The sequence below is a fragment of the Pogoniulus pusillus genome, chromosome 17 (genome assembly GCF_015220805.1).
Source record: "Pogoniulus pusillus isolate bPogPus1 chromosome 17, bPogPus1.pri, whole genome shotgun sequence".
Taxonomy (NCBI): domain Eukaryota; kingdom Metazoa; phylum Chordata; class Aves; order Piciformes; family Lybiidae; genus Pogoniulus; species Pogoniulus pusillus.
In genome coordinates this window covers 21,639,671-21,709,397 of record NC_087280.1, presented here as the reverse complement: position 1 = coordinate 21,709,397, position 69,727 = coordinate 21,639,671, and the positions used below count along the sequence as shown (strand labels likewise).

General features: G+C 50.8%; 1 protein-coding gene and 1 long non-coding RNA gene across 4 annotated transcripts; one reads left to right on the top strand and one right to left on the bottom strand.

Moving 5' to 3' along the window:
• Positions 1-11,881: 11,881 nt before the first annotated feature.
• Positions 11,882-15,089, bottom strand: LOC135183167 (uncharacterized). Its single transcript, XR_010305435.1, has 2 exons — positions 14,430-15,089; positions 11,882-13,767 (listed from the first exon to the last, which is right to left on the bottom strand). It is a non-coding gene; the product is annotated as an uncharacterized LOC135183167 (long non-coding RNA).
• Positions 15,090-15,283: 194 nt separating this feature from the next.
• Positions 15,284-56,206, top strand: ST8SIA2 (ST8 alpha-N-acetyl-neuraminide alpha-2,8-sialyltransferase 2). Of its 3 annotated transcripts, none has more exons than XM_064158052.1 (6): positions 15,284-15,518; positions 33,838-33,900; positions 36,399-36,527; positions 37,061-37,318; positions 41,288-41,581; positions 55,544-56,206. In XM_064158052.1, exons 1-6 carry the CDS (start codon positions 15,388-15,390, stop codon positions 55,827-55,829), a joined length of 1,161 nt encoding a protein of 386 aa, XP_064014122.1. In that variant the 5' UTR covers positions 15,284-15,387; the 3' UTR covers positions 55,830-56,206. The 3 variants fall into 3 exon arrangements, with proteins under 3 accessions (XP_064014122.1, XP_064014123.1, XP_064014124.1); XM_064158053.1 differs by lacking the exon at positions 15,284-15,518 and adding an exon at positions 15,806-15,985; XM_064158054.1 differs by lacking the exons at positions 15,284-15,518; positions 33,838-33,900 and adding an exon at positions 15,806-15,985.
• Positions 56,207-69,727: the final 13,521 nt, after the last annotated feature.

The window sequence follows — 69,727 nt, the reverse complement described above, 5'->3', positions numbered from 1 at the left end:
TTAAACTTTTTAACACTCCTTTTCAGTAGATAAAGGAACAGTTAAAATCCCAGGGATCAAGTGCAGAGCCGGTGTAAGGGGAGGGAGAGGAGCAGCTTTGCCACCTTCCTCTGGGCCAGTGTTGGCTGAGGAGGGCTTGGCTCAGCATCTTGCCTTTTTGTAAGGTTAAGGGAAGCCAGGGGAGTTCAGGTTCATTTAGTGCATCTCTGAAGAGGCTGAGAACTCAGGTGAGGGGAAAAAAAATGCCTTTGATGGACCTGAAGAAGCAAGGTAAAGGTTATTCTTCTCTTATTCTCAGCACTGCTCAGGCCACACCTTGAGTGCTGTGTCCAGTTCTGGGCCACTCAATTCTGGAGAGATGTTGAGGTGCTGGAAGGTGTCCAGAGAAGGGTAGCAAGGCTGGGAAGGGGGCTGGAGCACAGCCCTGTGAGGAGAGGCTGAGGGAGCTGGGGGTGTACAGCCTGCAGCAGAGGAGGCTCAGGGTAGAGCTCATTGCTTTCTGCAGCTACCTGCAGGGAGGCTGTAGCCAGGTGGGGTTGGGCTCTTCTGCCAGGCACCCAGCAACAGAACAAGGGGACACAGTCTCAAGCTGTGCCAGGGGAGGTCTAGGCTGGATGTTAGGAGAAAGTTGTTGTCAGAGAGAGTGATTGGCATTGGAATGGGCTGCCCAGGGAGCTGGTGGAGTCACTGTGGGTGGAGGTGTTCAAGAAAGGACTGGATGAGGCACTCAGTGCCATGGTCTGGTTGATTGGCCAGAGCTGGGTGCTAGGTTGGGCTGGCTGAGCTTGGAGGGCTCTTCCAATCTGGCTGATTCCATGATTCCCTCTGGCACTAAAATTTCCAGAAATCACTTAAAATAAATAAAACCAACAAAAAGTTAAAATAAAAATCCAAGAGCTACCAAATGCTGAGAGTTTGATCCAAAAGCATTCTGCTCCCCATATGTTTAGCAACATATTAATATCCTTCTTGTTTACTTCTTCCAGCTAGCAGTTCTGGGTGCTAGGTTGGACTGGATGAGCTTGGAGGTCTCTTCTAAGCTGTTTGATTCTCTGATTCCATACAGGTTTGGGTAAGCTGACCCCCAGCTTTTCCCACATCTGCAAATTATATGGTGGAATATTTGCTTGCCACAACCCACCCAGAGTGCCTGCAAAGGCATCCCTTGACCACAGGCTTTGTATCAGCATCTTTGTGCTAGGTAATTTCAGGGGACTCTCTCCAAACAAACTCCAGCTGATCACACACAAGACAGTTCAAGGCTGTGTGATTGACTGTACCTGCCCCCCACCAGCTCTGTGATCAAATCACATTTGCCTAGTTTATGTTTCTCTCCTTTCCCTGCAGGATAGTGTCAAGCAAACAAAAGAGAGAGAAGTAATGGAAAGGGGGGGGGGAAAGCAAAGCCATGTGAGCACAAAGTGCTTCCCAAAGAAGCAAAACAACCATCTGGGGGGGAAAAAAAAACCAAAACTGGGAACAATACTGCCTTTAATCTCTAAGATAAGCAGGTTCACTCATCTTAGATGCTGCTGCTAATATCTGTGGGTTGAAAAATACAGGCAAAAAATCAACCTGTGGCTGAGCCATTAAGTTCACAGTGTCACTGAAATGTTGGCTCGAAGCCCAAAACTGAAGCTTTGATAGGGAGAAGAATTCAAGAGGCTTTTATTAGTGAGAAGTAACTACTGAAGTGAAGGGTAAAGCTGCTGAAGGGATTCATAGAGTCACAGCATGTCAGGGGCTGGAAGGGACCTCCAAAGCTCAACCAGTCCAACCTCCCTGCCAGAGCAGGATCTCCTAGAGTAGATCACACAAGAACACATCTAAGTGGGTTTGAATATCTCCAGAGAGGGAGACTCCACAGCCCCTCCCTGGGCAGCCTGTTCCAGGGCTCTGTCACCCTCACAGGGAAAAAAAAATCCTCCTCATGTTCACACAAAACTTCCTATGGCTCAGCTCCCACCCACTGCTTCTTGCCCTGTCATTGGGCATCACCCAGCAGAGCCTGGCTCAGCCTCCTGCCACTCACCTTTACATCTTGATAACCATTGCTGAGGTCACCTCTCAGTCGCCTCTTCTCCAAACTAATTCACTGAATCAACCAGGTTGGAAGAGAGCTCCAAGCTCATCCAGTCCAGCCTAGCACCCAGTCCTAGCCAGCCAAACAGAGGCACTTAGTGCCATGGTCTGGTTGACTGGCTAGGGCTGGGTGCTAGGTTGGACTGGATGAGCTTGGAGGTCTCTTCCAACCTGGCTGATTCTGTGATTCTAAGAACTCTTCAGCATTTCTCCCCAGGATGTGATAAGATGGCAATGCTTGCATGGTGGCTGTGTTTTTAGTGAGTGTTTTTATGATGTTTTCATGATGTGCTTTTATTATGTGGTTATAAGCTGCTAGAATGGAAACGGCAGCGATAAAGCTTGATTGATTATTGTATTCCCATGTATAAGTGGAGGTTATTTTTACTTCCCCTGGGGATCTATGAATGACAGACAAGTTTGACTGAGATGAAAGTCCAAGCATTAAGTCCACTCCTAGAATAATTAAAGCCAGCTCCTCAAGTCAAGTCTGTTCTTCTGAGCCTTCTTCAAGTCAGAGAATTATAGAATCACAGAATCAACCAGGTTGGAGGAAACCTCCAACATCATCCAGTCCAACCTAGCACCCAGCCCTGGACAATCAACCAGACCATGGCACTAAGTGCCCCAGCCAGGCTTGGCTTCAACACCTCCAGGGATGGAGTCTCCACCACCTCCCTGGGCAGCCCATTCCAATGCCAATCACTCTCTCTGACAACAACTTCCTCCTAACATCCAGCCTAGACCTCCCCTGGCACAGCTTGAGACTGTCCCCCCTTGTTCTATTGCTGGTTGTCTGGCAGAAGAGACCAACCCCACCTGGCTACAATCTCCACCAGACCCTCAGCTTTGCTTGGCTGGAGAGGAAACTGGGAGACTCAGTGTCCTGTGTCCCCACAGATCTCAAGGACCTGAAGGCCACAGAGGTTTCTCCTTTTTCAAATCCTCAAAGTTGAAATCCCTAGATTCAGAAACATAATGGGGTGGTCCAGGCTGGTGTTTAAGATCTTATTTCTTATTTGTGATGAGGTCCATTTCAGACAACAGAGTTAAGAGTTCTAAAATGAGACTCTGCCCTTAATTAGGGCTTAACGTTTTGTGATGGGAGAGGTCTGTACTGTGTCCAGTTCTGGGCCCCTCCATTCAAGAGAGATGTTGAGATGCTGGAAGGTGTCCAGAAAAGGGTGACAAAGCTGGGGAGGGGCCTGGAGCACAGCCCTGTGAGGAAAGGCTGAGGGAGCTGGGGGTGTGCAGCCTGCAGCAGAGGAGGCTCAGGGCAGAGCTCATTGCTGTCTGCAGCTGCCTGAAGGGAGGCTGTAGCCAGGTGGGGTTGGGCTCTGCTGCCAGGCAACCAGCAACAGAACAAGGGGACACAGCCTGAAGCTGTGCCAGGGCAGGTCTAGGCTGGATGTTAGGAGGAAGTTGTCAGAGAGAGTGATTGGCATTGGAATGGGCTGCCCAGGGAGGTGGTGGAGTCACCATCCCTGGAGGTGTTGAAGCCAAGCCTGGATGAGGCACTTGGTGCCATGGTCTGGTTGGTTGGCCAGGGCTGGGTGCTAGGTTGGACTGGATGATGTTGGAGGTCTGTTCCAACCTGCTTGATTCTATGATGCTGTGATGAATGCTGCTGAATACCCCATGTTGTCCCTTGCTGTCACCTCAGCATGGGCAGCCTCTTGCCACACTGCTGCAGACTCCACTGCTGACTGCACTCTCCTGCCCCAAAGTGAAGCACTTGAGTAACTTCTCTTTGTGATGGCCAAAGGCTTTTCAGCAGGCACTGCAGGGACTCAGCACCTCGCAGAACCAAGCCTTCAGGTGAGTTCAGAGCTAATCTTTGTGCAGTTCCCTTTTGCAATGCTGTGCTTTACAAACCTTTCACCTGCCAATGCAAATAGTCAATGGGCTGATGAAGGTCACAACTGGTTTCAATGACACAGGTCCTGCCTTTCTTTATGCTGTTTTGGAGGCCTGTTCTCTGCAGCCCTCCTTTCATTATTCACCCACCTTGGAGACAGCAGCTCACTGTAAAACATCTTCCCCAGGCATCTCAGTGCAAACAGAGCCTTCTGCCTTACAGACTTGAGATGGTTATCAGTATCCAAAATTCCCTGCAGAGGCCCTGGAATGAGCTGGCCAGACCAGGAGGAAAGCATGGTCAGGGGGAGGGAAAAGCTTGGCTATCAAGGAAGCAAACCCCCAGATCTTGCCATGATTTATTTATAGAAAGAAGCAAGGGAAATCTTTCTTATTCCTCCAGGTGAAACTCTCTCATTCCTTGACTCTAACCATTCAATCCCCTCACACAGAGCAGAAGGATTTCCCTGCTGTCTGCAGGTTTTGTGCTTTGTGTTGCTGCTTGCTGAATGTCTCTGGGCATACCACCTGCTACAGCATGCAGCCTCGTGGTCTTTGCATGGCTTCTTCCCCTCCAGGAATGGCAGAAATAAATCACCAGGTCAGGAAGGCTGCTACATGCATGTGGTCCCTCTCCCCCACGCTGGCTCTTTTTCTCCATCCTTACTCCTTCCAGGTCTGAACAACTCACTCAAACCTCCCAGGAGCGTTATGTGTAGTCTCCCACTTCTGCTGCTGTCTGGGCTGTGCTAGGTGCAATCCAGCAGCATATCAATCATTCATATTCCTCACCACAGAGGACACTCATGATCAAAGATCAGAGCAAAAATCAAATTCTGGCACAAGCTGCACTGAAGTTTTCCTTCCTGAGGCATATGCTCCCTGGACTGACAAAAGCAGGTTTGCAAAGGGGTGGGTTTTCATGAGTGTGGTGCTGCACAACCAGAGACCCTCCACCCCATCACACATCTGCAGCTCCCCTTATTTCTGGTTGGGAGCAAACAACCTTTCAGCTGCTGCTGGTTTTGCCTTCAGAATCAGTCAGGGTTGGCAGGGACCACAAGGATCAGTCAGTTCCAACGCCCTTGCCAGGGACAAGAACACCTTATACTACACCAGCCTGGCCAGAGCCTCATCCAGCCTGCCCTTAAACACCTCCAGGGATGAAGCTTCCACCACTTCCCTCAGAAACCCATTCCAGGCTCTCACCACCCTCATGCTGAAGAACTTCTTCCTAACATCCAGTCTGAATCTCCCCATTTCCAGCTTTGTTCCATTCCCTCCAATCCCATCACTACCTGGCAGCCTAAAAAGTCCCTCCCCAGCTTTCTTGTAGCCCACTCCAGATACTGAAAGGCCACAATAAGGTCACCTGGAAGCCTCCTCTCCAGGCTGAACAGCCCCAGCTCCCTCATAGCAGAGGTCCTCCAGCCCTGTGCTCATCCTTGTGGCCCTTCTCTGGACATGTTCATATATTCAACATGTTCAAGTACTCAACAACTTGAATTTAGGATGCAGACAGGACATATGATACTGAAAAGACCAAGCCCTGTCTGCTCCTACTGTGATTGGGATATCTGCAGGAGCCTCAAATCTTTCTGGATCAATGGTTGGGGTTTGGGGTTTTTTCCATGGTGGTAACCACCAACAGGCAAAGATCTTTGGTGAGTTCTAGGCAAAGAAGTTCTATTCTTGCTCCAGCAGAAGGAGCTAACCCAAGGTCCACAATCTCCCTGCAGCTTCTGTCTAGAGCTCTTTGGGGGAAATCCCAGTGCCCCACTCTCTTGAAATCCCCTTTATTCTGAAGCTCAGGCAATTCACTCAGCAGCTCAGCCCACGGATGAGGATTAGAAAGGAGAAGATGAGAAATCTGAGTATAAAAGAGGAGGAGAAGCTTTTATTATAGATGGGAAGCCAAAGGATAGATGCTGCAGACAGAAACCAAGTGCCTTTCTAGAGCTGCAAAGAGCATTCAAGGCCTTTTGCACAGCACTTTTTCAGCTGTTAGCAAGAGGTGGAGAGGGGGAACAAATAATGACATTCTTTACACTGCACCTTAAGGTTTTGTCAGTTTTGCTAAATGAAACATAGAGTTGAGTCTCCTGGTTTCCTTACAGAGAACTTCTGTGTGCCCAAGGATTTTGATTCTTCTTCTGGTTGCTTCAGTTGCTGCTGCAAGCTGCAGGTTTTGCAAGGATTTAAGATCAGAATTTGCCCCAAGGGCCATATGAAGGTGAGGAAGGAGCAAGGCAGCTGCTTTGTAGGGTTTTCTTAGGTGTGCTCATCACTAGAGTGATAGATCATAGAATCAAAGAAGCAGTCAGGGTTGGAAGGGACCACAAGGAGCAGCCACTTCCAACTCCCTGCCATGCCCAGGGACACCCTACCCTAGAGCAGGCTGCACACAGCCTCAGCCAGCCTGGCCTCAAACACCTCCAGCCATGGGGCCTCAACCACCTCCCTGGGCAACCTATTCCAGCCTCTCACCACTCCCATGATGAACAACTTCCTCCTCACATCCATTCTGAATCTCCCCACCTCCAGCTTTGCTCCATTCCCCCAAGTCCTGGCACTCCCTGAGGGCCTAAAAAGTCCCTCCCCAGCTCTTTTGTAGCCCCCTTCAGATGCTGGAAGGCCACAAGAAGGTCACCTGGGAGCCTCCTCTTCTCCAGCCTGCACAGCCCCAACTCTTTCAGTCTGTGCTCACAGCAGAGCTGCTGCAGCCCTCTGAGCATCCTCCTGGCCCTTCTCTGGACACACTCCAGCATCTCCACATCCTTCTTGTAATGTGGGCTCCAGAACTGGATACAGTACTCCAGGTGGGGTCTCACCAGAACAGAATAGAGGAGGAGAATCATCTCCCTGGCTCTGCTGGCCACACTTCTCCTGCTGCAGCCCAGGCTCTGCTTGGCTTTCTGGGCTGCAAGTGCACACTGCTGGCTCCTGCTGAGCTTCTCCTCCAGCAGCATCCCCAGGTCCCTCTCCTCAGTCCACTCACTGCCCAGCCTGGATTTGTGCTTGACACTGCCTCGCCCCAGATGCAGGACCTTGCACTTGGTTTTCCAGGTGGTTAGCAGCACTGTCTTGGATGGCCACAATGAAGAGTTATAAAAGGTTCCTCTTTTTTGTCTATTCTCATGTCCTCTTCTCTTTTTTCCTCTGACCCCTCACAGGCAGGACCAATGAGATCACAGAATGCATCTAGTTGGAAAAGACCTTGAAGCTCATCCAGTTCAACCCTCAGCCCAGCACTGAATGACCAACAGTAGACCATGGCTCCAAGCACCAGGTCCACACACCACTTGAACCCCCCCAGAGGGTCTGGGATAACCTGGAACCCCTCAAACCACAAGAGATGGTGAGTCCAGCACTGCCCTGGGCAGCCCATTCCAATGTTTGAGAACCCTTTCAGTGAAGAAATATTTCATAGCATCCAGTCTGAACCTCCTCTGGCACAGTTTGTAACCACTCCTCTGGTCCTGTCATCTGTCATCAAGGAGAAGAGGCTGTCCCCCTCCTCACTCCAACCTCCCTTCAGGTACTTGCAGATAACCTTGCAAGAACTTCTCTCCCATACTTAGAGGTGCCCATTCCAGGCTTATTTCTTCATAGAATCACAGAAGGGTTTGGGTTGGAAGAGACTTCCAAAGGCCATCTAGTCCAACCTCCTCAGGGGCATTCTCAAGGTTGCCTCACCTTAAACATCTCCAGGGATGGGGCTTCAACTCCCTCCCTGTTCCAGTGCTCTCCTACCCTCGTGGTAAACAACTTGTTCCCAACATCCAGTTTAAATCTGCTCTTCTCTAGTTTGAAACCATTGCTCCTTTTTCTGTCACTGCAGATCTCTGTGAACAAGCTCTCCCCATCCTTCTTGCCACCCCCTTTATACTGGAAGGCTGCTATCAGGTCTCCCCAGAGCCTCCTTCACCCCACATGTAGGACTGTTTATCCAAACTACATAGATTTACCTCCTTGACACAGCTGTGGAGGAAAAGTAGGTTTCTGTCAAGTATGGGACAAAAATGACTCAAACTTGCCTAGCTGAAACAGGCCAAAAGTAGAGTCAGCTATGACCTGTGCTTTAAAAGCCATGAAATGCAGAAAGAGGTAATGTGATGAAGGTGTGCAGCTGAAATAGACCTAAAAGAAACACCATCTCTCAGTAGCTTTGAACTGAGATAAGAGAGTAAATTTGAAACCTGATGAGGTCTCACTTTGCTATCTGAAACCTATATCTGTTTATCAGCCACTTCAAATCCACCATTATAAGTGAGAAATACTCATCAGCTTGGAATTACCTTAGGGGGATGTGCTGCTAACTTCAAATCATTGCTGGCAGCATGCAAGGAGCATGCTTGCTTCACATGCACCAAGCACATGTGTGTGTCCCAAGTCACTGAACCTTCCTGGGCTAATTATTTCTCTATGGGGTGGGGAAAGCAAAGGTGAGCTACATGGGTTAGGGGAGAGGCAGAGGACTGGGCAGCTCTCCTGTGCCATTATTCTTTCAAGCCTATCAGCAAGGAGCTGCTTTGTTCCTCTGATGACAGATGCTGCAAGAACAGGTTTGCAGGTGAGTCTGGGGCAGCTTGGGTCAGACTGGATTGCTCAGGGATTGACCCTTGGGCACTCACTCATCCCAGCTGCAGAGCTTTGCAACAAGTTGATGGAACCATAGCATCAGTCAGGGTTGGAAGGGACCACAAGGATCATCTAGATCCAACCCCCTTGCCATGGGCAGGGACACCTCACACTACATCAAGCTGTCTAGAGCCTCGTCCAGCCTGGCCCAGGTAGCATCCTAGGCTGCATCAGGAGCAGTGTGGGCAGTAGGACAAGGGAGGTTCTTCTGCCCCTGTGCTCAGTGCTGCTCAGGCCACACCTTGAGTGCTGTGTTCAGTTCTGGGTCACTCAATTCAAGAGAGATGTTGAGGTGCTGGAAGGTGTTGAGAGAAGGGCAGCAAGGCTGGGGAGGGGCCTGGAGCACAGCCCTCTGAGGAAAGGCTGAGGGAGCTGGGGGTGTGCAGCCTGCAGAAGAGGAAGCTCAAGCTCAGGGCAGAGCTCATTGTTGTCTACAACTACCTGAAGGGAGGCTGTAGCCAGGTGGGGTTGGGCTCTTCTGCCAGGCACCCAGCAACAGAACAAGGGGACACAGTCTCAAGTTATGCCAGGGCAGGTCTAGGCTGGATGTTAGGAGGAAGTTGTTGTCAGAGAGAGTGATTGGCATTGGAATGGGCTGCCCAGGGAGGTGGTGGAGTGGCTGTGCCTGGAGGTGTTGAAGCAAAGCCTGGATGAGGCACTTGATCTGGTTGACTGGCCAGGGCTGGGTGCTAGGTTGGACTGGATGATCTTGGAGGTCTTTTCCAACCTGGTTGACTCTATTCTATTTTCTTTGCTTACGTTCTGTTCTAATTCTGTATCTCCAGGCATGAGGCTTCCACCAGCTCCCTGGGCAACCCCTTCCAGGCTCTCACCACCCTCATGCTGAAGAATTTCTTCCTAACATCCAGTCTGAATCTCCCCATTTCCAGCTGTGTTCCATTCCTCCCAGCCCTATCACTACCTGACAGCCTAAAAAGTCCCTCCCCAGGTTTCTTGTAGATCCTTTTAATATACTGCAAGGCCACAATAAGGTCACTTGGGAGTCTTCTCCTGTCCAGACTGACCAGCCCCAATTCCCTCAGTCTCTCCTCATACGAATGCTCATAGAAACTGAAGCATCTTTCAGCCCTTTTCTCTCTTGCTTTCTGCCTTGGGCACTGTGGTGGCCTTTATCTTAGCAAGGATGAGCAAAAACATGCCCAGATTTGAGACACCCCCCACGAAGGAGTCCCCCCCTGTGAAATATATACAGGCACACACAGCAGTGCCACCCAGTGGCTCGCCCACCACATAGGGAGAGGGGCTGCAAACCTGCTTTAGGGTGGGCTTTCTCCCCCAAAATGCCAGGAACACTGTGTAAAAACTGCATGCAAACACTCAGCTCTGCTTTGCCAACCTGGAGGTGCCCAGCTTGGCTAAGCACACATGGCCAGGCTGCCACTCTGTGCCAGCTGGGGCAGCCAGAAGGCGAAGCATCAATATCTCAGCGGCAGGGCCAGATGAGAGGCAGTTTGCAATTGTCACCCATGTTCCACCTTTTCCCTTTCCTCTACCTCTTCCCCTTCTCTGTGGCTGCTTGTTTAATCGTGAGGGGGAGGACAGCAGACCTTATCTCTTGCGACTAGTGGTGGCAAAACTGAAAAATTGTTTTCATTACAGGGTGGAAAGCTTTTCACATGCAAATTATCAGGATCATTGTGAGGGTGGCGGGTTTATTAATCCCCAGCAGCTTACCTGACCAAAAAAAAGAAAGAAAGATTGGCCCTGTTTCATATCAAACATTTTGGCTCTGACAATGGCGAGTCGTATTTGATGAAATGTTGCATGGATCACACCTTTTATTGCAGTCTACTGCGGGAGAGAATGAAACATAAAGGACTGATGGATGGGGTTGGGCCAGAGGGATTTTTTTGGGGTGGGGTATGAGGTTGAGCTTGCTTTGTTTATTTTGCTTTGCTCTTTTTTTTTTTCTCTGCTCGGGTTTTTTTTTGTTTTCCTCTTTAGGATGCTTCTGTTAACTGCCAGCCAAGTGGTGCCAGTTTACATCAGCAGTTTAACTTTTCTCTTCTTCAACATCAAAGAAACCGATCTGGTTTTATAGGTGTGAGTATTTTTGTCTCTCTATTGTGTGCATTTCCCCTTCAGACACTGGGAAAATAAGGTCAGGTTCCCTACTGGGTTCATCTTTTCCTATGGATTGTATTAAAAAAGAAAAGCAACCCTAACAGAGCTGGAAATTAATACAGTTTCATTCTCTTCCCACTGTCTTGTTGCTGCTACACCACCATGAGTATAAAGAATATTCTATGAAATGTCTATTCTAGGAGTATAAAGAAGATAATAGAACAAGGGGACACAGTCTCAAGTTGTGCCAGGAGAGGTCTAGGCTGGATGTTAGGAGGAAGCTGTTGGCAGAGAGAGTGATTGGCATTGGAATGGGCTGCCCAGGGAGGTGGTGGAGTCGCTGTGCCTGGAGGTGTTGAAGCCAAGCCTGGCTGAGGCACTTAGTGCCATGGTCTGGTCGATTGTCTAGGGCTGGGTGCTAGGTTGTACTGGATGATCTTGGAGGTCTCTTCCAACCTGGTTGATTCTATTCTTTGATTGGCATTGGAATGGGCTGCCCATGGAGGTGGTGGAGTCACCATCCCTGGAGGTGTTCAAGCAAAGCCTGGATGGGGCACTTAGTGTCATGGTCTGGTTGGTTGGCTAAGGATGGGTGCTAGGTCAGACTGGATGAGCTTGGAGGTCTCTACTAACTTGGTTGACTCTATGATTCTATAATGGACTTGGAGTCCTCCTCCTGATTGAATAAAAATTCCCTAAAAAGAGAAAATCAGGAAGAGTTTGGCTCTTTCTTCACAAAAGTAAAGGCTCTCCCTTCCAGCCTAGCAGAGGAGGAGCAGGGATGTTCCTTTGCTCAGTTCAATAGAAGGTGAACCACAGGAAGCTATGAACTCCTCTGATGTGGCCAATGAGCATTAGGACTCATTTAAACACCTCTGTTAGGGCTGCATCAATAAAAAGAACCATATTCATATCACCCTGCCCATGACAAACTACTTGTCCAGCATTTGGGAGCCCTTTAGTGAGGCCCTCAGTAATTCTAGGAGGAAGGTGAATGCTCTTTAGCCACTTTGGGATGCAGCTGGAAACCATTTACCCAAGGGTAAACAGAGCCAGCTGAGGAGACTGATAGCTCTGGAAGCTGCATGGCTATCACCAGTGTTCCTCCATCCATGAAGAAAGGTGCTGGAGCTGTACTCTTCAATCCCTCACTCTGCACAGAGACCAGGCACAACATTCAGGAGAAGATGGAGGGCATCAAAGCTCCTGAGTCAGCATCCCTCCTTCCTGCTGATGAACTTACTGGGGAGGAAAAGACACAGCATGCCCCTTTGGGGGTTGTTTGACTTTCACAGGAGGGACCAAGGGTTTCACTAGAGAAAGCACCTAGGGCCAGAGGGGTTTTTTTTGCCAATAATGAGGCAATGAAACATTGCAGCCCTGATTAATCCAGGCTCCCGTTTGTCACACCCGTTCATCACATCAGGGAACTGTTTAGCTGCATAAAATGGGCTGTAAACTTTGTTCATTTGGGCTGACAGATATGATAAAGGTTATATGTGTTCTGCAGCATTACAGAGTTGATGGAGAAAGGTCCCCTGAGACCTCTCTCTGCACCAGGTCTTCTCATGGGTGATGATCTCTGCCCCTCCTTTGCTTGTTCAGAAGCTTTGCTGCTCAGGACCTTTCTCAGTGATGCTTCTCACACGGCTTAGAAGCATTTTAAATATGCATTATTTTTGCACTCTGTGTATCTGTGCCTTTCATACTGGCATCTTACATTCATTGCCTCTCTGCCAGTTGTTTGTAAATGTCCCCAGGTGTTTAACTCTCATTTCCCTGAATCCTCTGAGCTATTGTTGGTGAATGTGGCTATTACACACTCCTGATATTTCTCAAAGGTCAAAGGCAAATGGAAAAATGCCACTCTTTTTCTCTTCTCCCTTCAAAGTAGCAACATGCAATATTGTTCTGGTGCAGTTACTTTTTGCCATTATGCTAAGACTTTGTAGTTTGGGTTTGTTTTTTTTAAGTACACCTTATTATATTTACTGCAAATGTTCTGGATACAGAATTATTTCCTCAAATTATTAGGGACTAGAAGATATAATAGCCTTTTATTCTGTCTCAGGCATATTACTCTACCACAACAGTCTATTTGTGACAGTTTGCTCTCATCTTCCTGCAACTCGTCTTACAAATGAGACAGAAAATTGAGGCTCTGGATGCTCACGGACCCACTCCTGCAACATTTATGCACCTGCTTAAGCTGAATCATGTGAGGATTCAGAGAGAACGGAATGTGCAGAACGGCTCTTGACACTTGAGGAACTACAGCAATTGTTCCAAGGCAGTTTGCAGATCTTCAGGATAATGAGCAACGCATTAAACTGGGGTGCGTTGTCTCCTTCTCACCCAAACCCAGCCAGGATGCTGCAAAGGATGGACTTGGAGTGAAGGCAGAGTAAATGTCCTCTCTCACAATCACTCCCTACTCTACTCATTCGTTTCTATCACTAGGGTAAAACTCCAGCTCATGCACAATTTATTCCTCAGCAATGCAACAAGATCTCTGGGTTTTCATTGCAGAGTCACACTCGGTGATGTTGCACCACCTCGTTAATTGATTACCAAATATTTCAGCAAGCTGCACTGCTCCTGCTTCTTCTATAGAGCCTGCTGCCTCCTCACTCAAACCCGACTGTACTTCAAGGTCCTGGTCCCCTGTTTGAAGCCTGATCAGCTGAGGCATGACCTTTCTCTCAGACCCTACATCTTTCAGAGGAATAAAGCAACAGATGACACCAAGTACAGGATTCAGAGAGCTCTTTGTGCAAAGTCCTAGCGCTGAAGCTCTCCAGTGAAGGGCATCAAGCTCAACTCTCAGCTCACCCTGCAAGGAGGCATTTTTTCATTCCAGGTAACAGCAGCATTTCCACCGACTTATGCAGGAGCAGAGTCAAATCCCAGCATGTCTCTTAAGACAAGCTGCTCCTCAGCAGAAGCAGCATCCCAGCAGATAGGCTGTCCCTGCCCCTGGGAGGGTCCTCATGCAGGCAAACCAGCTCCCACTGTGCACTGAACGATTCCCCCACTTACTGCTCAACCTCCACCGAGGCATCCGAGGCTTCCGTTCTTGCTCATCGCCACTGTGATTGGCAACTGGAATAAAAAGATCAGACAAAAGAAGCTTAAACACCACCTGGGATGGAGCTGGAAAAGATGCTGGAGCAGATATCTCCATCTGTATTCTCGAGGATTGGTAAAATGGGAAGCCAGCTGCAGAGCGGAGCTCCCGAATCACAGGGTGCTGGTGCTCTGCCCTGCTGCATCTCAGGAAAACTCCACTGTCAATCCCTGCACCAGCAAGGTCACCTCAAAGCCTCTTTCCTCATCCTCAGGCAGGTCACACTGCTGCCGAACTCCCAAAATAGGGAGAGCAGAAGGAGTTAGGGAGGAGAAAACAGAAGGGAAACGAGAGTTTTCTCAGATTTATGCAAAAGGTAAATTATGGGGCTACTTACACCACCTAAAATCACTTTTTCCCCAGGGGTCTGACTATGTTCTATTAGAAAAGCTTTATACCAGACTGTAAATTTGCCACATATACTACAGTGTAATTGTGCCAGGCTCACCTGTGCTGTAATTTTTACCTATAAATGTTACAGTGATTTCTTTGCCTCCTCTTGTTAGAAAAGTTTCAGACCCCCCCCAGGAGAGCACATTGGGCTTAACGTATTTCTTTTCCACCATTTAATCCAGATAAAGAGAAAGGTCTTCTGCTGAGAACGTCTTCTCAACCACTTAAGCAGGGGCATGCTCACCCCAGCGCAGAGCACCTCGGTGTCCTGGGTTAGCGCCCACACAACGCCGGCAACATCGCACCCCGAGCAAGGTACCTTTTATTGATGCAAAAAAAGCTGTGCACAGAAAGGGAAATGGCAGCTTTCCAAGTGGCCCCAGTTAATAGCTCTGTTTTGCTTAATGGTGCCTCCCATTCAGACTAAAGACGCTGTTTTAAATATGTAAGCAATTAGTATCTCTCTCTCTCAACACATCTGTGCTTCCTCTGCCTGCTGCATTATAAATCCACTGCGTCCCTCTCCAGCTCGGCACTGCATATATCACCAGAGATTCTGATATTCAGCAACTTTCTGGTCCCAAAGAATTACACTCGGGTTTGGAGATGCTGTGCCAGGCTGGCCTCACCTAACCCCGGGCACAGTCAGCCTCTCCCCTCCAGGAGCTGAATTAACAGATAACAGGGATATAAAGAAAGGACCTCTTGGTCTTTCTCGGCTGTTCTTTGGTTCAGCCAGCCCCCCTCTCTCTTCTTTTTGCCAACTTTCATACACTTCATCCCCATTTCTGGGTAGAACCTGCAGCCTTTTCTTTCCAGAACACATTCCAGTGCTGGAGGCTGGTAGCAGAGCTGTCACTCTCAGGAGGCTGCTGGCAGGCGATGGTGGCAGAGACGCACCCAAGCGCCTGCACCCCCTGTGCAGTTTCTGCTTTCTCTCAATTCCGCCCGTTCAGGCTCCAGCGAGATGTGAAGAGCAGAGGCAGGAGCACGGCGATGATGAGGGTCAGTATTTTTAGTAACGGAAAGACTCGGCGTTCCTGAGGTAGGAATTAATAGTAATCGGTGTCATCAGTTACTCATCATCTTTACTAACAAAGTGTTCTCCGTCCCCAAAGATCCGCCTTGTCGCACGCACCTTGCAAGGGAGCGCAAGGTACGGCCGCGGCCACCGCAAGCACTACTTCGCTTTGTCTGGTTTGATGACAGTTGCTGTCCTTTCGGGGAGAAGCCGCCCGCCCGCTCGTACCCCAACCACCGCCCCAGCCAGGACTGACCCCGCCGCGCCCGGGCCGCGCAAAGCAGGGGAGGAGACGTGCCGCGGCCGCGCAGGGTGAGCGACCACCAAAAGCAGAAGGGGCACCTGAGGGGTGGGAGGCTGCGCGGGTGTCCTCCCCCACCCCGGGGACGAGGAGCTCCCGCAGCTCCTGGGACGCGCCGCAAACTTTAGCGGCAGGGGGCGGAGGGGGCAGAGCCCGCCCCGTGTCCCACTCCCACCCCCTCCCATCCCACCCCCTCCCCGCGCCGGGCTGGGCGGGACGGGCGCTCGGCGGGCGCCGAGGGGCGGAGCGGCCCCGCCGGGCGGCGGCGGCGGCGGTGGCGGCAGCGGCGGGGCCGAGCTGGGACGCGGCGCCGCGCTCCGCACCCCGCGGAGCGGTGCGGTGCGGAGCGGCCCAGCCCTGCCCAGCCCAGCCCGGGAGCCATGCCGCTGCCATGCCGGGGCTGGACGCTGGCGTTGCTCACGCTGCTCGTCGGTTTCCTCATCTTCGCCGATATCTCCGAGATCGAGGAGGAGAACGGGTAAATAACCTCTTCCCCGGTACGGAGGGGCGCGGAAGGGCGCGGAGGATAGGGGTGCTGGAGCCGGAGGAGGAGGAGAAGGCGGCGGAGGGCGGGGGGGGGCGGGCGCCCGGACAGTTTCTTTGTCTCCGGCTCTCCCGGTTTCTTGCTGTGCCGAAGTGGGAAGGGAGCTCGCTCCGCTCCCGCGCAGCACCGCGGAGCAGGCGGCAGCTCCGGGCGGGACCGCCCCGTTGCTGGGTAGTGTGGGGTGCGCCGAGGCACTGGAGGGCAGCTGCGCCGGTCCGGGCAAGGGTGCGGGAGAGGTGCTACCTCTCGTGTTAGAGACACTGAGGCACCGCTCCGCCGAGGGATGCTGGAATAGGCACCAGTCCCGTTAGAGATGCTGAGGTACCTGTCTGGGTAGGAATGCTGGAGGAGGTACAAGTCCCGTTAGAGACGCCGAGGTGCCGGTCTGGGTAGGAATGCTGGAGCAGGTACCAGTCCTGATGGAGATGTTGAGGTACCAGTCCAAATAGGGATGCTGAACCAGGCACTAGTCCTATTAAAGGTACTACTCCAGGTAAGGATGCTGGAGTGGGTACCAGTCCTGTTCGAGATGCTGAGATACCAGTCTGGGTAGGGGTGCTGGGGTGGGTACCAATCTGACTGGAGATACTGGAGCATGTACTGGTCTGGAAAGAGGGTTTTGTGTGCAGGCATTGCTCAGGTGTTGATGGACAGATAGTGTTGGTCCCTAAGCAGAATACCAGTGCAAGCAGTCTGTTGGCCAGGGATGGTGGGGCAAGATGCAGCCCAGGGGGCTTGGCACCAATGCTGATGCAGATAGGTGTAACAGAGAAGGTGTCAGCCCAAGGGGGTGATAAATAAGGGAGCAGTCTTCAGGGCACTGGATCAGAAAACTGGTCTGTGGAGTCAAGAGACTGAGCGGGGACCAGTTGGGTGAGGGTGGTGGAGCAAGGAGAAACAGCTCAACTCACTTGTCTGTCCCCATGGCTGCATCAGGGGCTTCACGATCACCCCCACCTCATTGCTTCCAGGGTGGGTGCTTATCTGCAGGTGCCCTGTATGGCAGGAGCTAAAGCAGTCTCTAAGTCTGAGGAGACAAGCGACACCCTACGCACCCCGTAAACCTCATCTCTGAGGGCAGCTTGGAAACTTAGGGGGTGAGAGGAGCAAGCATAGAGAGGGAGGTTTGCATTAACAAGAGAAACTCACTACAGCAGTGTGGGAAAACAAATCCAGTAACTCCAGTAATGTGGGGTGCACTCGTAGTGCCCCAATGACAGAAGGTCTTTCTGTTTGGGACCAGGTGGCGTTATCCATTGTGTTACATCCTAACGAACACCTGGCTGAAATGCTAAATTAAATGCAGTGGTGTTTGTTATTGTTTCTTTGTTACGTTCTGTTGGGTGCTACAGGCGAGAAGTGCTTAAAGGTCAGCAGCCTTGTTCAGAAACATCCAGCACTGGACTGTAGGTTTACCAGGCTGGATGAATTGTTGCTCTGCAATGAGCTGGCATTATCTACATAATAATAAAGGAAATGAAAAGCTTCTAAAGCATCCTCCCCGTCATACAGGCTGCTCTTATCCCCTTGCTTTCCTGCCTTCTTTCTTCTCTCTCCTTGCCTATCTGCTAGATCTGTCCCCTAGAACTTGCTGTGCCCTTATAGAAAATCTATTGTGTTTTGTTACTTACTTCTCCTGTCTTTTCACCCTGGTTCATTAGGGATTCCCATTGTTGTGAGTTTTCTTTTTCTTTTTTTCTCCTCTCTTTTCTCTACATTGTATGGAAATTGGCTGTTTGCTGGCTGCTTATCTCCAAGCCCTGGCATCTGAGTTTGTTGCTGTAGTTCTACCAAGGAAGCACTGCCAAGCAGTGCAGCAGTGGAGACAGCAGCAGGGTCAGAGGAGCTCTGTTAGAAGCAGTGAGCAGCTTGTTTCATAGGGCATTTCAGAAACTGTACTGCATGAGGTAACTAGCCAAGGAGGGGAGCACTCTGCACTCCAGGAAGTGAAGGAGGGGGTTTGTGATCCAGTGCCCTCTGATATGTTAGCCCCAGACCATTTGTAGGTAAGGTCCTACATCAGCTGTGCTGCTCTGAGATGCCCGGAGTGAAGGTGTGACCCTGCTGTATTAGGAAGCAATCATGAAGTAGGGCAAACTGACCCTTTCTCTTGTTTTACCTGCTCCCACCCACTTTGTTTCCCCATTACATCCTCAAAGTGATTCAGACTGGCTGAGCTCCTTTATCCCAGGTGCAGTAAGGAGCCAAGGACTATTCACTTTACACTGAAAGCTCTTAGCACAGGAGCCTGATGTAAAGAGCACTTCATCCCTTGTGCTGCCTTGGTACCAGGAATGGTCAGCAGAGTGCTCTGACCTGACTGATGTTGCTGGGGAGATATGAAAAGCTGAGGATCTGATTTGCAGCAGGTGAGAGGATGATAAAGGGTTTTCAACTCTGAGAGCCACCTGATAGCATCTTTTGCATACAGGTCCTGTAGGTAAGGGTGACTGTGATGACAAAAGCATACAACAGTGAAGGGAAAGAGACCTTTCCAAAGTTCTCCGGGAACTCTGTGTGTCTGGAAGGGAACAGCTTCTCTCCATGAGAACTTTGGGAGGCGCTGGGTATGTAGGCAGCTTTCCCCCAGGTCAGGAATATTTGCCTCAGCACCCTCCTCCACATCTCTGCAGACCACCTTGGATTTGGTCAGCACGGCCCAAGCAATAAGGCAGGCAAAGAGCTGGCCAGGTGTCCCCTGGCAGGCTTACAGCACTGAGGGGGGGAAGGGGAGGAGCTGGGGAATGCAGGCAGGTGCAACTCTTTTCTTCTTTATCCTTGGCATGGAAACACTCTCTAATTACTGTGAGGAGCGAACAGCTTGCCCACTTTTACACATACCCTGCCCCCTGCCTGCGATTTGGATTGTTTTTGAAGAATATGCCTCACATGGGTAGGAACACGGGAGGAACATATTTCTCTCACCTACAACTACTGAGAAATTGCAGAAAGAAAACCGAAATGTTCATTAGGTACAAAGTAAGAAGGTAATCTTGCTGGCAAAAGGACAAAACAACTAAAGCCACGCTGTTTCCCTGGATAGTAAGTTCCCAGCATCTCGGGTGAAGAAGACAGGAGCCAAGGGTGGCTGGAACTGCTTTGCCTGCCAGAGGCTGCTGAGAAAGATGTTTGCTCCTTAAGCAGTCCCATCTTGCTCCTCTGGATATTCTTACACCACCTCCTGCAGCCAGGAGATACTGAAACAAAGAGGTGTCAGGGCAAGGATGAAAATTCAGCAGTTCCTTGCTGCCGACGCTGTGTCGCTCTCGTTAGCCTGTTCCTCCCACCCTGCAGCCACCCCTGCGCAGGGGATTTCATCCTGCTCGCATCCCCGCGGGTGTCTGTAGGCACACACAGGCATCACCTACAGCCGCCCGGCTTGACCCGCAGGCTGGGCGCCGCGGCGGGCTGCGGGCGGGCAGAGGAGCTCGTCCCGGCTCGCTCCTCGTGTTCAGCTGCGTCTGCTGCCGCCGCCGCCGCGCAGGGCTGCCGTTGTGAATGGGCTTGGCACTTTGTTTCCGAGCGAGCGCCTGGTTCCAGGCTGCTGAACTTTTCCTGCAGCCTGGTGGCAGCTACGTTTCCCTCTGTCGCTCCCGTTCCGGCTCTTTGTTTCCCTGGAAGGAAACAAAAGGGACGTTCGCGTCTGTCTTGGGGAGCACTAACGCGGGCACTGCCATCTGCCTATCTCTTCATCCACCCCAGGGCAGGGGAGCTGGCCGGACCTCTTGCCACAGAGGAAGACAAAGGACTTGGCATTGAATGGAATAATGACTGCCGGTGACAAGGTGGGACATTCTGCTCCTTGGTGGCAGTTTAAAGGGACGCTTTGCTGTTAGGTGTCTGCTGTAGCGGTTCTGCAGGGGTCCGGCCGTGCCCCGGTTGTCTGTAGAGGGAGCTGGTGACCCGCTGCCACCCGGTGACTTCTCAAATTAGCGTCTGAGCCATCTTAGGGAGCGCTTGGCAGTTGGTGATGGGCTGGTCTTCAGAGGAGCCAGCCTTCTCTCTGCCAGCTCGGACCGCACGCCTCTCCCTTCTGGCTACGAGAGGTGCTCTATTCTGCTGGGTAGCTTCTGTCTGGAAGCTTGTCAGGAAATTGCCACGTTTTCCTCAGGAGCCCTTTTCTAACGCCTGCCTTTCAGAGGCTCAGGAGTGCCACAAGGAGATTTCGTGCCCTTTGCGGTGGCTGCTGTGCTCGCTCTGAGTGTGCTGCGGTCATAACGCTGCTTGTCAAGGTTGGTCTGTGGACTATAAATGTCCAGCTCGGGTCGTTCAGGCTGTGATCTCAGGTCTTTCAGGCTGTGATTTACTGTGCCTGACCCAGAGTTAGTCTAAGACTTGATCTCCACCAGAAAGTCCCGTTGATAAAGTGTTATATCCTAGCAGCATACACTGTGCGCTCACACAGCAGGCGCACATGAGCCAACGATTACCCAGGCTGGTCTGCAGCAATAACACCTCTCTGCAGGACAGAGGCTCACAGGCATTCTCTAACTGCTCATGTAAATGGAGCCACTGGAGAGACCTTGGTGTGTCAGGGCTCTAGCAAAAACCCCATGATGCATTCGGCTGGAAAACAAAAACAACGTTGCAGCGCCGATTCCAGCAAGAAAATGCTTGCTGTAGGCTGTGCTTCCAACTCTTCTGGTGCTAACTTGAGCAGCCAATTTCAGGTTTTGGCTTCAGTGCTCCACTTCATCTCCTGCTACCCTGCCAGGGCAGAGGTGGCTGTCACAAAGACCTGTCTGAAACCTCTGCGCCTGCCTAGAGCAGGTTGAAGGAGATGAGTCTCCACAGCTTGTTTCCTGAAGCTGGTCTGCAAGGGCTGTGGTACCTGCAGGGTATTGGTGCCTGGCAGGAGTGCTGGGAGCAGCAGGATGGGAAGCACTAGCAGACCTCTGAGCAATTCAGTGGAACAAAGAGGCAACCCAGCCCCAAGAAACCAGTCCCTCTAAGGGCTTTCCAGTACAGTCGGTGAGAAGTTACTCTCTGGTCCAGTCCTGGCAGTCAGCAGTTTGTAAGACCCCTAAGGAGAGAATTTCTGACCTTACCAATGAGGAGGGCAGTAGCTGTGGTACGAGGATGCATATCACCTGCCAGTCCTTCTTGGTTGCAGAGGTTCTGAAGCCGTGGCCAGTCCCACACCCAGCGATCAGAGCAGTGAGAAGAGCAAATCAGTTGCCACAAGGACTTCAAACTTCCCTTTTGCCCGGGTGGGCTTTTTGTTTTTTCTCACCTCTGACCCTGAAGATGAACAATTCTGGTCTGGAAAGGGAAGGAAGCCTTTTTTCTCCCTGCAGAGAGTGAGCAGTTGCAAATGTTGGCTCATTTAGCAAAGGCCTGTTGAGCAGCTCAGAGTGAGGTTAAGTGATCAGCCGTCAGCAGTGCGGTGCCCGCTCCTCCGTGCTACTGACGTGCTTGTGGGCAGAGAGCAGAGCCCTGGGACCACGGCCAGCAGTGACACAGCAGATCCCACTGCCACCATCAGCCTTCCTGGCCTCTCCCAGGCGTGGATGGAGTGGGGTGAGTCTTCCCTTGTATTCTTTGTAGCAACTGTGCTTGCTCTGCTAGGACATCGGCGGACTGATGCCTTTTTTGCATGCTGAGATGTGCTTCTGGTCTTGCAGGAAAGCCTTTAACAGAGACTCCCTTACCTTTTCTTGGGCTTTCAGGCTACAGGTTTTTCAGATTTTCATCCCTGAGACCAGCCCTACTTAAATACAGCTATAGGCATAGTTGCTATAAAAAACAGTTGTTCCAAAGACAGGCTTCTAATTGCCTCTGTCAGTTGTTATCTCTAGGACTAAGTCATCCTCAGCAGCAAGAAGTAAACCCAAACTACCTTAGAAAACAATTATTTTGCCCTTTCTCTGGTTTCTGTCCCCTGTTGCCTCTGGAAACAAAGGAGTTCCTTGGCACAGTAAGTTGACCTTAGGAGCAGTGTTTCAAGTGTCCTTCAGCAAGCACCATGGCAGAGCAGGCTGACACCAGCCTGCTCTGCCCCTTGCAATGCAGTAGAGAAAAGGGAGGGCAGGGGGGAAGGAAGAAAAAGGAAAAGAAAAGAAAGAGAGAGAGGGGAAAAAAGAACAGGCATCTTTACAGCTCCCTTTTCTCTCATTTCTCACTGTAAGCCTAAACAACTCCTTGTGCTGGCTGAGTAGCAGGCTTGCTAGTGGTAGTGGTGGCTTTGTGAGATGAATGCTCATCAACAGCAGCAGTGCTGGCTCCAGTGGGGAAGCTAAAGGGCTGATCCTGTGAGATGGGCATAGCACTGCTAAAACCTGCCAGGATAGTGGCAAGGGTGTGGGGTGAAGAAGGAGGATGAGCCAGGAGAGCAGCACGTAGTCAAGATGCTTGGGGTGTGGATGGTGGGATCAAAATGGTCTTCCTGAAGCAGCAAGTGATGCTACAGCCCAAGTGTTGGGTCCTGACAAGTACCTGCAGTCAAATAATCTTGTTAGGAGTCCTTGCACCAGCCCAGAGGTGATTGTCACTCCTGAGTGTGACACTACAAGACAGAAATGCCATTTGCTTTAGGGATGCTCCCCTTTGCTGGGCAGTCAGCAGCTTCATTGCCCTGACACCACTAACTCTGCTGGCCTCATTATTGACCTTTCAGAGCTTCCTTGTTTGCACAGCCTTTGATTCATTGAGCTGGTTGCTTGTGCACCAGGTCAGCTCTTTCCAGATTTAAGTGCTGGACTCTTTCTTATTGCTACAGCAAATAGCAATACATGTTAATGCATACAAAAACCCTCTGGGAGTATCAGAAACACAGGCCCCCACTCCAGGCTGGCCATCTACTTGCTGAGCATGCCATCCCTCCCTGTCCACTGCTCTCCAGGAGCAGGTCTGCTTTTAAAAGCACATCTTGTCACATCACAACACAGTTTTGAAGTGTTCTCTCAAGGCCTCCCTCAGCACTGCAGTGGGCTCCAGGTGCCACTCATGTGCTTGGCAGCTCCAAACCTAAGGACAGTTCTTCCACCATGACCCATCACCTCCTAGCCTGGGCTTCACCAGCATCCTCAGCAATACAATTCAGCTTTCAGGCAGTGGCTGAAACAGGAGACATGCTTCCCCTGTGAGGGTTAAGCATCATCATAAGGCATCTCCAGTGCCTTTTCAGCTACCCAGCAGCACACTCGACAGTCCACCAGCAGCTGCTCAGTTGATAATTAAACTTCTCCTTCTTACTGCTGCCTGCTTTCTGTGGTGTAACTTGGTGAGCCAAGGCTTAGCTCTGAAGCCACTATTGGCTTTTCAATATTGGCAGCTGGACATTGTCATCTGGCAGTTAAGTCCCTGTGAAGGTCCTAGGCTGCACCACTGGTGAGTGCCTGTAAACCTGGGCAAACAGCTCAGGCTGGTTGCAGAGCATAGCTCTAAGCCAGGCACTCCCAGCCCTCTGTGTCAGCACCAGATGTTTTTTTCAGGATGCTCATACAGATTAACCACCCCAAGAGGATGCCACTGCCCAAGAGAGGTCCTCAGCATCCACCTCATTGGTGAAAGAAGAAACCACACAAGACCTTGAGTGTTCCAAGGGCTTTCACATAGCAGTGGCAAGAGATGGATGTGGGGGGATGAGCCTGAGGACCCACAGCCCCTCAGATATGATATCTTTTCATATTGCACCATTCCCTTTTCCCAAGCATTCAAGATGCTGCAGGAGCCACTGGGATTTCTGTCTTTTGGGATCACAAATGCTCAGGGTGGCAGGATCTGCTGCAAGACTGATGCTCTGCTCTTTGTGCTCCCTGAGCGCTCTGTTGGCTGAAACAATTATCTCAGGAAAAAAATGTATGGTGTAGAGATGTTTTTTAAGCAGTGAGGCTTTTGTCTCTGCTCCTTTCTAGATCTTTGCTGGGCTTTGGGGATTTCTTCCTTCTCCCTTTCAGAAGGGGAAAGCTGCAGCCACAAACACACACTCCTGATCCCAGGGCCCTCACTGGATTCTCTTTCCTCCTTCAATTTGATTTTTTCTTTGCTGGCTGTTTTATTAACACAGCCAAAGAGACTCGACTGAATAAACTTCTCGTGGAGGACCTGAGATGCAGGAAGGAATAAGGTCCTGCCAGTATGCAAGGTGAGTAGAGGTGAAGTGTGTGCTGATTGAGCCCTGCAAGCTCTTGAGTATCCTGTCATTAGAGCAGTGATAAAACAAGAGCATCCCAAGTGATCGAGTCAGGCTGTGCTGATGTTGTGGTGGATGTGAGACCTGGGACTCTACAGGTGTGAGAGAGACTTGTCTGGCACAGAGGAAGTGCATTCTGGCTTGGTCTTGGAGGTCTCTTCCAACCTGGTTGATTCTATGGTTGAGGACTGATCCTGAAAACCCTGACTCTTGCAGGCAGCAGTCACTCTCAGGCTGCTCTGAGCATCCTCTTGCTTCCCATGAGTCCTTCAGGACAGGTAGCTCAAGGCAGGACTAGGGATTTGGTTGTGGTGTTCTGATTAGCCCCGTGCAGAGTGAACCCCAAGCAACATCCTGGTGGCAGGCTGCCTTGGATGTCCTTTCTGTCCCCTCATGCCCTTTAGTCATCAGAGCTGGGCTGCTCCTGCTGGTTCTTCACCGGTTCTGTCACCTAAGCATTTCAGCCTGATTGATTGACTTATTCCTCGTAGGCAATAGGGGTCTCTGCTTTGCAAACTCTTGTGCCTCAGTTCCTGTGTCCTCAGTGCAGGCTTGCAGGGACTACACAGAGTGCTTTGCAGCCAGGCAGAGTTCCCAGGACCGAACCTCCTCTTGTTTATGCAGGAGCTGATGTGCAGGTGTGGTGACCACCTGACAAGTAGGGATGTGGAGTGCTTCTGACTTTTCCATCTCCTCGTGGTCCCCAGGAAGGAGCCTGCAGGATGGAGGTGGGATTGGGGCATGGAAGGAGGTGAGCAACTTAGCAAGTCTGATTTGCATGAGACTGAGAGGTCTGGTGTCCCTCGGAGAGTAATAGCAAGTGCTGTGAGCGACAGCAAGGCTGTTGGCTGGCGCTCGCACACCGAGGCTCCTTGGCTTGCCGGAGGATGCTGCTCTGCCAGCCTGGCTGCACAAGCACTGCCCCTGCAGCTTGTGTCTGGAGCTGCGTCAGGATCCCAGCAGGGCAAAGTGATTTTTCCTGCAAGCCATCATATGGACACACTCTCCTAAATGTGGTTGTGTGACTTGATAGGAAGGAAGGAAGGAAGGAAGAAAGAAACTTAGAGCAGTAAAAATAGAACCTGATCTTGAGGAAGTTTTTTGACACTCAGGCTGCCAAGCTGTGACAATATGAACAAGTGAGATTTTAAACACATTGAAGTGCAATTTCAAACATCTCATCAAGATGGATTGCAGGATCTTTTGTCCTAACAAACAAACTCATGAGAGATGCTTGACAAATTAATCCCATCAAGAAGGAACTTGGCTCACCAGGAGAGTGGGAATACACAGGGCTGCCCATTGGCCACCACTTCTCTTAATCTCAATCAGAGAATCATTAAGGTTGCAAAAGATCAACAAGTCCAACTGTCAACCCAACACCATCATCTCCTCTAGGCTGTGTCAGAGTGCAATGTCTACCTGTTTTTTGGACACCTTCTGGGATGGTGACTCCACCACCTCCCTGGGCAGCCTGTTCCAATGCTTGACCACTCTTGCAGGAAGGGAATTGTTCCTAAATCAAGTCTAAACCTGCCTTGGCACAACCTGAGGCCATGTAATACCATTTTATCACTAGTTAGTTGAGATAAAAGCCTCAAAGGTGACTGGTGAATTGTCACAGGGAATGATCTGGCAGTGTCAGATGTCCTCTTTTCTCCTGGTGTATTATGAAGCATGATGTGAGATGAGAAATGGGCCTGCAAGAGCAGCATTTCTGAGTGCATTGAGGGAAGAGCAGTGTTAGGGAGAGTGCATCATCTGCATCCATGGTCAGAAACACATCTCTGATCCCATCACTTCTCATCTGGCTTCCAGTTTGGTTTACATACAGATCTGGCCAGCAGTGAGTGAAGTCTTTCCTCTCCCTGTTTGTCTCTCCTGCGATAGCAGAGCATTTTATGGGTGTGGGTGGGCTTTGACCTAAGCCCCACAGAGACCCTTGAAAAGCAAATTCAATATAGATGGTGATTTTTTTCTCTGCCTTGTGCCTACATCCTCCAGCCATTTCAGGGGACCAATACCTGCATGTGGTTCTCAGGCCAGTAAGACCTTGTCAGATTGGTTCCTTTGGTCTTCTGAGTGACATAGAATGGTTTAGGTTGGAAAAGACCTTAAAGATCATCTAGTTCAGATATCCCTGCCATGGGCAGGGCCACCTCCCACTAGTCCAGGTTGCTCAATCCAACACCTGGCCTTGATCTTTGATTGCATTCTGTGCTTCTGGGCTCCACAACCTGCCTGGAGGTGTTCAGGACCAGGCCCTGAGTGACCTGTTCTAGTGGGAGGTGTCCCAGCCTATGGCAAGGGCTTGTAACTCGCTGACCTTTGAGGTCCCTTCCAACCTAAACCATTCTCTAATTCTATGATCTCATGACTTGTGTTGCCCAAGGTCAGAAAGAGGCAGAGGTTTTGTTCCACTAGGAATATGCTCCACCAAGGTGTCTAAATGGATAGTTGGGTGTGGGGGAAATTTCTTACTAGTTCATGCTTCTCACAGCTGCTGGGCATGAGATGCTGAGGAGGAGGAGGGGAGAGGGAAATCAGGACTTGGAGGTGGGCATGGTAAAAGAACCATGGCAAGCCCCATTCTTTAGTTTGTCAGCCTGAGAATATGGCTGTGTGGAGCAGTGCTCTCAGACATCCACTTGCCCAAAGAGGCTGTGTGACCTACTTGTTCAGTCAAAGCAGCTTTGATTTCACGTGTCAGGATCGCTCGGAGCAAGACCAGACTGTACCTAGCAACAGTTAAGAGAATCACTTAAGAAGTGGGAGATCCTGGCCTGTATCAGGAGCAGTGTGGCCAGTAGGGCATGGGAGGTTATTTTTCCCTTGTGCTCAGCCACACCTTGAGTGCTGTGTCCAGTTCTGGGCTCCTTGATTCAGGAGAGATGTTGATGTGCTGGAAGGTGTCCAGACAAGGGTGACAAAGCTGGTGAGGGGCCTGGAACATAAACCCTATGAGCAGAGGCTGATGGAGCTGGGGGTGTGCAGCCTGCAGAAGAGGAGGCTCAGGGCAGAGCTCATTGCTGTCTACAACTACCTGAAGGGAGGCTGTAGCCAGGTGGGGTTGGGCTCTGCTGCCAGGCACCCAGCAACAGAACAAGGGGACACAGTCTCAAGTTGTGCCAGGGGGAGGTCTAGGCTGGATGTTAGGAGGAAGTTGTTGGCAGAGAGAGTGATTGGCATTGGAATGGGCTGCCCAGGGAGGTGGTGGAGTCGCTGTGCCTGGAGGTGTTGAAGCAAAGCCTGGCTGAGGCACTTAGTGCCATGGTCTGGTTGATTGGGTAGGGCTGGGTGCTAGGTTGGACTGGCTGATCTTGGAGGTCTCTTTTAACCTGCTTGATTCTGATTCTATGATGAAAAGAGAAGGGGGAAAAAAACAACCAACCAACAGCAACAGTTAGAAAAACCCCAAAAACCAAAGCCCAACAATAAACCCTGAACAGCCCATTCAGAGTGGGTGAACAGAAAAGTCCTCATGGATCTGATCTGTCAGAAGTTCTTGTGCTAGTTTGGGCCTAGATGGGATAGTTTAGTGAGAGGAATTAGTTTATAGGCTCTGGGAAGGAAGCAATGGTGATGGCTACTTCACTCATAGACTTGCTGAGATGGATAAAAACAGGAACATAAATACAGATAACACAGTTTGCTCTCTGGCTGCCTCCCTTCTCTCCCTAACCTGCTGTCTGTGTAACTAACTCTTCTGCTTCCTAACTCCCCTGGCAGATTCTCCATCTCACCTTGAACACAAGGCAAAGTCTGGGATAAGGTAGAGGGGTGGAAAGGAGGTGTAAAGGTGGTTGGGAGCCCTTCCTGGCTACTCTGGTTTCTGGGAGGGCTGCTGTGTTTCTGGATTACATTTTAACTTGTCTATTACCGTCTATAGCTGTAGATAGTGTAAATACCTACTTATATATTGTGCTAAGCTGTAAATATAAAGCTTCATTCTGATTCTAATATCTACTTGTATGTTGTGCTAAGCTGTAAATGTAAAGCTTCATTCTAATTCTAATATCTGCTTGTATATTGTGCTAAGATGTAAATATAAAGCTTCACTCTAATTTTAATTCTAATACCTGCTTGTATCTTGTGCTAAGCTGTGCATATAAAGCTTCATTCTAATTCCCAGCTTAGCTGAGTCTAGTCTGGGTCATTTTCTTAAGTGGAGGGGCAGGTAACATCCAAACCATCACAATTACTCATCCAGGAATATCTGGACCTGAACCATAAGATAAATGTCTTTATTTTATCTGTTTTCTTCAATCCTCTGATATATGAATCAGTGTCGCTTCACGTCTGAGCACAGAATGTTTTGACCTATATAATATCTTAGATAGTGGAAATTCAGCTTGGAAATCATAGAGCAGAGGAAAAGAAATACATAGGTTGGACTGGATGATCTTGGAATGTCTCTTCCAAACTGATTGGTTCTATGATTCTATATATATATGAGGAAGGATGACATAAGCATCTCTTCACTGAGAGAGTGATTGGCATTGGAATGGGCTGCCCAGGGAGGCAGTGGAGTCACCATCCCTGGAGGTGTTTAACAGAAGCCTGGATGAGGCACTTAGTGCCATGGTCTAGATGTCTGGATAGGGCTGGGGGATAGGTTGGATTGGATCATCTTGGAGGTTTCTTCCAACTTGGTTGATTCTATATATATATGAGGAAGGATAACATAAGCATCTTTTCACAGAGAGAGTGATTGCCATTGGAATGGGCTGCCCAGGGACGTGGTGGAGTCACTGTGCCTGGAGGTGTTGAAGCAAAGCCTGGTTGAGGCACTTAGTGCCATGGTCTGATTGACTGGCCAGGGCTGGGTGCTAGGTTGGCCTGGATGAGCTTGGAGCTCTCTTCCAACCTGGTTGAATTCTATGATTCTAATATGGCATTAAGCATGTAGAGATGAGACTTATCACTGGGAAACATCCCAACAGAAGTCAGGAGAAGAGCATTTTGTAAATAATAGGATTAGGAGGCAGGTTGGTGCTTTGTGGAGCTGGCTCCACTATCAGGCTGATAACAACTAGATTAATAAGGCAGTTCAATCTGAACGTGTTGGAGCGCCAGCAAAGCTTTTCCAAATCAATGCCTATCTGTGCAGTTTTAATAGAGGTTGGGTCTTTCACCTTCCAAAGGCAAGAGATTTGAAACTCCAGGTCAGCAAGGTGTCATAAAATGGGCTGAGTTTTATGGGTTTGGATTGGGGTTTTTTTGTCCCTTAACGTGTGCTTCTTAATTAGTGCTCCCAATTTCTTAGTGTCTTCATCTTCCCTGGTGGGCAAAGTGAAGCAGTGCAGTAATATTGGATTGTCTGTGTTGGTAATGAGGTATGACTGACCCTGGGAAATACCATGGGAGCACAAACCCTGTGAGGAGAGGCTGAGGGAGCTGGGGGTGTGCAGCCTGCAGAAGAGGAGGCTCAAGGCAGAGCTCATTGCTGGCTACAACTACCTGAAGGGAGGCTGTAGCCAGGTGGGGTTGGGCTCTGCTGCCAGGCAAGCAGCAATAGAACAAGGGGACACAGCCTCAAGCTGTGCCAGAGCAGGTCTAGGCTGGATGTTAGGAGGAAGTTGTTGTCAGAGAGAGTGATTGGCATTGGAATGGGCTGCCCAGGGAGGTGGTGGAGTCACTGTGCCTGGAGGTGTTCAAGCGAAGCCTGGATGAGGCACTTGGTGGTTGTTGGATAGGGCTGGATGATCTTGGAGGTCTCTTCCAACCTGGTTGATTCTATAATTCTATGATGAAAAGAGTTGCCTCTGCAACTGTCCTTGAGGGGCTGCTCAGCAGGGCATCCGGGCAGCCAGTCTCCTTCCCAACCCCTTCAGCACACAGGGAGCTGGGAGATGTGCTCCCAAGCTTGCCTCCCTCATGTCCAGCATCTCCAGTCCCCATGCCTGCCTTAGTTTCAGGAGACATGCACAGACCTGTCACTGGGGGCCTGTAAAGCTAGATTGGCTAAATGCATTTGAATAATGCATTGTGATGCTTTGGATCAGTCCTGCTGTAGCCACAAACCAGGGATGAGTTAGGAGCTAAGAGGTCTTCTCCACATCCTAATTCCTTTTACAGAGATTGTGAACCAGCACTTACTGAGGGAGCAGCATTTCTTTTCCTAAGCTTTTAATCCAGTCCCTATCTGTCTCATAGCAAGTGTGAAGGAGTGTGAATCCCATTTGGAAGGCGCCTTCAGAGGAGTCATCTCTGAAAGGATGCGTGGTTTGCACACTAATCCAGTCTGCTCCCACACCCCATGGTGAACCCCATTAAAGCAGAGTCTTGTTAAATGCCAGGAGGCTCCAGGAATAAGCTGGTCCTGCTGTTCCCTTGATGCACCAAAAAAAAAATAATGAAACAGCTTGCTGGCTCTCAGGTTTGTCCAAGGAAAGAGAAGGGTGTCCAAACAGGACGTGCTCAGGCTTGGCTGCAGATGACCTCTGAAAGTGGTCTATCTGGACTTCAGCAAGGCCTTTGACACTGTCCCCCACAGCAAACTGCTGGCTAAGCTGTCAGCCCGTGGCTTGGATGGTAACACTCTGTGCTGGGTTAGGAACTGGCTGGAGGGCTGAGCCCAGAGAGTGGTGGTGAATGGTGCCACATCCAGCTGGCTGCTGTCACTAGTGGTGTCCCTCAGGGATCAGTGCTGGACCCCATCCTCTTTAACATCTTCATAGATGATCTGGATGAGGGCATCGAGTCAGTCATCAGCAAGTTTGCAGATGACACTAAGCTGGGGGCAGATGTGACTGAGCTGGAGGGCAGAAGGGCTCTGCAGCAGGACCTTGACCGCCTGCACAGATGGGCAGAGGCCAATGGGATGGCATTCAGTAGCTCCAAGTGCAGGGTGCTGCACTTTGGCCACAACAACCCCATGCAGAGATACAGGCTGGGGTCAGAGTGGCTGGAGAGCAGCCAGACAGAGAGGGATCTGGGGGTACTGATTGATACCCGCCTGAACATGAGCCAGCAGTGTGCCCAGGTGGCCAAGAGAGCCAGTGGCATCCTGGCCTGCATCAGGAATGGTGTGGCCAGCAGGAGCAGGGAGGTCATTCTGCCCCTGTACTCTGCACTGGTCAGACCACACCTTGAGTGCTGTGTTCAGTTCTGGGCCCCCCAGTTTAGGAGGGACATTGAGATGCTTGAGCGTGTCCAGAGAAGGGCAACGAGGCTGGGGAGAGGCCTTGAGCACAGCCCTACGAGGAGAGGCTGAGGGAGCTGGGATTGGTTAGCCTGGAGAAGAGGAGGCTCAGGGGAGACCTTATTGCTGTCTGCAACTACCTGAGGGGTGGTTGTGGCCAGGAGGTTGCTCTCTTCTCTCAGGTGGCCAGCACCAGAACAAGAGGACACAGCCTCAGGCTGCACCAGGGGAAATTTAGGCTGGAGGTGAGGAGAAAGTTCTTCCCTGAGAGAGTCATTGGACACTGGAATGGGCTGCCCGGGGAGGTGGTGGAGTCGCCGTCCCTGGAGCTGTTCAAGGCAGGACTGGACGTGGCACTTGGTGCCATGGTCTAGCCTTGGGCACTGTGGTAAAGGGTTGGACTTGATGATCTGTGAGGTCTCTTCCAACCTTGGTGATACTGTGATACTGTGAAAGGAGGGGGCAAAGGGACAAGCACAGGTGGCATTGCTGAGGGTTTGATGTATGTGTGGTGGGTGCTGTGCTCACCCTGACAAAGGGCTCTGCATGGCATCCCACAAGGCTGAGAGTCTTTTTTTAGTGGCAGCAAACATTCATCTGCTCTCTTTTTTTTTTTTTTGGTCATTTATGGCTAAGGCATTTAGGACTTTTCAGGGCTGTTAGAAATTTGTGCTCCTGAGATCCATTTCCATTAAGGTGTGTATGTCCAGGTAAGAACATTTCTGCTGGAAAAATCATTTGGTTCTCTTTATGGGCCTGCTCATTTGGGTACCTGTGCAATAGAAACAAGAAACAGCAATGAGCACGTGGAGGTTACAATGTGCCTGACTAGGAGCCCAGCTCCTGCTGAAGCTCACAGCATGGTTCTTTATGACCCTCTGCAAACAGCAGGCTGAAGCAACACGGGGCCCTGCAGCCAGCCAGGACTTGTATGTGTTTGTTTGAAGTGAGGATTCATAATTGGTATGAGTGGCACTGGTTTGTGAAGGAGCTTGGTCTCACCTGCTCTTCATTATAGCATCACATAGGTGCTGGAAACTCTGCCTGTTGGTTGTCACAGGTCTTGCTCAGCAGGTCTGGCACCTGCCCTTGTGCAGTGGTGCCAGGCTCTGGCAGTGATAAGGCTGTCACTTCAGGTCTTAGCTCTAGCATGCGACTGGCCATGGTGAACTAGCCTTATAGCTTCAGCCACGTTACACCAGAGGTGGAGTAAAAGGGCTTCAGGGTGGTCAAAGGATTGGAGGGGGCTGGAACAGGGTCTTGGGTCTGGCCTAGGTCACTGGGAGCTAGGACAAGGCACACTGCAAGGATGAGGTCTGCACAAGTCGCCCAGGAGTCAGGATAAAGTGGAGGTGTTAAGTAGCTTCTACTGAAAGCCCAGGATGAAGACAGTGGTAGGAATCCTGTACAGGTTATTCAGCTCACTGCCTGCCCTGAAAAGGACAGGTGAAGTCATTGAATCATGGAATGGTTTAGGTTAGTAGGGAGTCTCAAAGCTCAGCCAGTTCCAACCCCTCACCACAGGCAGAGACACCTCCCACTAGAACAGGTCACTCAAGGCTTCATCCAACCTGGCCTTGAACACCTCCAGGAAGGTTGTAGATCACAGAATGATCTCTGATCCCATTCTGTGCTTCTGTGCTCCACAGCCTCCCTGGGCAACCTGTGCCAGTGTCTCACCACCCTCACTGTTAAGACCCCTTTCCTAACATCCAGTTTCAATCTCCTCTCTGCCAGTTCTAACCCATTGCTCCTCGTCCTGTCATTACAAAACCTTGTCAATAGTTCTTCTCCAGCCTTCCTGTAGCCCCTTTCAGATACTGGAAGACCACTCCAAGGTCTTCTGGAAGCCTTCTCTTCTCCAGGCTGCAGAGCCCCAACTCTCTCAGCCTGTCCTCACAGCAGAGCTGCTGCAGCCCTCTGAGCATCTTGGTGGCCTCTGGACTGACTCCAGCAATTCCATGTTCTTGTGTTGGGGACTCCAGAACTGCACCCAGGACTGCAGGTGGAGTCTGAGGAGAGCAGAGCCAAGGGGCAGAATGCCCTCCCTTGCCCTGCTGGCCATGCTGCTCTGGCTGCAGCCTAGGACACTTTTGCTGTCTGGGCTGCACCCTGGAGCTGCAGCAAACCTTCTCTTTGCACTGCTAGCACCTGACTTGCTGAAGAAAGGAGGGCTGCGTTTAACGCAACCAGTAGGCTGCGCGCCGCTGTGACGACAGAGAGCAGATGTCTTTGATGGCTGCTTAGGTTGCACAGGTATTATTCTTAGGAGGGTTAGGAGCTATTTTTTGGGTTTTTGCCAGGCTGCTTTTCCAATCACACAGTAGGGCAGCAGCGAGGATGGCTGTGAAAAGCCCTTCACAGGCATCAAGACATCTCCCGTCCGGATGGGGTGGGATGCGAACGGCGCAGCAGCAGAGCCCTCCAGAGCTGGATCTCTTGACTGTTGAACAATGCTTGGCAAAGAGGAGCTGGCTTTATAAATAATGCATTTCCTTTGTCTTGCAGGAGTTCTGGAGGCAGAGGTACAATCAGATCAGCTGTGAACAGCTTACATAGCAAATCTAATAGGTTTGTAAATTAGATTTTGTGTTCATTTGTTTTTGCTGTGAGGCAGCTATTAATCTGCTTCTCCTCTTGGCTGGATGGTGCTGTCCTTATTTAGCAAACCTATCTGCTGCTTTGCACTTCTGCTTTGCATTCTCTTAATCGTTTCCCTCCCCCAACTACCTTCCCCCAGCTCAATGCAATAATCATTTGCAAATAACCAAGGATCTGCAAGTTGCAGTGATTGAGGGAATGAGAGAGTTACTTGCGGTGAAAATAAGTCAGGGATGGAGTTGCCACTTTCATAGCTGTGCTACATGCGACCACCAGCTTCAGCAGCAGAACTTCACTGGGTTGCACCACTTCAGGAGCAGAGTCATTTCATGGCATTACAGCTTCAGTCTCTCTCTCTGTGCCTGTTATGTTCACAACGGTTTCATCTCAGCCCAGCGTTACCACACGGCGCAGTTGCAAAGCTCAGCAGCACCACGTGAGGAAGGCAGAGTGGTACCCTTCTGTGATGATCAGAAAATGGACAAGACCATAACAGTTGTTCTTGTTGCCAAGGTTTCTTTGCCCTGTTGCCTTCATGAGCTTTCACAGAATTGTAGGATGCACTGTGCTGGAAGGGACCTTTAAAGGTCATGTAGTCCAACTGCCCCCCCCTCATGCAGTAAGCATCCCCAGCCAGACCAGGATTTTTGACACTTTGTAAGTAAGCTTGCCAAGGCAGAAAGTGATAGGGCAAAATGCAGGCTACATATCCAGCAGCCTTGACTGGCAGCTTCTGGAGAGGTATGGTACAAACACAAACCAAGACCCTGGCAGCCAGCACTTCCTTCTCTTTCTGAAATGCTACGTAGTGTGTCCTCAGGAACTCCTTCCTTCCCTGCCCTGGAGATGTGCTCCTGGGAGCTGGATGCTACCCATGAGCCTGGACCACCAGCTCTGCCCCATCTCTCATTCTTCTCTCTTCTTGAGGTTTACGTGGGTTTTATGGATGCATTTATTGACAAACCATTTCCCAGCTGGAAAAAGCCCTTTGCACCAGAGAGGGAGGTTCCCTTTAGCTCGTAGCAAGTGCTTGGGCTGTGTATTTTTCAGAGCACTGTGAACTGTGAAGCTTTTTCTGAGGCTGCAGAAACACACACGGCCTCCTGATGAGATACTTGGGTATTCTCTTTGGAGGATGGCTGGCTGCAATCAAATATTCAGAGGCTCCCTTAATTCATGCCATTTGGTGTGAGTGCTGATCAAGTACTTGGGCTGATTTGCTTCTTAGAGCAGGTCTTAAGAGCTGAGGTCTCCTAGTGATCGTCTCCAAACCACAAGCATCTGCCTGTTGCCTGTCCCCCAGCTCATTTCTGGGTCTGGAACAGGCAATAAAGATGCTAAAATCCCTGTGCTGTCTTCCACAGAAGGAGAACAGTTCCCAGTGAGCCAACTTCACTCTTTGGTATGGGATGCTGTTAGCCCAATCCCACAGGCAGCACCCAATGGCTCAGCTAAGTCAATTTCTCCTTTGGGTGAAGTGAAGGTCATGTTTCTCTGGTGAGGATTTTCACAGAAATACAGAAAAGACTGGAAAAGAGTAGATTTGGGGAAAAAATAGGTTGAAAAAAGCCTTTAAGATCATTGAGTCCAATCATTAGCCTAACACAGACAGGTCCTTGACTAAACCATATCCCTAAGCACCACATCCACATGACTGTTAAATGCTTCCACAGGTGGGGACTCTCCCACTGCCCTGGACAGCCTATTCCCACATCTCAGAACCCTTTCAGTGAAGAAATTCTTCCTAATAGCCAATGTAAACTTCCCTTGGTGCAACTTGAAGCCGTTGCCTCTCATCTTACCACTAGTGACCTGGGAGAGGAGACCAACCCTTAGCTCTCTACAGCCTCCTTTCAGGCAGTTGCAGAGCAATAATGTCTCCCTTGAGCTTCCTCTTCTCCAGACTAAATAACCCCAGGCCTCTCAGCTGCTCCTCATGAGACTTGTTCTCTAGACCTTTCATCAGCTTTATTACCCTCCTCTGGACACACTTCAACACCTCAGTGTTCCTCAATTTTAACTCTCTCCAGGAGCTGAGCTGGCTGCACTTTGGAGGACCCATGTGTGAACAAGAGGCAAAGAGGACAGCAACCTTAACTGCCCACACAGGAAACATCTTGGTGCATTTGGGGGCTTCCCAGGGCTCTGGAATGTCTCATCTACAAGTGTCCATCTGCCAGCCTGCTTTTGCAGAGCCTGCTTGTGGTGTTGTGTGCATGCTGGATGTGTAGGGCTGTGCCTGGCTGTACATCTGGGCTCGTGTGAGCGAGCAGGTATTTAAGGATTTGTGTCTGTCTGGTTGAGTGTAGCAGAATACAAACAGGCTTTCAGTTCTTGTTTAAGCTCATAACTGCAGTTTTGCTTTTCTGATGAAGTTTGAATTCCAACAGCCAGAGCTGAAGACGGTGATTAGAAATGCCATTGGGATGCTAACGGATTCTGTCTCCCTCTCCCTGTCTTTTCTCCAGAGCTGAAGTAATAATAAATGACTCTTCGTCTCCAGCTGTTGTTGACAGAAGTAATGAAAGCATTAAGCACAACATTAAACCAGCCTCATCCAAATGGAGACACAACCAGACACTCTCTTTGAAGATCAGGTACTGGTAATTACCTATAGGACAAGAGACAGATTTGGTCCTCTCCAGTGCAAGCTGGCAAATTGCCTCTCTATATCATCTAAAGAAGGAGAGGAAGAAATAAAAGGCTTATCTCCTGCTGAGCTGGGCTTCGTATCTGTAAGCGATCGCTTGGAAATGAATTCCCAGCTGAACCAGCTGGCCTTGCAACCATGAAATGAGGAGCACTTGAGCCCCCATTTTCCAGGCCAAGTGGAATTAGTCTGCACTGGTAGTGGGTCAGAGAAGAGAGAAGGAGACCTCCTCCCCAGGGTAAACGTGGGGACCCCTCGCTAATGGTGGGCTGACCATAGTGGCCTGCCCCTGGAGGGATGGGTGGAGAAGGAGCAGGTGTTAAGATAGAGAGAAGCATCTGGAAGCTGGTTCTGGAGAGCGTCAGTCAACTGGGACTTGCCACAGAGGGAGGGCAGCCAGGAAGAAAGACTTCACCTTGTGTACGACCCAGGTTCTCTGTGTGCCTCACCTGATGGGGCTGTTTTCTTCCCTGTCCTCAGAAAACAGATCTTGAAGTTCCTGGATGCAGAGAAGGACATTTCGGTGCTGAAGGGGACGCTGAAGCCAGGGGACATCATCCACTATGTTTTTGACAGGGACAGCACCATGAACGTCTCCCAGAACCTGTACGAGCTGCTCCCCCGCATCTCGCCCCTCAAGGGCAAGCAGTTCCCCTCCTGTGCCATTGTGGGCAACTCAGGGGTGCTGCTCAGCAGCGGCTGCGGCCCCGAGATCGACGCACACAGCTTCGTGATAAGGTAGGGGCCAGAGGGGCTGCAGGGGGGGATGGAGCACTGGGAAAGGGCTGGAGTCCTGATCCTTGCAGCCACATATGCATGCAGAGCATGCCCTGATGCAAACCTCCTGCTGCACACTCTCCTGCCAGCCACCAAGCGCTGCCTCGGTGTTCTTGCAAACGCTCCCCACGCCTGCACTGTTAAACCCCACAGGGCACCGTTAGCTCCCAGCACCCCCAGTCCTGCTCACTCCCTCCTCTTTTCCCACGTGCATGTCCTCATGCAAAACAAGCCCTGTCCTGGACTGTCCCACGGACACAACTCGTTCCTTTCCCAAGCCACTTCTGCCCTCAAACACGAAGTGCCCCACATGATGCCCTGGCATTGCACTTGTGCGTGCTCAGGTTTGATGCTCCCCTGTGGCTGCTCCTTGATGCTTCCCTGTGACTGCTCCATCTCTAGCATGGATGTCAGTGGCACTGCCCCATGGAGCTGCAGCAGCAGATCCTGACCCCCACTGAGGAGCACACCGAATTCATTACAAAAGATGCTTGAAGTGGAGAGGAGGAGCAGGCCTGCCCTCCCATACCCACACCTCTGTACAGCTGTCAGCTGAAGGGCTGCAGGAGCCTGCTGATGATTTATGTATGTGCAGACATTTGCTTTCTGGTGAGTCTATTATGAAGACAGCCCAATCCATCAGCAGTTCACAGAGGCGGTCCCCAGTGTGACGTGGGACCAAGGATAATGTCACCTCTGCCCCTTGCTCAAGCCTGGCTGCTCCAGGCTGTCTGGCTGCTAGCAGCTCCTTCCTGTCTACAGGGGATAAGGGGTTACAGTTCCCATCCTTAAGTATAACCAGAGTGAGCAAAGGGGGAAATTGCTTATTGCAAAGTCCTGCCAAAGTTTAGGGAGAGGTCTTTGTGTCAGGCAGCAAAGCTGGAGGAGGACAGAACAAGGGGACACAGCCTCAAGTTGTGCTGGAGGAGGTCTAGGCTGGATGTTAGGAGGAAGTTGTTGGCAGAGAGAGTGATTGGCATTGGAATGGGCTGCCCAGGGAGGTGGTGGAGTCGCCGTACCTGGAGGTGTTGAAGCCAAGCCTGGATGAGGCACTTAGTGCCATGGTCTGGTTGACTGACTAGGGCTGGGTGCTAGGTTGGACTGGCTGAGCTTGGAGGTCTCTTCCAACCTGGTTGATTCTATGAAAGCACTTCTGGGCACAAGGATTGGGATTCTGAGTGACTTCTCTCCAGCTGGGCTATACTAGTGCAGGTCTGGCACGCATGTTCTCTTCCCACCACTGGTTATCTGAGCCACCACTTGAATCTGCATCTCAGAATCATAGGATCCTCAAGGTTTTCTGATTGGGAGAGACTTTTAAGAGCATTGGATCCAACTGTAAGCCCATCACTGCCAAGTCCCCCTCTGAACCATGTCCCTCACCAGCACATCTACACACCTTTTAAATACTACCAGGAATGGTGACTCCACCAGCTTCCCTAAGCAGCCTGTTCAGTGCCTCACAACCCTTTCAGTGAAGAAATCTTTCCTGATGCCCCATCTAAACCTCCTTTGGTGCAACTGAAGGCTGTTTCCTCTTGTCTAACTGCTTGTTACTTGGCAGAAGAGACCAACCCTCCCTCCTTCTCCTCATCTTGCTGAAGAAGGTTAGCTCCATCCAGGCAGCCATTTCAGCAGGGCTGGCAGTGACAAGCAGTGAGCTTTGTGTCCAGGATACAGCTTCACTCTTCAGCTCCAGGGCTTCTTTTTAGCAAATTGTACTCCTGTGATGAGGGGCTCAGAAAGGTCCTGCATGCCAGCAGCTGGATTTTCTTTACATCACTCCCTTAGCTTCCCCATCTGGAACACATCTCCTATGAGGAGAGACTGAGGGAGTTGAAGCAATTCAGTCTGGAGAGGAGAAAGCTCCCAGGTGACCTTCTTGTGGCTTCTCAGTATCTTAAGGGGGCTACAAGAAAGCTGAGGAGGGACTTTTTAGGCTGTCAGGTAGCTATAGGATTGGGGGGAATGGAACATAGCTGGAAATGGGGAGATTCAGACTGGATGTTAGGAAGAAATTTTTCAGCATGAGGGTGGTGAGAGCCTGGAACAGGTTGCTGAGGAAGGTAGTGGAAACCCCATTCCTGGAGGTGTTTAAGGCCAGGCTGGATGAGGCTCTGGCCAGCCTGATCTGTTGTGAGGTGTCCCTGTCCATGGCAGGAGGGTTGGAACTGGCTGATCCTTGTGATCCCTTCCAACTCTGACTGCTTCTGTGATTCTATGATGATTCTATGATGCTACGATCTGTAAGGAGAAGAATAGTGTTGGCTGATTATCAGGGCAGATGCCTAGGATGCAATTCCTGCTCTTTAAATGCTGTCACTTGGCTGGAAAACACTGCAGGAGACTAGGCAGTGTTCTAACACGTGGGTACCCTCTGGGTTTCACCCAACTGGGGGATTATCTCTCTGTATCCCCCCCATCAGCTGGCCACTGGTGCCATTTACCCAGTGCCACGTGCAGAGCAAGGCTATGAGGTAAGAGCTGTGGATCCCCTATCAAGGAGCTGTTGGAAACCACCACCTTACAGGGGTGGTTTGTTGACACTTCATTCCACAGCCTCTCAGCCCTCATCCCTGGAATGAGGCAAGGAGCCATGGAGTGGGAGATCCCAGGGGAGCATGTGTGCCCACGTTCACGTGCACAGCCTGAGAGAAGGCACCAATTAATAGCAGAGAAAGAGATGAGTTCTGAAGGTCAGAGCCTCCAGACAGCCAAACCTTGTGGAGACCATGTCCTGGCATCCACCACCCGCTGGGGTCATCATCGCTGCTGGTGCCGCTGGGTCTGCTGTTAGCAGAGACTCATGGGGAAGGGAAAAGGGACTTGGGATAGTATTACCGCAGCAGGGCTGGAATTGAGAGACGTTCCTTGCGTGGGAAAGGCTGCCTCGTTTCGAATCTGCTGCGGCAGCAAAGACAGAGAGCTTTGTTGCTGCCTGTTATTTTTGAACCACACCAGAGGAGATACAGATCCCTCTAAACCCACCCACCAGATGCCAAAGTTATGGCTGTGATTAGCATTGCCCCAGAGGAACACGCACACACACACACCCCAGCATGTTGAGGAGTGATGTGCTCATCCTTACCGGATCAGAGCTACTCTAATTTATTGCAGAGGCTCGTTCTCCCTCCTCCTCCTCCTCCTCCCCCCAAAAGTGAGGGCACATCTCTCACTGCCTCAAGCTTTTTTGGCATCAAGCACCCCCTGTATTTGTCACAGAATCAACCAGGTTGGAAAAGACCTCTAAGATCATCGAGTCCAACCTACTACCTAACCCTTCTAATTAACTACCCCATGGCACTAAGTGCCTCAGCCAGCCTCCTCTTAAACACCTCCAGCCATGGCAACTCCACCACCCCCCCGGGCAGCCCATTCCAATGCCAATCACTCTTTCTGTGAAGAACTTCTTCCTAACACCCAACCTGAACCTGCCCTGGCACAACTTGAGGCTGTGTCCTCTTGTTCTGTCCCTGGGTGCCTCACAGAAGAGATAAAGCTGATGGGGAAATGTCCCCTTGGTGTGAATCAACCTCTCACATCTCCACAGGCCCAGTTGATCCCACAGCAGTGCCTCTGCAGGACATGGTCCCTGCATCACTGTGGCCCAGGGAACAGCCTGAGGCTGTGTCCTCTTGTTCTGTCCCTGGGTGCCTGGGAGAAGAGACCAACCCCACCTGGCTACAACCTCCCTTCAGGCAGCCACAGGGAGCCATGAGGTCTGCTCTGAGCCTCCTCTGCTGCAGGCTGCACACCCCCAGCTCCCTCAGCCTCTCCTCACAGGGCTGTGCTCCAGGCCCCTCCCCAGCCTTGCTGCCCTTCTCTGGACACCTTCCAGCACCTCAACATCTTTCTTAAAGGGAGATGCCCAGACCTGGACACCTCCTCTCACATCCATTGTAAAGGGCTGTTTGGTGTTTCCCTTCACAGGTGCAATCTGGCCCCTGTCCAGGAGTACTCACAGGACGTGGGCATGAAGACAGACCTGGTGACTATGAACCCCTCAGTCATCCAACGAGCCTTTGAGGACCTGGTAAACGAGACCTGGAGAGAGAAGCTGCTGCAGCGCCTCCACAGCCTCAACGGCAGCATCCTCTGGATCCCAGCCTTCATGGCCAAGGGGGGCAAGGAGCGAGTGGAGTGGGTGAACGAGCTCATCCTGAAGCACCACATCAACGTCAGGACTGCCTACCCTTCGCTGCGCCTGCTGCACGCTGTCCGGGGGTGAGAGCATTTCTGGTCCGCTCAGAGCCAGCATTTCATGGCCCTCCTCAGCTGCAGGGCAAGCCAGGAGCTGCGCTGCAGGCAGGCAGCACCGACTCTTGCTTGCTGCAGGCTGTAAGCAGGTGTGATGGTTTGGGTGTTACCTGCCCTCCCAGCTTAATCAACCAGGTTGAAAGAGACCTCTAAGATCATCCAGTCCAACCCATCCCCTAGCCCTATCCAGTCAACCAGACCACGGCACCAAGTGCCCCAGCCAGGCTTTGCTTGAACACCTTCAGGGACAGTGCCTCCACCACCTCCCTGGGCAGCCCATTCCAATGCCAATCACTCTCTCTGCCAACAACTTCCTCCTCACATCCAGCCTAGACCTCCCCCAGCACAACTTGAGACTGTGTCCCCTTGTTCTGTTGCTGGTTGCCTGGGAGAAGAGCCCAACCCCACCTGGCTACAGCCTCCCTTCAGGGAGTTGTAGACAGCAATGAGCTCTGCCCTGGGCCTCCTCTTCTCCAGGCTAAACACCCCCAGCTCCCTCAGCCTCTCCTCATAGGGTTTGTGTTCCAGGCCCCTCACCAGCCTTGTCACCCTTCTCTGGACACCTTCCAGTACATCAACATCTCTCTTGACATGAGGAGCCCAGAACTGGACACAGCACTCAAGGTGTGGCCACGCAGTGCTCAAGGTGTGGCCACAGCTCTTAGGAAATCACCCAGACCAGACTCAGCCAAGCTGGAAATTAGAATGGAGCTTTATGTTTACAGCTTAGCACAATGTACAAGCAGATATTTATAATCTCTACAGCTAGAGACAGAAATAGACAAATTAAAAGTAATCCAGAAACACAGCAGCCCTCCCAGAAACCACAGTCCCCCAGGAGGGGCTCCCAACCACCCTTCCACTCCTCTACCTTATCCCAGACTTTGCCTTGCATTCAAGGTGAGTTTGGAGAGTCGGACAGGGGGGTTAGGAAGCAGAAGGATTAGTTACACTGCAGGTTAGAGAGAGAAAAGTGCAGCCCAAAACCAGAGAGCAACTCTGTTATCTATATTTGTGTTCTCGTTTTGATCCATCTCAGCAAGCCTATGAGTGCAGCAGACATCACCATTGCTTCCTTTTCACAGCCTGTCATCTAATTCTTCTCACCAAAATATTCCAACTTGCTTCAAACTAGCACAGGAGGGTTCCAGGGGGAGGTGGCTGGCCCCTAGATGAGAAAGGAAGACCACCCTGGCAAGCAGGAGCTCCCTGCTCTGCTCTTTGAACGTGAGGGCTGTCAGCTGTGCAATATAGCAAGTCCAAGTCTTTCCTGGATGCCACCAGCATAATTTCCTAGCCCCCAGTTAGGACTTTCCTTATATGTGCTCAGCTAGTGATGAGGTTTGTCACCTTGTGCTTAAGTGACACGTGCAGATGTCACACAGCCTCTTGGGTCAGGGAGCTGATGGCAACCTGGGTGAGCTCAGCAGTGGCAGCAAAGGCAGGGAGGGGACTGGCATGGTAGTAGGTCCTTCCAGGATCTGAAGGGAGTCTGTAGGAGGCTGCTGACAAGGTTTTGTAGTGATAGGATGAGGAGGAATGGGTTTGAACTGGCAGAGGGGAGATTGAAACTGGATGTTGGGAAGAAGTTGTTTGCAGTGAGGGTGGTGAGACACTGGCACAGGTTGCCCAGGGAGGTTGTGAAGCACAGAAGCAGAGAATGGGGTCTTTGATCCCATTCTCTGCTTCTGTGCTCCACAATCTCCCTGGAGGTGTCCAGGATCAGGTTGGATGAGGCCTTGAGTGACCTGTTCTAGTGGGAGATGTCCCTGCCTATGGCAGGGGGTTGGAACTGTCTGAGCTTTGAGGTCCCTTCCAACCTAAACCATTCTATGGTCTGGTCCTACTCATCAGACAGAGCCAGGTGGTGGTGAATGGGCTTACCAGGAGGGAAGAAAGGCATCTCTTTGCTCTCAGGTTATGAAAGAAGGAGAACCTCCATGTAAATGACTTGAGAGTGGGGGAGGCTCTTGTTTCATTCTGTTATTTCTCTGGGGAGAATGTGATTAATGAGGCATTTAGGGGGCCCAGACAGGCAGTGGCTTTTTTTGGAGGTGGCTTAGCACTGGTAGTTACCCACTCTGATCCTGAGTGGATCCTGTTGGTCTCCTGGAGAGGGAATTCCTTGGTGCTCCCTGCTCTATGCCTCATCATTAAATCTTCTCGACAGTTTTGAGCACTTCTTCCCCTGCAGACCTCAAAGCCTGAGCTCTTCTGATCAGTTGGTCCATGCCCCAGGTTGGGGCTGTGTGTCATTGCAGAAGGTGGGCACAAAACACATTTTGGGGTCATTTCCCACGGGGGTATGTCTGAGGAGGTGCTCTGAGGAGTGGGGTGTGAAAGGCAGCTCTGCAGGAACGCTGGTGGGCAGAGAGGGGTGGAGGCTCTGGTGCCATGGTGCATCACGGGCAGCATTCATGGCTGAGAAGAGCCATGTCTGCCCCAAGTGCCTGTGTTTGAGACCTCCCTGGGGCAGAGAGGTCAAGGAAAGTGGCTTTGAGGTAAAAGCAAGGGAAAGAAACGAGACCACAACTCACAGAAGGGGAGGAGAGGAAGAAAAGCAAAAAGACAACCCAAATTCTGAGCTATTTCTGGCTGTAATTGACTTACTTTCATCTGTCAAAATAGAATTAAGCCCCTGTAATAAGCCCTTTAAATCAACAGGCTGCTAATCCTGTGCTGGCAACCATTCCCAGTGCCAGAAACTTCCCAGAGGAAGCTTTGCAGAGGGATTGGCAAGGACTGGGCATCACTTCCCCGTGGGAGAAGAGGAGGATGCCTCAATAAGCTCTGCTGCTGAGCTTATCTTCCACCTCATGGCACTTTCCTGGCCCTCCTGTGCTACAGCCCTGTGGTGCAGCCAGGCTGGCTGGCAGGCATTCTGACTGTCCCCATGCATCCCACAGTGAGCAGTGCTGTGGCTGGCAGGTCAGGCCTGGCTGCAGGGGATGCAGGGGTTGGGGGACATGTTCAGGGGTTCAGCACTTTCTCTCCAGGCATGCACCATAGGCTAATATCTTTCTTTTGCACGTGTCAGTGTTGCTGTGGGTTTCAGTGGGCTCTCATGCAAGAAGCATGGCTTTGGGCTTCTGAAAACCTGCTGGGGCTCAGAGGGATGCAACCAGGCAGACCAGCAAGTGAGTGAAGTGGTCACTCTTGGTGTGTGTCTGGGATGGATATGGTACCAGCACATGGCTGGACCCTGGCTAATGCTGATGACAGGCTCTAAGTACCCAATCTGAGCTACAGCTGAGACCTCAGTCCTGTCCTTTGGGCTGGTCACCATGCTGTGGGGCAGTGCAGAAAGGTGAGCCATGGCTGCATGGAGGCAGCACTAATTCAATTAGCACGGCAGAAGCCAGCACTAATCCTCGTCAGGGGAGCTGCCGCCTGCCCTGCCCTCCTGCTCTCACACTTATCAGCAGGCAAACAGGGATGCCTGCTAATTAACAATTAATGGAATTAAAACTGCAGCCCCCCTGACAGCCAGAATTGATGGGAGCACTTCAACACCTCAACCAGTGTGTTGTGGCCTGGGTAAGGGACCATGCAGGGGCTGGGGGCAAAGGGCTGTGCTGGGGCAAGGCTAGAGTCAATGTCAACCCTTTCCTTGGTGCAGCATCCTCAGGTTTGGGTTTGGATGGATTTAAGAGTGATTCCTGCAGTACTGAGTGAACTGGCCACAGCTGAGGGAGGGGGTGCCTGCTGATGCTTTTGGGTCTGTGGGGGAGGTCTCTCAGGTACATGTAGTGTGGTCTTTGCTCTTCTGAGACCCCACCTGGATGAGGCACTTAGAGCCATGGTCTGCTTGCTTGGACAGGGCTGGGTGCTAGGTTGGGCTGGATAATCTTGGAGGTCTCTTCCAACCTGGTTGATTCTATGATGGTTCTCCTCTGCTCTCCCAGCAGAACGTGGCAGTTGATGGCATTTCCCTGTCAGACCTGAGATTTGTGAAACAAAGACATTGTGTGACATGCAGCACACATCAGAGTCAACAACCCACAAAGCCCCACAGAACACCCTGCTGGGCTGCAGTGGGCTGCAGTTGTAGAGATGTCCTCTCTTCTGCTCTGCTGGATGAAGTTGCCCTTTATCCTAAGTTTATTTGGAAACCTCAAGGACATGGGGGAAGTCTTTCAGCCAAGTCATTCTTTCCTGTATATTGGTTTTTTTCCTTCAAGGAACAGGACTTTGCACACTGGCTAACATCTCAGCCAGCCTGATTCTGGCTACAAAAGCTTTACTTTTTCTCTCTTCCTTTGCTACCAGCAAAATCTATTTGTGGGTTCTTGACTTCTCCTTGAACCTCAGTATTTATTGTCCTGCTCTGCTTTCCTCAGGACCAGAATTTCACTGGCAAATGAGCTTTTTTTTCCACCCCATCCCCCCCCACTCTAATTCTCAGTGCATTTGGGGCATTTATGGAGCATGTGTTGCCGAGAGAAGTAGAATCATAGAATCAACCACGTTGGAAGAGACCTCCAAGATCATCCAGTCCAACCTAGCACCCAGCCCCATCCAATCAACCAGATCAAGTGCCTCATCCAGGCTTTGCTTCAACACCTCCAGGGATGATGACTCCAGCACCTCCCTGGGCAGCCCATTCCAATGCCAATCACTCTCTCTGCCAACAACTTCCTAACAACATCCAGGCTAGAGCTCCCCTGGCACAGCTTGAGACTGTGTCCCCTTGTTCTGTTGCTGGGTGCCTGGCAGAAGAGACCAACCCCACCTGGCTACAGCCTCCCTTCAGGTAGTTGTGGATATTCAGGGTGAGGCTGAACCAGGCTCTGGGCAACCTGATCTAGTTGAGCATGTCCCTGCTGACTGCAGAAGGGGTTGGACTGGATGACCTTTGGAGGTCCCTTCCAGTCCAAAGCATTCTATGATTTCAGTGGAGGTGACAGAGGAAACTTGATACACAGACAGAAAAAGGTTGGGAAAAGCTGGGTGGGGGATAGCAGCTGCCCCCAGGGACTCAAGTGCCTCATCTCCATCCACCCAGCAGCTGGGGCACATGCTGTGCCCAGCACAGCAGGTCCTGTCCTCTCCTGCATCCACATGAGCAGAGAGCACTGCTGGGGCACTGGCTCTGATTACCTGTAGCTGGTTTTCAGCAGTATTAGTGAGAGCTCTGTGTGTGTGTGTGTCAGACTAATAATATGCTTCTGACAGTCAAGGACTAGCACCTTCACAACAGCTTCTGTTTGTGTCACACTTTCATGAATAAGCTGTTTTAAAAAGGCCTGAAATTGCATTATTTCAGCTATTCTGATTTGTATCACTAAATAATGCAGCTGATAGTGCTGAAACCTGATTTCCTCATTGACCTGAGTTTTTTATTCATTTCATCAGGGCGATGGATTTTCTGCTCCTTTTATCCTGCAGGTTAACCCTTGCCTGGAGAGTTGCTTTAGGGTTTGCTCAGAGAGCTCAGGAGGTGATGAGTAAGAACTACTCTGAACCCTGCCCTCACTAGTGGTCCTCAAACCTGCCTGCCCAGCATTTCAGCCCAAGTCAAGGCCAGGGGCTGCTCAGAGCTGAGGAGGTGATGAGTAAGAACTACTCTGAACCCTGCCCTCTCTAGTCCTCAAACCTGCCTGCCCAGCATTTCAGCCCAAGTCAAGGCCAGGCTCTGCTCAGAGAGCTCAGGAGGTGATGGTTAAGCACTGGTCAGAACTATGCCCTCAGTAGTGATCCTCAGACCTTCCTGCCCAGCATTTCAGCCCAAGTCAAGGCCAGGTTCTGCTCAGCGAGCTAAGGAGGTGATGGGTAAGAACCAGTCAGAACCCTGCCCTCACTAGTGATCCTCAGACCTTCCTGCCCAGCATTTCAGCCCAAGTCAAGGCCAGGGGCTTCTCAGAGAGCTGAGGAGGTGATGAGTAAGAACTACTCTGAACCCTGCCCTCACTAGTGGTCCTCAAACCTGCCTACCCAGCATTTCAGCCCAAGTCAAGGCCAGGGGCTGCTCAGAGAGCTCAGGAGGTGATGGTTAAGCACTGGTCAGAACTATGCCCTCAGTAGTGATCCTCAGACCTTCCTGCCCAGCATTTCAGCCCAAGTCAAGGCCAGGTTCTGCTCAGCGAGCTCAGGAGGTGATGGGTAAGAACCAGTCAGAACCCTGCCCTCACTAGTGGTCCTCAAACCTGCCTGCCCAGCATTTCAGCCCAAGTCAAGGCCAGGGGCTGCTCAGAGACCTCAGGAGGTGATGAGTAAGAACTACTCTGAACCCTGCCCTCTCTAGTCCTCAAACCTGCCTGCCCAGCATTTCAGCCCAAGTCAAGGCCAGGCTCTGCTCAGAGAGCTCAGGAGGTGATGGTTAAGCACTGGTCAGAACTATGCCCTCAGTAGTGATCCTCAGACCTTCCTGCCCAGCATTTCAGCCCAAGTCAAGGCCAGGTTCTGCTCAGCGAGCTAAGGAGGTGATGGGTAAGAACCAGTCAGAACCCTGCCCTCACTAGTGGTCCTCAAACCTGCTTGCCCAGCATTTCAGCCCAAGTCAAGGCCAGGGGCTGCTCAGAGAGCTGAGGAGGTGATGAGTAAGAACTACTCTGAACCCTGCCCTCTCTAGTCCTCAAACCTGCCTGCCCAGCATTTCAGCCCAAGTCAAGGCCAGGCTCTGCTCAGAGAGCTCAGGAGGTGATGGTTAAGCACTGGTCAGAACTATGCCCTCAGTAGTGATCCTCAGACCTTCCTGCCCAGCATTTCAGCCCAAGTCAAGGCCAGGTTCTGCTCAGCGAGCTAAGGAGGTGATGGGTAAGAACCAGTCAGAACCCTGCCCTCACTAGTGGTCCTCAAACCTGCCTGCCCAGCATTTCAGCCCAAGTCAAGGCCAGGGGCTGCTCAGAGAGCTGAGGAGGTGATGAGTAAGAACTACTCTGAACCCTGCCCTCTCTAGTCCTCAAACCTGCCTGCCCAGCATTTCAGCCCAAGTCAAGGCCAGGCTCTGCTCAGAGAGCTCAGGAGGTGATGGTTAAGCACTGGTCAGAACTATGCCCTCAGTAGTGATCCTCAGACCTTCCTGCCCAGCATTTCAGCCCAAGTCAAGGTCTGCTCCCTGAACTGGATGATGCCTGGGGAGGCAGTGCAGTGCAGTGGAGGGTGCACTCCAGATGTGTGATGTGGAGGCTGCTACCTTCTCTGGCGTGAGTGGGAGCTGTGGCTTCCTAGGGGCAGTTCCAGAGTGTTTTGTCTCCTGAAGGATAACCCACCAGACTTTAAGGACCAAACACAGCAGCTGCTTCCCTTGAGGCTGCGTTGCAGGAGGCTCACACCAGTGGTCAGGCAGTGCTCTGCAGTTCATTTTAGGACTCTTCTTAGGTCTCTTGGAAATCCTTTGGAAAAGTGATTTTGCTGGGGAGCAGCCTGAACCCCCAGCTAGGATAAGACACTTTGGGCTGCTTTCCTCGAAGCCTCCATCCTTGGCTGCTGTCAAGTATTAGTTCCAATAGGTGCTAGGGCTTGTGTCCAGGCTGCCTCCTTCCAAAAGACAGCCTTGAAGATCCGCTGGCATTTTCCATCTGTCGCTATCATGATCCCAAACAAGAGCTGTCTGGGACAATTTTTGCCTGACAGTTCCTGCTCATAGCTGCATCCCACAGAGGCCCCAGCCTGTCTCTGCAGCTCCTTTCAACCCCTGAGGGTTTATTTACAGAAACAACTCAGCAGCAGCTTTTGAAGGAGGGCCACCCTGCGAGAGCTGCTCTGAGAAAGGAGGTATTGCGTTTCAGGGCTGCTCTTTGCTCCTCTCCTTTTAATTGCTGTCTCCTTCCATAAAACGTTGCAGTTAACAGTTATGGTGATTGGTGTAGCCAATTTGAAAAATAATTACTGCCTGCTTCAAGATTATCTTTCCTCCTAATTAAAATCCCGGACCTCCCATATTAAAGGTGTGCTGTTGACACAGCATCCCGTGTGCGCCCAGGCAACCTCATTTGGATTTACAGAATTAATTAGGGTTTTATTTCCATCCCCAGCTGTTCTCCCCTGCACCAAAGATGTGGCCACTCTCTCCCTTGCCCAGTGGTGGGAGAGATAAGAGGTAGATCTTCTTGAACATCTCCCACGCTCCGCTCGCAAAGCGGTCATTTAAAAAGCGTTCCCCGGACCTCACTGGAGGATTTTCTACCTTCATTGGCCAGGAAACAAACTGCCAAGCGCTGTGGCACAGCCTGTGTTATGGTCTGAGCGTTATAGATTATGTGTGTCACCTGTGTGGGTGGACTGGGACAGCCTGGAGTCCATCACCACCTCCCAGAGCTGCAGCCAGCAGGTGGAATTTATGACGCTGCAGGAGCGAGGTTTATCTTCCTTCCCATATTTCCAGTGGGAGGGAAACAGAGGGAAAAACAGATAAAAGAGCCAGGGGGCTCATTTTGTGTTTCAGCTGTTGAATTGCCACTTGTTTCTTCGCAGAATCACAGAACTCAGGTGTGTAACTGAGGGTTGTTCTGCTGACTTGCAGCAGGTGAAGGCTAGGAGCATCCTGTGCTTGTGCTCCACTGCCTCGCCCTGTAAATGGTGACCAGAATGGTCATAGAATGGTCAGGGCTGGAAGAGACCTCAAGAATCATCCATTTCTAACTGCCCTGCCAGGGGCAGGGACAGCTCCAAGTGCCGGGTGCTGCACTTTGGCCACGACAACCCCATGCAGAGATACAGACTGGGGTCAGAGTGGCTGGAGAGCAACCAGACAGAGAGGGATCTGGGGGTGCTGATTGATACCCACCTGAACATGAGCCAGCAGTGTGCCCAGGTGGCCAAGAGAGCCAGTGGCATCCTGGCCTGCATCAGGAATGGTGTGGTCAGCAGGAGCAGGGAGGTCATTCTGCCCCTGTACTCTGCACTGGTTAGACCTCACCTTGAGTGCTGTGTTCAGTTCTGGGCCCCCCAGTTTAGGAGGGACATTGAGATGCTTGAGCGTGTCCAGAGAAGGGCAACGAGGCTGGGGAGAGGCCTCTAGCAGAAGCCCTACGAGGAGAGGCTGAGGGAGCTGGGATTGTTTAGCCTGGAGAAGAGGAGGCTCAGGGGTGACCTTATTGCTGTCTACAACTACCTGAGGGGTGGTTGTGGCCAGGAGGAGGTTGCTCTCTTCTCTCAGGTGGCCAGCACCAGAACAAGAGGACACAGCCTCAGGCTGCACCAGGGGAGATTTAGGCTGGAGGTGAGGAGAAAGTTCTTCACTGAGAGAGTCATTGGACACTGGAATGGGCTGCCCGGGGAGGTGGTGGAGTCGCCGTCCCTGGAGCTGTTCAAGGCAGGACTGGACGTGGCACTTGGTGCATGGTCTGGCCTTGAGCTCTGTGGTAAAGGGTTGGACTTGATGATCTGTGAGGTCTCTTCCAACCTTGGTGATACTGTGATCATGTTGCCCACAGCCACATCCAGCCTGGCCTTAAAAACATCCAGAGATGAGGCTTCCACCACCTCCCTGGGTAACCTGTGCCAGTGTCTCTCCACCCTCATGGTGAAGAACTTCTTCCTAACATCTAATCTAAACTGACTCTGCTCTAGCTTGGATCCACACCCAATGCTTAAGTGCTTGCTAGTTGTGTGTGCTGAGAGGCATTCATCAGGCTGGTTTTGGCAGAGCTGCTTTTGGGTGCTGTGTGTGCACACTTGTTGGTCTTAGGAAGGCTGTTTGTGCTGGCTGGGTTGCAGAGGGTAGCAGGTTTCTGTAGGGCACCTCTCTCTTTGACCCAGGTCATGAAGAGGACTTCAGGAAAGCTGGGAAAGGACTTTTTAGAAGGGCTTGTGGTGACAGGACAAAGAGTACTGTTTTTTTTATCTGGAAAAGGATAGACTTCAACTAAACATCAGAAAGAAATTCTCTGCAGTAAGGGTGATGATACTCTGGAACAGCTTGCCCAGGGGAGCTGTGCATGCCCCCTCCCTGGAAGTGCTCAAGGCCAGGTTGGATGAGGCCTCGAGCAACCTGGTCTAGTGGGAGGTGTCCCTGCCTATAACACAGGATTGGAGCTAGAGAATATTTCAGGTCCCCTCCAAATCAAACCGTTCTATGACTTTTGTCATCATTAATGCACTTGAAACATTGGTGGTCACAGGTGGTACCCCTGTGAAAGGGTCACTTCAGTGGTGGGCACAGGTGGTACCCATGTGCAAGGATCACTTCATGGGTGGTGGGTACAGGTGGTGCCCATGTGCAAGGATCACTTCATGGGTGGTAGGCACAGATGGTGCCCATGTGCAAGGATCACTTCATGGGTGGTAGGCACAGATGGTGCCCATGTGCAAGGATCACTTCATCAGTGGTGGGCACAGATGGTACCCATGTGCAAGGATCACTTCATCAGTGGTGGGCACAGATGGTACCCATGTGCAAGGATCACTTCATCAGTGGTGGGCACAGGTGGTACCTATGTACAAGGATCACTTTATCAGTGGTGGGCACAGATGATGTCCATGTGTAAGAGTCACTTCATGAATGGTGGTCACAAGTGGTACCCATGTGCAAGGGTCGCTTCATGGAAGGTGGCCACAGGTGATAGCCATGTGCAAGGGTCACTTCATCATGCTGTGAAGGTCACTGTATATTCACAGAGTTTCTCCAGCTTCTCAGCAAAAGCTGGACATTAATATTCGGGGCAGGCATGAGGTCACCAGCATCCTTCTGTGCTCCAGCTGGTAACTTATAAAAGGGGAACTTTAAGGCTAAAGCAGCTGCAGGACAAGTGCAGACAGTTGTCTACCCCCCAAAGCCAGCTGGTTAATAGGCTTGACAGCTCTTCCCACATAAGATCCCTGCTGCTTAAGGATACCCTAATTCAGTGCTAAACAGTTGTGACCATCTCCCATTTCTCTCCACGTGCCAGGGGTCTAATGTGCTTACCTGTAAACTCATCAAGGAGGCTGCTTCATGGCTCACTGTGGGAGAAGATTGCCTTGGCACTTCAGCAAGCTTTGCTGTGTCCCCGCAGCACAACCCATACGGCCAGGAAAGCCCAGAAAATGCTGATGTGGTGCCTCTGAGATGCTGGTTCTCAGCAGCCTTCTACCAGTTTCTTGCTCCTTTTTTGTGCTGGATGCCAAGGCAAGGAGGCAGGCAAGGAGACCCTCCCCAAAACACCATACTTGTCTTTTGCTAAAGCTGCAGGCACTTGGGCATCCCTGAGCTGTAGGACCTGCTGTGTCCTTCCTGCACAGGTCAAGGCAGTCACTGTGCTTCCAGAATTTTATTCAGCAGGAAAGTCAATTTTTCTCTTATCTGGCTGCAAACAAGCAAGTAGGTTTTGTGCTCTGGTTGCTAAATTTTAATGGCTTTCGTGAAGAGCTAATTGCAGGATTAAGACTGAGGTCTCCCAAGGGTTCCCTCTTTCTCAGTGCCAGACCCTCAGGAGCCGGGTGGAAAGTGTGAATGGGGAGCAAGACACTCCATGTGTGACAGTGGAGGATCCCTAAACCTCTAGGTAAGGGCACAGTAATGCCATGTACTTTGTTCTGCTTCCTCCTGCTTTTTATCTGTCAGTCACTGACTTGAGCTCAGGCCCTTAGAAATACCAATTGAAGATAATCCTGGGGCTTGGAAGAGCTGTGTCACAGCAGGATGTGCTGCTCACAACATCCCTGCCTGCTGTGGGCCACCACCATAGAATCAAGCAGGTTGGAAGAGACCTCCAAGCTCATCCAGTCCAACCTATCACCCAGCCCTAGCCAATCAACTAGACCATGGCACTGAGTGCCTCAGCCAGGCTTGGCTTCAACACCTCCAGGCACAGTGACTCCACCACCTCCCTGGGCAGCCCATTCCAATGCCAATCACTCTCTCTGACAACAACTTCCTCCTCACATCCATCCTGTACTTCCCCCACCACAGCTTGAGACTGTGTCCCCTTCTTCTGTTGCTGGGTGCCTGGCAGCAGAGCCCAACCCCACCTGGCTACAGCCTCCCTTCAGGGAGTTGTAGACAGCAATGAGGTCTGCCCTGAGCCTCCTCTCCTCCAGGCTGCACACCCCCAGCTCCCTCAGCCTCTCCTCATAGGGCTTGTGTCAGACATGCTGGGAAAGGAGGGAGTGCACCCCTTGGGGGAGATCTTCTACCTCCTCCAAAACTCTTGCTTTGTGGTTTTGCTCCTCTGACAGTGTTTTTCTGCTGAGCAACACAGGTAAGGTGCCTGTGCAATAAACACTGGGTGCTGGAAACATCTTCTTAGAGGATATTGATGCTGCAGTAACTTTTATTGTCAGCCCAAAATGCAGCTGCTGATCCTGCTTCTGCTCATGCATCACTACAGGGTGGCTCCTTGCCCTATTTTTTTGCCACTGCTCATGAAAACAAACACACTTTTCAGCAGGCAGTGGAGCTGACCTCCAGCCACCTCACACAGATACCCTGCAGTGCACACAAGGCTGTCAGGTTGATGATTGGATTTGGTCGATGGAGTGAGTGTGGGCAGCAGGGCAAGAGAGGGGATTCTGTCCCTTTGCTCTGCTCTGCTGAGACTCCACCTCCAACTCTGCCTCCATTTTTGGTGGTCCCAGCATAAGAAAGACACAGAAGTGTTGGAGTGAGTCCAGAGGAGGCCACAAAGATGATCCAAGAGCTGGAGCACCTCTGCTATGAGGATGAGCTGAGGGTGTTCAGCCTGGAGAAGACTCCAGGGGAACCTTAGAGCTGCCTACCAGTCCCTGAAGGGATCCTACAGGAAGGCTGCAGAGGGACTTTTCATAAGGGTGTTTAGAGACAGGACAAGGGGGAATGGTTTGAAACTGAGGGAGAGCAGGGTCAGACTGGAGCTTAGGAAGTTCTTCAGTATGAGGGTGCTGAGACTCTGGAATAGGCTGCCCAGGAAGGCTGTGGATGTCTCCTTCCTGGGAATATTGAATGCCAGGTTGGATGAGGCCTTGAGCAGCTGAGTATAGTTGAGAGGTGTCCCTGGGCATGGTGGGGAGGTTGGAGTAGATGATCTCTGGGGTCCCTTCTAACCTAAATCCTTCTATGTTCTCAGAGGTGCTGTGATCTCAGCAGTTCTGTGCCTGTGTATCTGATGGAGTGGCACTGCAGAGCATGGTGCTGTGTTTGTTCCAGGTCACAGCAGCAGTCACTGGGTGTGATGGGAACTCAGTGGTGTGTTTTAGCTCATTCAGCCTGGTGACCCTTTATTCCAGGGCAAACGTTTGTGTGTGTTTACTCTCAGAGTAAAAATCTTCACTCATCAATGAAAGTCATCAGCTTGTGGTGTGTGAGAGTGTGCCTGCTTCAAGGGGTTGTTGGGCTCGACACATGGATGGTTTGGTCTGCAGTATTGATCTCCTAGGCTGATTGGAAGGTAATTGCAGGCTGAAGTACTGATGGCCACCACTGCAAGCAATTTGGTTTTCATAAAGGATTGCCAAGGCATGAGATGCTTCAATGCCATAGCAACAAGTGGGATGTAACTGCCAGCCAGAGAGCAGGAGGATGCTTATTCATGAAGCAACCTGTAGAGAGGCTTTTTCCTGGCATGGAGAACTCTTCTGCTAGGCAGAAACCTTGCATTTTGAATTAGCAGTGTATCTCAGTCAGAGGCTGGAGAGGGAGAATGTGCAAGACACAAGTGTGGAGGGCAATAACATGAGGCTGGAGAGGGAGAGTGTGCACAGCATAAGTGTGGAGGGCAATAACAGGATGCTGGAGAAGGTGCAAGACACAAGTGTGGAGGGCAATAACATGAGGATGGAGAGGGAGAATGTGCAAGACACAAGTGTGGAGGGCAATAACAGGATGCTGGAGAAGGTGCAAGACACAAGTGTGGAGGGCAATAACATGAGGATGGAGAGGGAGAATGTGCACAGCACAAGTGTGGAGGGCAATAACATGAGGCTGGAGAGGGAGAGTGTGCACAGCACAAGTGTGGAGGGCAATAACAGGATGCTGGAGAAGGTGCAAGACACAAGTGTGGGGGGCAATAACTCTTTCCTCTCCCTTTGCAGGTACTGGCTAACAAACAAGGTGCACATCAAGCGCCCCACCACTGGCCTCCTCATGTACACCTTGGCCACTCGATTCTGCAACCAGATCTATCTCTATGGCTTCTGGCCCTTTCCCCTGGACCAGAACCAGAACCCAGTCAAGTACCACTACTACGACAGCCTGAAGTATGGCTACACCTCTCAAGCCAGCCCGCACACCATGCCCTTGGAGTTCAAAGCCTTAAAGACGCTGCACCAGCAGGGAGCCTTGAAGCTGACAGTGGGGGAGTGCGATGGGGCCACGTAGGGCGGCCCCTGGCCACTTTCCTGCACAGCTATGGGAGGAAGGGGAGGGGGTGGAAAGGAAGAGTGGTGCCTGGTGGGGTTGGTTGTCCTTCTCAAGGCGCAGAGCAGCGACACAAATATATATACGTGGTACCTATATATATTGACCTGAGTATTATAACTGTTCGGTGTTCACCAAGGAAGGGGCAGGAGAGATGCAGGAGCATCCCATGTGAGTGGCCTGGGCAAGACCTCACGTTGTGGGCTTGCTGGGCTCAGAAAGGCTTTCAACCTACGTCTGAGGGGTGTGAAGGTGGCCTTGGTGTTTGAGGGTATGTTAGGTGATGGGTAACCGTTAAGCCGTTTGTCGTGACTGGTCCAAGGTTGGTAGTTAGTTTGGCCAAGGGTGCTGCAGTGAGGCACGTTCTTGGCCCTGTGCTCGTGGCGGGGAGGGGAAGGGGCAGGGAGCGGGGTGGGCAGGGAAGGTTTGTTGGCGGCTCCCAGAGCCGAGGGACTGCCTGTGGCGCTGAGCAGGACCCATCTCCTGCCCAGCAGGAACCAGCGCTTGGTGGAGGCATGCACAGATCCATCCCAAGCACGGATTGCCAGGCTGAGCCCAGCCCTCAGCCAGGCGAGGCAGAAGTCTTCTGGGCTGCAGCTTGACCTCTGGGCTGTGGTGGGGAGTGGTGCTAAGCTCATCCCAGTGATGTTTACTGGGAGAGGAGAGGTGAGGGCCTCCGGAGAACAGGCACACCAGTGTTGACCAGGTGGACAGTGAGGAGGATGCCTCTGTGTTTTAGAAAGGAGCAAAGCTGCTGGAACATGGCAGGGTGGAGGTTTGCTGCTGCAAACTGGCACCATTAGTATTAAATGTCTTACTGTGCCACAGTCGAAGACACTCAACATCTGCCAGGGCTGGTGAAAACCATAAGTACATTTAGCTCTTAATTCCCAATTGCTACCTGCTAAGCAGCCTGACTCCTCTCCCCCTCCAAAAATAACTGCTGAAATACTGGTGACAGGCCTGAGACCCAGCCGAGCAGAAAGACCAAAGGACTTCAAGGGACTCTGTCAAGTCAAAATCATTTATTTTCACTTCCTCAGCAGAGAAGCAGCATACGGAGGGAGCTGCATTCCTGCCCTGTCCGTCCTTTCAAGCTCCGATGAGCTCTTGCTCGGAACAGTTCAATAGGATGTCAGATGGCTCCTGATGGGAGGCTTGCCTGGTGATCATCAAACAAATTATCTTCTCCCCTTTTTTCCCTTTATTTTCCTTCCCCCCCCCCCCCTTTTTTTTTTTCTTTATTTTCCTTTTTCCTCCACTTTTTCTTTTTTCCTTTTTCCCCTTTATTCTTTTTTTCCTCTTTTTGTGTTTTTCTTTTATTTTCTTTTTTTTTCTTTTTTTCCTTTTTTCTTTTTGCATTTTTGCCCCCTTTTCCTCCTTTTTTCCTTTTTCCTTTTTTTCTTTTTTCTCTTTTCCTTTTTGCACTTTTTTTCCTCTTTTCCTTTTTTTCTTTATTCCTTTTTGCCTTTATTCTTTTTTCTCTTTTTTCCTTTTTTCTTTTTTCCTTTTTCCCTTTTTTTCCCTTTTTTCCCTCTTTTTCTTTTTTTTTCTGTATTCCTTTTTGCCTTTATTCTTTTTCCCTTTTTTCCCTTTTTTCCCTTTTTTCCCTCTTCTTTTTTTCTTTATTCCTTTTTGCCTTTATTCTTTTTTCTCTTTTTTCTCTTTTTTCTCTTTTTTCTCTTTTTTCTCTTTTTTCTCTTTTTTCTCTTTTTTCTCTTTTTTCTCTTTTTTCTCTTTTTTCTTTTTTTTCTTGTTTTGCCTTTCCCCCCCTTTCCCCCCCTTTCCCCCCTTTTTGCCCCCTTTTTTCCTTTTTTCCCCCCTTATTTCCTTTTTTCTTCTTTCTTTTTTTTCTTTTTTCTTTTTTCCTTTTTTTCCCTTTTCCCCCTTTTTTCATCTTCCTTTTCTTTTCCCTTTTCCTTTTTTCTTTTCTCTTTCCCTTTTAATTTTTTTTCCTTTTTTCTTTTCTCTTTCCCTTTTAATTTTTTTTCCTTTTTTCCTTTTTACTTTTTTCTCTTTTTTTCCCTTTGCCATTTTCCCCCTTCTTTTCCCTTTCCCCTTCTTTTCACCTCTTTCCCCCTTCTTTTTTTCTTTTTTCCCCTTTTTTTCTCTTTTCCACCCTTATCCAAAATATGAAGAAGTTTTTACAACCACATTTGCTGTTCTCCAAAATTGTGGGAAGCAGGGGGAAGTGCTGAGGGAACCAACTAGACTGATCTGCTTAGCCTCTTTAGTTTTCTGCTCTTGTAGCCCTCTCTGTTTGCCTTCACATCATCCCTCAGTGCCAGAATTCAGGTGAGTCCGGAGTTCAGCGAGTGCAGTTTGGCTTTCATTGGTGGGAGAGTAAACAGGCAAGCCTTGGATGTGCACTGCAATGCATTCCTGGCTGGGTATCATCACCTTTGTGCCTCCTCCTCCTCCTGCTGCTGGAGCTTTTTGAGTTAAAACCTGGACGATTTGGGGCTGCAGTACTTGACATTGTGTCTTTAAAAGCCAAGTGCTTTCCGCAGTGAAAGGCTAGAGCTCACTTTCATGTTTTCAGAGGCAGAAGCTACTGCACCCATAGGAGTCTCCAGCCTGCTAATTAGTGTCAGATGAAGATGCCTAAGATTAAGGTATAAGCAACATTATAGTGGATAAATGTGGGCTAATCTGCCACCGAGGGGATGTTTCTTTCCAGCTCCAGAAAATGATTTCTTTTATGCTTGCTTTTTTTCCTTGAACCTAGCACTTTTTTTGAGGTTTTATTGTTATTATTATTCTTTTCACTTGAGTTTAGTTGCACAATAAAGTGTAAACCTGGCTGTGAACCTCAGCCTAAGCTGAAACTGGAGGAGACAGGGAGCGAAGCTGCAGGCTGGAAGTAGTCTGCACATGTCCAGGAGCAGTTGTTTGAAAGCTGGATCATTCCTGGGTTTGTCCTGGCGTGGAGGAGGAGGGACAGAGCAGGGCTGAAGCCCCAGGGTCTGCTGAAGCCAACTGTTGTCTTGAGGGGCCTGCACCACGGCACTGATTGCTGTTAGCAAACCTTCTTTTTAAATAAAAATCCAAGAAATGAAGTAAAATGTGCAAAGGTTTGGGGTTTTTTTTGTTGTTGTTTGCATTTTGCATCTCTTTTCCTTGACTTAGAAGGGTGAGAGGCAGAGCAAGCCCACAAGTACCATGCGAGTACCAAGTACCAAGTACCAAGCAAGACCATGCCGTTAAATGGGGACACTCTGGAACCTTCTTTGCCAGTGAAGGAGAGGAGAAGCCTTGGCTTATTTGCCCATCTGGGTGGATGTCAGAGCTCTGCCAAGGGGACATTCAAAGCCACCAGGATGTCCTCCATGTGCCTGCAGAGAGTATTGGGCTGAATCTAACGGCAGCACAACAGGGATGTGCTGGGCTGGGGAGGGTGAAAAGCGAGGAGAAGGGATTCTTGGTGCCCTTGAAGCAGCTTCTGCATCAAAGCACAGGCAAGTTACAGACAAATTATTCAGGGGGATGAAATTGCTGATGATGTTTCCATTCCCACAACGGGTCCTGCTCACCCCCTGTGTTAAAAATGCATTAAACAAAAAGCAGGACCCTGTGGCTATTGAAATCAGTGGCTGAGCTCCCATTTCACCTCGCTGCCAAGCAGCTTGATCCCTGCTGAGTTTATATGCAGAAAAACCATCTAGAAATTTCCTCTTGCTTTAGTGGGCTGTGTCAAGTCCTCTGGTCTGATTCTCTCAGCAGGTTGGGAGCAGAATGTCCTCTCCATTTCCAGCAAATAGCTAGGACCTGCCAGCCCTGTCCCCTGCAGCTTGGCAAGCCTTGAAGCCTGTGAGCAGTGGGAGCAGAATTTCAGGTTCACCTTCTGCTCCCCACAGGGAGCAGTGGTTCTTGCAGGGGGTGGATGATATTTGGGCTATTTGGGAGCAGCCAGCAGCCACTGAGCAGCCACAGGGCTGCAGCACAGCAGCTGCCAGATGCTATGGGGACCCAACGGCCGCGCCAGGCTGCTGCTTGATGAATTTTTTCATGCCCAATTAAGGCTCTGCTGTCATCAAGAGTGAAACAAAAGAGTATTGATGCTATTCAGGCAGGGATGCAGGTGCATGTGTTGCACTGTTAATGTACTTAACTGACCTAAATGACAGCAACAGCTCCCTTTGGTCTTTGTGCCATCCTGCTGCTCTCTCCACCAGCGAGACCAACCCAAACTGGCATTGCTGGTGGCTCCCTCCCCTGCGTTAGGCACATTTGTGCCAAAAAAGGTCTTCAGGTGGTAGCAAGAGACCTGCATTTGTACAATAGAGGTAAACTTGCATCTCCACAAAGCTAAGCACAGAGTCTGGGGCTGTTTCCAGAGTGGCTTTTTGGGGCAATAGTCTAAAGGGTGTTCCTGGGCAGAGCCAGCATCCTTCTCCTCACTGTGTGCCTCTGGTGCATTGTTCCCCTGTGACAGCTTGTGGATAAGAGTCTTGTTTTGCCTGCCCAGCCATGCCATGGGCAGCAGCACAGCTGCCTGGATTGCTTTGCTTTTCAACTGTGGTTCTCTCAGTTACATCCCAGCCTTCCAATCTGCCACATGGTCCTTTGTGTCTCCAGGCTAACCACCAGCCCAGCCACCAAACCTCACTGCACCCTCCAACGCTGCCGGGCATCACATGCTGCCTCCTGGCTCCCTCACCCCTTGCTGGCTCCAGGGATTTTGGTCTCTGGTGAGAGCAAAGCTCGAGGAACAAACCTGTCATTAGAGACCTGTGCAGGCTGAACAGAGGATCCTTCAGGCAAGCAGCTTCTTTCAACGCTCCCTGTGCTGGTTGCTCTGAGTGTGAGCTGCAGAGCCATGCGGGGGAGGAATGCAACAGCACAGCACATTTTTGCTCTTCCTATAAAAGTATGTATCATAGAAAGGCTTGAGTTGGAAGGGACCTTAGAGATCACCAAGCTCCAACTCTCCCTGCCACGAGCAGAGACACTTCCTGCTAGAGCAGGTTGCTCCAAGCCTCATCCAGCCTGATCTTAACCACTTCCTGGGATGAGGTGTCCATAACTTCTCTGGGTGACCCACTCTCAGCACCCAGCTAGTAAAGACCTTCTCCCTAATGCCTAATCTAAACGTACCACTGCCCCTCATCCTGTCACCACATACATGTGTAGTGATGTGGCTGCTGCTCTCCGGGGGGGGAGGCCTTGCTCAGAGCTTGTGTTGGCACAGAGTACAGCAACTCTGGTCAAGCCTCAGAGTCTGCAGGCTCTGTGCTGCCAAGATCTTTATAATTAATGCCTGCACTGCCTTACTTACAGCTGCCCTGGGGGAGCTGCAGTAGCTCCTCTGAACCTCGGCGCAGCATCCTGGCTGCCTCCTGCAGTCTCCAGCCAGGGCAGGGCTGGCAGAGCCAATTGCTTCCCTCCCAGCTGTGCTGCAGAGGGATGCAGAAGGGACAATCTCCTTCCCCTGAATGGTTTCACTTGCACCAGGTTTGGTGCAGGGTCAATAACCACTCCTCTTCTTCAGTCACAGCCCAGGTAATTAGTGAACAGAGTGCAAATGGTAGGATGAGGGAGGTTATTCTTCCCCTTTACTCAGCACTGCTCAGGCCACACCTTGAGTGCTGTGTCCAGTTCTGGGCCCCTCAATTCAAGAGAGATGTTGAGGTACTGGAAGGTGTCCAGAGAAGGGCAACAAAGCTGGTGAAGGGCCTGGAACACAAACCCTATGAAGAGAGGCTGGGGGTGTGCAGCCTGCAGAAGAGGAGGCTCAGGGCAGAGCTCATTGCTGTCTACAACTACCTGAAGGGAGGCTGTAGCCAGGTGGGGTTGGGCTCTTCTACCAGACAAGCAGCAAGAGAACAAGGGGACACAGTCTCAAGCTGTGCCAGGGGAAGTCTAGGCTGGATGTGAGGAGGAAGTTGTTGGCAGAGACAGTGACTGGCATTGGAATGGGCTGCCCAGGGAGGTGGTGGAGTCACCATGCCTGGAGGTGTTGAAGCCAAGCCTGGATGAGGCACTTAGTGCCATGGTCTAGTTGACTGGATAGGGCTGAGTGCTAGATTGGACTGGCTGAGCTTGGAGGTCTCTTTCAACCTGCTTGATTCTGATTCTATGTGAAACAAATTCCAACTTTCTTTGACATTCTTTTCTGAAGCACCTGAGGGTCTGGGGTTGTTTTTTTCCCTTTAGTGCTAAGAAACAACTAAATCATCTCTTTTTTCTCTTTCTTTTTTGGTTGGGTTGGTTTTTTTGTGTGTTCCCTTTGGAGACACCAGTCTTGCAAACGAGGCAGACACAACATTTAGTGTTGGTGGTGTGATGAATATTGTTTGCATTTTTATCCATTGTTATGTTCAGCTGGGGAATCCCACTGAGTTCAGTCAGCCCCACTTTCAAATGGCATCGATGCTTTCAGCTGACTCCAACAGGAGCTCACTTTTGATTTTGTGCACAATAGTCCCCCCAAAAAGGTTGCACCACCTCCAGCTCTTAGTATATAGATGCTGGGGGGGGGGGGGGGGAAGGTTTGACCACCATGCCTTTTAGAAATGTGAAAGATGAAATTTAATGCTACAGTGGCTTGAAACTATGGAAACTTCAAGCTTGGAGAAACCCACAGAGGCCATCAGGGAATTGGTTTGCTCTAGAGTGTCCCTCAATGCCATGAAGTAAAGCTGTGGTCTCCAGTGTAAGGCTTTGTTAAACCAGTTTTTTTTCTCAGCTCTTTCAGTCTTTTGGTTGCTTCCCTTTGCAGCTTCCTCACATTTATGAATGATCCCAGGCTCACAAAATGTCAGGGATTGGAAGGGACCCAAGGAGATCATCCAGTCCAACCTCCCTGCCAGGCAGGACCAAGCAATCTTGCTCAGGTCACAGAGGAACACATCCAGACAGCTCTTGAAAGGCTGCAGAGAAGGAGACCCCCACAACCTCTCTGGGCAGCCTGTGCCAGTGTTCTGTGACCCTTACAGTCAAGAAGTTCCTCCTTGTGTTGAGCTGGAACCTCCTGTGCTGCAGCTTCCATCCATTGCTCTATGTCCTATCCCAGGGAGCAGTGAGCAGAGTCTGACCCCCCCCACACACCACCAGCCCTCAAATGTTTATAAATATTTGTTAACTCCTCTCTCAGTCTTCTCCAAACTAAGTAGCCCCAGGTCCCTCAGCCTCTCCTCATCAGCCATGCCCTACAGTCCCCTAGCCCTCTGCTGGACTCTCTCCAGCAGATTCCTGTCCCCCTTAAACTGGGGAGCCCAAAACTGAAGGCAGTACTCAAGATGAGGTCTCAGCAGGGCAGAGTAGAGGTGGAGGAGACCCTCCCTTGATCTGCTGGACACACTTCTCCTAATACACCCGAGGATCCTATTTGCCTTCTTGGCCACCAGGGCACATTGCTGTGCCATGGCTTATTAACGCCTCTTTTTGTCCCTAGATGTTAATTCTATGCCCTTGGCTCCAGACAGCAGAATTTCACTTTGGAGTCCCCTTTTTGACCACATCAAATGCTTTCTAGCTTTCCTTTTCTTCATCTCTATTTAATCTTCTTCTTCCTTATGAAAACAACTGAGCACCCACGAGCTGGCAAGTCTCCTCTGCAGCTCCACTGCTATCACAGGATGGCTCCTCTTCAAGCTCCACGTTGGGTCAGCTCCTCCCTGTGGATGCTTCCATCATCTCCAAGCAGATCTACTTCTGCTACAAGAATCACAAGCAGCCCTCTCCAGCCCTTCCCACCGTGATGCTCTCACAACCTTGTGCACAAGCTGAGAATAAACATGAAATAGCAGCACGGATGGAAATGCCTCCCGCTTGGTTAGCGCAGGCATTCTCAGCACCCAAATGACAGCAGCTATCCCCAGCCCCCTGAAAATGGTAGGATACAGGAGGAGGGCATCCACCACAGCACAGGGACCTTAAAGACCATACCAACCTCCTTAAAGATCACAGAAACATGCAGGTTGGCAAAGCCCCTCAGCATCACTAAGTCCAGCCTATAACCCTACTCTACAAGATCCTCCTTAACCCATATCCCTGAGCACCACATCCAAGCGACATAAGACAGCATGGTGCAGGCACTGAATTTACTGCTCCCAGGCTCACAACAGAGCTGAACCATTCTGTATCTGTTGTATTGATGGGAAAAACAGAGTTTGAGTAAGGATTAGGCAGCAGAACAAGCACTGCCCTTGAATGCTAAACAGCAGCTGGGGATGTCGTCCCCTCTCACAGCCGCTGGCCGGAACAAACCTGCCTGTGCTGCCGGAGGAGTGTGGCCAGCAATAAAAGTCCAATCCCTCACTGCTGAAATGGTGGCAGGCCATCTGATACTAATCCTGTGCCTCCAGCAAACAGAACCTCCCAGGCATTGTGAAATCTCCTCGGCTCTTTGCTGGCTTTGGTTGCCTGGAGAAATTCCTCCGCCGAGGGCCGTTGGAGCGCTCCACGTTCTCGCCCAAGCCAGGCAGCAGAGGTTAAAGCACATTACAGGGATGTAATGGCTTTCTTTAACTAGCACTCTGGAAAGCCTGACATGCTGCTTTCTAGAGGGAAAAAAAACCTTGCAATTTAGGCTTCAGCAGGAACCACAGAGCAAGGAAAATATTATGCTTGGCCCATCAGTCCGGCAGCGTCTTGCTGCACAGGTTCCAGCTGAACTCGCTTCACTCCGCTTGTGTCTGGAAATGACTTTGGATTTGAGAGTGCTCAGTAAAAAAAAAGAGGAGAAGAGGCATGCTCTATTCCTGGCCTGCATATTAGTGCTCCATATGGGTGCAGAGCCAAAGCATATGGACCTCCATCTGTTAGGCAGGCCTGGCCTGGCCCCACGGATGGTTTATAATGTGCAGAGATTCATCCAGATTTGGGATTCCTCCAAAGCAAGAAGAGAGCCAATGACTCAAATATTGTGTAAAGCCATTGAAACTAATGGCACTAAACAACAGTCATTTGTCTCCTGTTTGATTTTTACTTGCTGGAAAATAATGAATTAGTTATGGGGGTGGGTGAATGTTGGTGTTAGGGAGGGAAGCTTTGAAGGAACCGTGGTGAAAAGGAAACAAAACAATGCTCTTCCCAGTTATTCCCTATCAGCTTCCTGCAATGGATCTGTCCCCAGAAAGTAAGCTGTGTCCTTCAGCTTCAATAACATGACATTTATGCTCCATCTGTGATCAGACTTAAAGAGGTTTGCAGGCATAATTCAGGAAACCTTCTGTGACGAACTCGAGGAAGCTGAGGAAGGAATCTTGAAGTTGTTCCATAACTAAGCCAACTCCAGGGAAAAAATGAACCTTTATAGACTCACAGAGAGGTCTGGGTTGGAAGGGACCTCCAAAAGTCATCTAGTCACAGAGTCATGGAATCATAGAATCAGTCTTCCAACCTGGTTGATTCTATGAGTCTATGAATCAGGTTGGAAGAGATCTCCAAGCTCATCCAGTCCAACCTAGCACCCAGCCCTATCCAGTCAACCAGACCATGGCACTGAATGCCTCATCCAGGCTTTGCTTGAATACTTCCAGGGACGGTGACTCCACCACCTCCCTGGGCAGCCCATTCCAATGCCAATCACTTTCTCTGATAACAACTTCCTCCTCACATCCAGCCTAGACCTCCCCTGGCACAGCTTGAGACTGTGTCCCCTTGTTCTGGTGCTGGGTGCCTGGCAGCAGAGCCCAACCCCACCTGGCTACAGCCTCCCTGCAGGTAGCTGCAGACAGCAATGAGCTCTGTCCTGAGCCTCTTCTTCTGCAGGCTGCACACCCCCAGCTCCCTCAGCCTCCCCTCACAGGGCTGTGCTCCAGGCCCCTCCCCAGCCTTGTTGCCCTTCTCTGGACATGTTCCAGTACCTCAACATCTCTCTTGAACTGGAGAGCCCAGAATTGGACACAGCACTCAAGGTGTGCTGTGCTGAGTGCAAGGGCAGAATGAAATTTAGTTGCATTGCCTTCTTCCTCAGCTCCTCCTCACAGGGCTGTGTTCCAGGTCTCTCACCAGTCTTCTGCAGTAAACAGGGAGCATCCTCAACTACATTGCTCCCACACGCTCTGTGTTAACCACGAGCCCTGAACTTGAATGTTTTTCCACTGTTGAAAACAGCTAATGAGCCCCAAAAGACTCCAGGTCTTTACAGGCAGTGTTGTTGCTTACATCAAGAAACCAGCATGCGACAGGCTGCGTCCTGACCTCGCAAGAGGCAGCTCCCACCGCGTCCTGCAGCACCACTGCTTCAGAAGGTCACATCTCTTGCTTCAAAGGCTGGGCCTGGGCAGCTCAAAATAAAATGAAACAAACGAAAATGAAAGAAAATAAAACCCTGCTGGACTTTTTTTTCCTTCATTCTCCCCTGGCAGAATCGTGTGGGACAGAGGATTAAAGCCACGGGGATGACCGCCAAGGAGCTCAGCGATTGTGGCAGCCCTGGGGAGAGTTCATAGCAGGGGGCAGGGGGGGGAAAGAAAGAGAAGAGGGGGGAAAACCACCACCAAACCTCTCTTCACTAAAAGAATTAATTACCATGCATGTTAGCTCTGTGGTTTGGGGGAATTACTGCAGCCTGATTTCCTTCAGCGCTTTTATTCCTGGCTGGAGACCAGGGGAGTTGTTGAGGCTGCTGACTTAAGACACCACAACAAATGCCTGGAAAGGACTGGGTGGGAGGGATGGTTTGTGTGATTTGTAACCTGGGTGTCTCACCTGCCTTCCAGGACAGGCTTCACAGCTCTTTTTGTTGTTGCTGTTAGGTTTTTTATGGAGGAGCCAGGCTTACAGATGCGCCAGCCTGCTCCTGGGCTTTCTAGGAGAGACCAGGAGGGCACAGATTTCTTGGCTGAAAACCATCTGAGAAGCCAGGCAGCTCTGAACAGCCCCTGGTTTATTTTTGGAAGAAGCCCTTTTGGTGATTGCATGTGTTAAATGAAATGCAATTATGGGTGGAGGGAAGGTGTTACATGTGTGCTGGGAAGGGAGCCAGCTCCTAGCCAAAGGAGCTGGTGAAAATAGAGATCCCTGAGTGCGCTGCAGGGCAAAAAGGGGCAGAGGGGAGCTGCTGTAGGGGTGCCTGGTTCTGGGTGGGTGTGGAATTCTCTATTAGTGGCTATGGAATCACTTCATGGAATGACAGAATCACACAATTAACCAGGCTGGAAAAGACCTTCAAGATCATCGAGTCCAACCTATCATCCAACACCTTCTAATTAACTAAACCATGGCACTAAGTGCCTCATCCAGCCTCCTCTTAAACACCTCCAGGGATGGGGACTCCACATCTCCCTGGGCAGCACATTCCAATCACTCCTGCTGTGAAAAACTTCCTCCTAACATCCAGCCTGTACTTCCACTGGCACAACTTGTGGCTGTGTCCCCTTGTTCTATTGCTGGGTGCCTGGCAGAAGAGACCAACCCCACCTGGCTACAGCCTCCCTGCAGGCAGCTGCAGGCAGCAATGAGCTCTGCCCTGAGCCTCCTCTGCTGCAGGCTGCACATCCCCAGCTCCCTCAGCCTCTCCTCTCCAAGCCCCTCACCAGCCTTGCTGCCCTTCTCTGGACACCTTCCAGCACAAGCACTTGCACCTGTGATGTGTTTTGTATGATCTTCCCAAGGTGTGAATTCAAATCACAATCAACTCCTGACTCTAGGAAAGCAGAATGTCTTTAAAATCATCTGCCACAGATTGTTTTGTAAGGGAGGGAAAGCAATCAAAGGACAACTCTTTGTATGGAAGCGTTTGGGACACCGAGTTCCCATGGAGAAATAAACCCTCTGGAGAAGGATTTCCTGTTAGGAAGCATGTGCTGCACAGGACAATAAAGAACAGGACCACCATCACGAGGATCTGCTGACTGGCTGCTTCCCCTTGGATACATCTGGCTTCCAGAGGCACAGTGCATGCCAGAGGATGGGAAACAGGACCACACGCCAGGAGGCTGGATGGTGAGGGCATTGGGATTTGGGCTGGGCTGATGTTTGGGTGGCTCAGAGGGGTTTCAGCTGTAATTTCTGAGATGACACAGTGTGATGCATTTTGGGCTTGGTGACAGAGGCACTGAAATCATGTTGTGTGGCACCTGTTGCCTCTGAGAGGGGCCAGAGCAGGGAAATGCTGGCACGGAATGGAAGGCAGCTAATGAGGCCCGGAGAGATGGCTGCAGGGTGTGCAGGCAGCATCTCTGCTGGGTTTAAAAGGGTTAGATGAGTTTGAGGTAGTTTATAGCCTTGGAAGGGATCAGGGGTTTGTTACCTACTGCTGTGGCTGCCCAGTCTGTCTGGAGATAAATGCAAAGGACCTCTGGAATGAGCTGCCCAGGTTGGTGGTGGAGTCACCCAGCCTGGAGGTGTTTAAGGGTAGTTTGGATGTGGTGCTTAGGGCTATGGTTTAAGATGAATCCTGTAGAGTAGGGTTCTAGGTTGGACTTGGTGATCCTGAGGGGCTTTGCCAACCTGGATGTTCCTGTGATGCTGTGGTCTCTGTGAGCTGGACCCCTTCCTTGTGCCTGTGTGCAGTCACATTTCTCAGCAGAGAAAGGAGCTCTGAGCCAGCCACCTCTGCACTCCCTGGCTCTTTCTCCATCATCCCATGACCTTGGTGCCTTTAGCCTCTGTATGCTGAGCTTCTTGCAAGAAAGGAACTGCCTAAGCCCCAAAATCATAGAATCAGAGAATCAACCAGGTTGGAAGAGACCTCCAAGCTCATCCAGTCCAACCTAGCACCCAGCCCTAGCCAGTCAACCAGACCACACTGTTCCTCAGCCAGCCCAGGATGCCATTGGCTCTGCTGCCCACCTGGGCACACTACTGGCTCCTGTTCAGCTCCTCTCTCCCAGCACCCCCAGCTCCCTCTCTGCCTGGCTGCTCTCAGCCACTCTGTCCCCAGCCTGTAGTGCTGCTTGGGGTTGTTGTGGCCAAAGTGTAGAACCCTGCACTTGTTCAATCTCATCCCATTGCCCTCTGCCCACACATCCAGCCTGGCCAGGTCCCTCTGCAGGGTTCTCCTGCCCTCCAATACCTCCACACCTGCACTTAGCTTGGTGTCATCTGCAAACTTAGTAATGCTGGACTCAATGCCCTGGTCCAGATCCTCAATGAAGACATTGAACAGGTCTGAGCCCAGCACTGATCCCTGAGGAACACCAACTGGATGTGACACCATTCACCACCACTCTCTGGCCCCAGCCCTCCAGCCAGTTCTTGACCCATGTCAGAGTGAAACTGAATGGTCCTTGCTGCTCCTGCAGAAGCATCCTAGCTGAGTTTTCTCTCTGCCTCCCAGGTGAATGCACACCACATCCCCTGGCTCCAAGCAGCCCCTGAGGACTCCAGTTCCTCGAGGTGGTATATTAAACAGAGATTAGCTTCTAAAATTTAACAAGGATCTCTGTGAAAACAGAGTGCCCAGGATAAAACAACAGCTGGGAAAAAAAAACAAAAGTAGCCTGTTGAATAGGCATCCAATTAGGGCTCCCAACTGATCCTCATTAAACATCCTCTCCTGACATTTGACAGCGCAGTCCAGATTAGAGTGGTGAAATATCCCCTCGGAAAGGCAGATTGGCATTTTGCAGAGGAGCGTTTTCACAGCCACTCTCATGGCTTTAAACCCTCAGCTTCCACCCTAGCATGGAAACAAACACCCCTTGGGCTTGGCAGCTGGATGAGGAACAGCCACACCAGCTGGCAGAGAAACTGCCAGTGCCCAAAGTGCTCGCTGCAGTGAGCGCGGCCAGCTCCTGGCCTTGGCTTGCCCTGCCCAGGGTCCTTGGAAGAGAGCATTTAATAAGATACAGCAGCTGGAGTTATCTTTTTTTTTTTGCCTGAGCTGAATATGAAATTGCCATGGCAACCTTTCTTCTGAGGTGATCCCAGTCAGGTAGCAACAGCAGAGATGAGTTAAAGGTCAT

What these genes read in the sequence shown, in the direction of transcription:
- ST8SIA2 (XM_064158052.1), top strand. Translation starts at nt 15,388, where the DNA reads ATGACAGTTGCTGTCCTTTCGGGGAGAAGCCGCCCGCCCGCTCGTACC. An exon ending in ACGTGCCGCGGCCGCGCAGG is followed by an intron (nt 15,519 to 33,837) that starts GTGAGCGACCAC and finishes TTTGTCTTGCAG; the next exon opens with GAGTTCTGGAGGCAGAGGTA. An exon ending in GCACACAGCTTCGTGATAAG is followed by an intron (nt 37,319 to 41,287) that starts GTAGGGGCCAGA and finishes TTCCCTTCACAG; the next exon opens with GTGCAATCTGGCCCCTGTCC.